The 72,089-nt window shown below is 36.6% G+C and overlaps 1 protein-coding gene across 1 annotated transcript; it reads right to left on the bottom strand.

Annotated features, from left to right (window-relative positions):
• Positions 1–13,315: 13,315 nt before the first annotated feature.
• Positions 13,316–58,643, bottom strand: LURAP1L (leucine rich adaptor protein 1 like). The gene is made up of 2 exons (XM_063080292.1): positions 58,338–58,643; positions 13,316–13,749 (listed from the first exon to the last, which is right to left on the bottom strand). Exons 1-2 carry the CDS (start codon positions 58,641–58,643, stop codon positions 13,375–13,377), a joined length of 681 nt encoding a protein of 226 aa, XP_062936362.1. The 3' UTR covers positions 13,316–13,374.
• Positions 58,644–72,089: the final 13,446 nt, after the last annotated feature.

Raw genomic sequence — 72,089 nt, 5'->3', positions numbered from 1 at the left:
GAAGAACTGTAACAGGAGATAAAACATGGCTTTACTAGTAAGATCCTAAAGACAAAGCACGATCAATGCCATGGCTACCAAGAGATGGAAGTGGTCCAGTCAAAGCAAAAAGTACACCAGGCAATTGCAAAGGTCATGGCAACAGGTTTTGGGATTTTGCTTGACTTTCTGGAGAGATAAAGAACTCTAACATCTTTTTATTATGAGAGTGATTTCAGAAAATTAGCTAAACCTTTAGCAGAAAAATGCCTGTGAAAGCTTTACCAGAGAGTCCTTCCCCAAGTGACAATGCTCCTGCTCATTCCTCTCATAAACTGGCAATTTTGTGAGAGTTTTGATGGAAAATCATTAGGCATCCACTTTATAGTCCTCATTTGGCTCCTTCTTTTTGTTTCCTAATCTTAAAAAAAATCTTTAAAGGGAACCCATTTTTCTTTAGTTAATAATGTAAAAAAGACTGCACTGACATGGCTAAATTCCTATGACCCTCGGTTCTCTAGGGATAAACTCAGTGGCTGATATCATCACTTACAGAAGGGTCATCCTGAGAAATGAAATTTACATTTTTGATTTTTATCTTTTAATTCTATTTTCCATGAACTTTTTGAAATATAAATGTAGATCCGTAATACATTAGTTGCATATTTTACGTTTAGTCAGAAATCTTGAAATAGTGTAACATTTTAATTCATAAAACCACACATAATATATGTAAAATCCTCTTTTATCTGTATATAAACATATTTTTCTTTTTAAATTCAGGGAATCTACTGGACTCTTGGTGTTAAAATAGGTTTTTATTTTTTTGTGTGCAAGGATTTCATTTAGATTAAAGCCTAAAGAGCAAACTAAAGTTCCAATAAATTTGGTAGCTTAAGCTAAGAGAAGAAAGAAATGTCCATAAATACTTGGATATAAACATTCTCAAATGAGTGCAATTTCAGTGAGAGCCATTTTACTCAGAGTTTAATTATAAAGCCCAACAGAACCACACATGAATAATGCAAAAATCAAAAAGTAATTATACAAGTCTGGGAAGTAAAAAGCATTATTCCAAAATCAAGATATACAAAGTTAAAGTGTAAACTTGATTTGACACCAGTCAAATAACATCAAAAGGCTTTCTGGAAAGTGACTAGTTAGTGGGATATTTTTCTGGTATTAGTCATATAATACATATTTGTTGAGTATTTACAATGTATTCAGCAGTAGGTTAAAAAAATTCAATCATTCTTGGTGCTGATAGCTTTTGACTAGTTTTTTAAAAGTCTTTTCATGGGTAGAGATCAGATGTTCTTAAGTGAAAAGCTCAGAGTATGAAATCGAAACACATCAAGCTTAGCTTCAATAAAAGCTGGTTGATTATTTTATCTAGCTCTTTTGGAACTATGGCATTTTCAAGGTAGTCTAGTGTTTTATAGAATGTTTTATTTGAAATTCTTTCAGATGAAAAATGAATCATAAATAAACATGACAATCACCAAACAATAATAAATAATTGATAGGAGCTTCCGTATAGAGCTGCCTTCTGTGGATGACTAAGAATCATGTCATAAGTAAAGAAGGAAGTATGTTTCTAACATTTGTAGAGGACTTTACAATTAAATTATGCTGTCTGACTTACTCCTCACACAGCCTTGAAAGATAAATTTTCAATTTAACACATGAGAAAACATATTTGCACATGATCATATAGCTCATAAATGGAATCCTCAGATATAAACCCAATACAATTGGTAGGAGTCTAAAAGACTTCTCACTAGAGCATACAAACCTCACACTTACAATAAAGTAAATTTGACATTTCCAATAATAAACAATCTAAAGTTTAATTCATTAAAGTCAGTCCATAAAAATAAACTTAAACAATGTATGTGAAAATGACTATAACATAATATAGAGATACACATGTCTATGTGTGTACCAATGATCAAGGTGCAAACATATGACGCTAAGATTCTAAAAGAGTCTTTACACTTAAAATAGCCTTTTAAAAATGTTATTTTTGCCTGTAATATGCAAAATCACCTACATACACATAAAAAAGAAATCAGTAAAAGTGGACGAAAGATAAACAGTCTGCTCACTAAGTGGAGGGCCAATTAGTATGAACAGGTGCTCAATCTCACTAATTAGTAAGAAAACAAAATAAAAAATAACAATAGAAAATAATTTTAAACTAAACCAGTGACGCTTAAAAAGAAATATGATATCTAGAGATGATGAAGTTGCTGAAGTGAGCTGTTTAATGAATACTGACTAACTGATACAACCTAGTTATAGGGAAACCAGGCAATGTGTTTTAAAGTTATCTTTAATTCAAAATGTAAGTGCAATGTTATAGTGATACATAATACAAATGGGAATAACGCCACAATATACATGGTAATAAATTTCACATATGCACATATTTCTTTACATAATTGCAGTCATTCTACATAAAAAGTATGAATATTTGTCATTTTATATTTCATCAAAATATTTTAATTTTTACTATGTAAACTCCATATTATTGTTAATGGCTGTATTAACAAGATTTATTCTAGTGCATGTTGTATAGTTTAATTAACATTTTCCCTATTGCTAGATATTAGGTTATTTCTACCTCACTATCTTAATTTTATGGCAAATATCTCTTTACTTAAGGCTTTCTCCTCCCTTGTATTATTTCTGGTAGCTTTTGCTCTTAAAACTTTTAAATTTAGATATTTTCAAATTATAAAGAATAACACACATTTACTTGGGCATCAGTAATTTAAGCATAGCAATATGTTTTTTTTAAATTAAAATAAATGTTATCGAAACATTGATTGTACATATTCATGGGGTACATAGTTTCAATACATGTATATAATGTGTGCTGATCTACTCAGGATAATTAGTCTATTATTGCAAAACAATCATTTCTTTATGATGTGCTCATTTGATCTCCTTTCCTTCTAGGTGTTTGGTTACATGCAGTAAAACATTATTGACTATAGATTTCTGGGTTGACTGTATATCAATAGGGCTTATTTTTCCTATCTCACTGTACTTTTGTGTTCATTAATCAGTTTTTAAAGATTTGGGGACTTTAATAGTCAAAAATGGAAACTTATTTTTGATCATTACTTAATTAATATCAAGTTTACTTTCATAGGTTTCTTTGTTAATGGTTTCTCGTTTTTTTTTTCATTTTTCACGTCCTTTATTCATTTATTTATTGGTGTGTTGATAATTTTTTCCAAATGTATTCTTTATATTATTTCATTTGCTTCAATTATTTCCCTCAACCTATTTCTCTTTTTTCTAAATTTTGAGGTTTTTACTTTTACACATAACATTTTTCATTGTTTTGACATCTGATTTTTATCCCAGTATGTTTAAAATTAAATGGCTTCTTCACTATTCGCTTATGATTACTTTTACAACTAACACTTTAATACACATAGGATTTACTTTGATTTATAGTGTGAATTGTAGATCTAAAACAGATTTTTGTCTTTAAATTCCTAACATGTTATCTCAATGCCATTGATTAAATAAACTATTTTCCCTATTGCTTTTAAGTGCTAACTTTATAAATATTAAATCTTTACATATAATTTTATTTATTGCATTCCAGGAGATCTCTCTTTGTAGAAGCACCATATTGTTTTAATAATTATAATTCTAAAAGGGTTTATTATCTCATAGGGAATTTTTCCTATGCTTCCTTAGCTGAATAGATTCTTTCATATTTTTGCTCAGTCTTCCAGCTGGATAAAATTCAAAACTGATTCCTTTTATTTGCTTTTTTCTTCTATAACAACCTAATTTAACTTCATATTTAGTTCATTAAACATAAATTAATGGGGAATTTTTACATATTTGCAGTAGCTTTCCATCTTTCCAAGTTTTATATTATATCTTTCTGAAAGGTTTAGTTTTTTTGTTTTGTTTTGTTTTTTAGGTAAGTTAAATTCATTTCTTGTTAAAATTATTCTTAAATGTCTTGCTTATTTTTTCTTACTGTCAGCTGAATGTACTGTACATCTCTCAAATGACCATGGCATAGGACAAAACTATAGAATTTTTAAAATATTGATTTACTTATGCATTGTATTTAATGCCTTTATTAATTTAAAATTTGTAATTTGGTAGTTGGCTTTTCTAGCCACACATTACATAAGTTCCCAATGTTTCTTTATTTGATACCTTTTATTACAGTTATATTTTTTAGAATAATAAAAACATAATAAAAACAATTAGAAAATAGTTTTTATGGTAATTTAAACAATTTAAGTATTTGTAATATTCATGAAATGGTACAGTTTAAATAATAATAATAAATAAATAATAGTAACAATAGTAATATGGTATGAATACTGTTTTCTATTGATTTTAGTGGTAGTGAAGATACTGTTACTGATTTGGTAGAGCTTAAAAATAAATTCCACTAATTTAATTCTAGAAATATTTCTTGAACATATCCTGAGTATAAATATTATGAAATATATAATATTCTAGGCAATGAGGAACTAAAAATGAATGGTCCCTACCTCAGATTGCTTGTTCATAAATACATAAAGTACTGAAGTAAAAATTTTATAATCTGGTTCATCTTTTAGATCTTTGTAACATTTCTAATTTTTTTTTGTTCCTCTTATAGAGATAGAAGAGTGTTCTCACATTACAAAGCTGATATTGAGCAGGTTTGAACGCTAAGATGATTCTGCAATAGAAAGCTCTTAAAGGGACTGTGTTAGAGTACAGAACTACAGAATAACTATGGCTAAAGGGAAATTTTATGAAAAAAATATGTTTGATAGTTATTTCTTCAAAATGAATCTATGAAAATATGAATTTAGGTAGACTTTCACAATTAGGAACCTAAGCCTCTACAAGAATGTAAAAGCATTTGCATCACAAAAGAAAGAATGGATCACAGTATTTATTTAAAAGTAAATTGTTTAACTTAAAACAAAACCAAGTAGTTGCCAGTTACCAAATCATGGTGATCCTTGCAATTAGTACTTTGGATCTACTTGTAGCATTCTCAAGATACAATCGTGGTAAAAAAGTAAAAGTTGTTTTTCTGCTCCCGATACCATAGCAAAACCTCAAAATTGAATTCTTAAGGCCTTCAAGATCTATGAGTTTATATATGTTCTTCATCACAATAGGAACCTCAAATAGAAAAAGAATGACATTTTTACTATGGTCAGACATCTTGGAGTGTACTACATAAGATTTCAGCCAAAAGATCTACTGGTTTTTTAAAATTTGAAATTTGGGGTGTTCATATTTTTCTTTCGTTAACTCAGAAGGATGGGAGCTTCTAGTCATCAATTTGATGAGAATCTTCACCCTAATCGCTAGCAAATATTTAGTCCTAGAACCATGCCAGTGAAATCCACAAGGATTTTAATGTTCCAAAGTTCTATGAGTAGTAAAAATTTGGAAGACGGTAGAGTCATTTTAGATTTTTGATTAATCATTTGATGAACTTCTATTGAGTTATAATAATCTCTACGATAAATGTTATATTTGACTATAAACAGTATTACCAGCCATCACTTTGTCACCTATTATTTTCTCGCTGACTTATTTGACCAACCTAGTAGGAAAAAGTAGGTCAGGTAGAACTACATTTTTAACCCTGCTCTTACTTTTATTGGCTTTGTTTTTCAATCTATAATAAATCTATCAAAGTCAGTCATCATCGTTTATCTGGTATTTTATCTGTAAGAGATCTAAAAGAAGAAAATGACACATTATATAAATTCATTTTCCATTTTTTAACATAGCTCTAGGTGAAATTTGAGACAGCAAATGAACGATGTTTTAGAAAGTGTTGATGTCTAAAAATTTCTCTGTGCACCTTGGTTGGTTTCCAGAAACTAAATCTGAGAAAACAGAATCTGAATTTATCACCTTCTCGTAATTCAGGAGACCTATTTTAAAGCATGCACCATAAAGGCAAAAACTTGTTTTGTTTTAAAACAAAATCCGCATATCTATTAGCTGTATTATGGTGACCCGGAGGACAGAGTAAAAACAATTGTGTTTACTTTGTTTAATTCATTGCTGGCACTGTGTGTTAACAGTCCTGAAATGCAAGCTGCACTTCTAATGTCTTTTCCTGCAGGACTTTTACAACTGCTATAAGAAATAAAGATGTGAGAATTTCAAAATATTCTGAGTTCAAGAACGGTTTATATAAACAGCCATAGTCAGCAAAAGATTTTCCAGAAGCTTCTGTCAGATTTCTGCTTACAGCTTATTGGCTAAAACTTTGTCCCATGGCCATGGCTAGCTTTAAGGGCAGCTACAAATGTAATTAACTTCTGCAGCCTGTATAGTGAGGGTTGTCAAGAGAGAAGTTGGTTGGAAATGATTATCGAATTGGCCATACAGCAGTATATATACTTAAATTATATGTACTATGGTGAGCTTGTCCTAATTTCTTTCTTCTCAGATATAAAACAGATTTCTTTACTTAACTATGTAGTGTAGTGATAGTAACTTCATTTATTAAGCAATTCTGTTTGCTAGGTAGTATTCCAAGCATTTTCTAAATATTAATGCACTTTCCAGCAATTCTGTGAGGAGATTTCATTATGCCCATTTTACAAATGAAGCACAAAGAAGCAAAGTTACTTATTCCAAGTTCACACATCTAGTAATTGGCAGGACAGAGACACTCTGAAACCAGAGACTTTGCACTTTATATTGCCCCTTAATTGTAACATAATGACTATGCCATTTCACTCTTTAAATGTCTTTTTCCTTTTTATGTTAAGTTATTTGTATTTTAAGTGGGATTCATTATTTTTGTTAGTTTATTTTGCATTAAAACACCTTGAGCCATTCACTCTGTGCTGTAAGTGCGAATCAGATCATTTTCTGAAGAGTAATTTAGAAAGACAACTCAGCCACAATGTCTATCATATGGTACAAGTTGTGCAAGAATGCCTCATTTTTCTTATTTGCAAAAAGAGATATTCCACATTCTTCTAGCAGCCCTTTCAGGTCTAACATAATATAATCTCTGAATTTAAAAAAAAAAATCAGATTTCTGGGTGTCTAGTAGAATATGCATAATCATCTCAGTCCATTTTTTTTATAATGGACAAAATTTTCAAAGATTGCTTGAGGGAATTATCGCTAATAAATTTGCATAGAATCTTCAATAAAAAACACAAAGAAAATGCTTTGAGAGGAAGGTCAAGTGACAAGAAGCTGGAATATATCAGCGATAAAGGATAAGGGATCTTCCAACTCCTCACAAACACTCCTTTGTACTAGAGGGAAAAAATGCAGAGTTGATAGCTAGAACTGTATTTGATTTATAGATGGATTTGGCTGATGTAAAAATAATTGTAGTAAATTACTCTGAGAATAATCTAAAAACATCAAGAATGCGTACATTTCCCTATTGGTACATGATCCTTCATTAGTAAAGTATGAAATAATGTAGCCTCTGACAATTCTTTCTCCCACATTGGATAAACAACACAGTATTAACGACTTGAAGGAATGCCAACTTTGGGCAATGTTTGGAATTTAGCGCTCAAATACAGGTACAATCCTAGTACTGGCTCTGGTTTGGCTCATGCAGGCCTTGGGTTAAGATGCTACACAAAAATAATTCAGAATGATGGTTGAGAATATTTGAGTGTTGGCTAGCATTTAATAGAAATGCTCCACCAAATATTTAAGTAATGATAACTGTGATCATATAGAAATAGTGTGAGACTGATGCACTAGTCAATTCAATCCATGCTGAGAAATAGAAACTGCAACCTGCTGTATGTTCTTTGGCTCATGGTCTTTTCTTCTATCCTCGTAGTCAGCAATATCACATTTTCAACATCTTCACTTCTTTCTCTCTCTCACTCTAACACTCCTGCCTCTCTCTTCTAAGGTCTACACAGCTGATCCAAGGTCATCTTTCCATCTCAAGATTCTTAACTCAATCACAGCTGCAAAGTCCCTTTTGCCATGTAAAGTAACATATCCACAGGTTCTAGGGATTAGGACATGGACATCTCTGGGGGAGGAAACAGGAGGCATTATTCTTCCTACCAGAGAAACATAGTAGACAGATGAGCTCTTTGAGGGCAGGATTCATACCATCCTCATCTTTGCATCACCAGAACCTAGCACAATCATTGCCTGGCACCAAAAAGACACTCAGCAAGTGTTTAACAATTGCTTTCGTTAAAAAATATTTATTTGATATCTATTATGTGACAGATACTCTTTTAGGGGCTGGGGGATATGGCAGTGAACCAAACAAAGTTTTTGTTCTCATAGACGTTACATTCTAGTGTGGGGAAGCAGAGAGGACACACAAAAATATGCATTGGGTAATGATAAGGACTATGCAGAAAATAGAGTTAGGAACCTAGAGAGTGCCAGGCATGCTACAGAAGAGGTCCTCTCAGACAAGATGCCATTTGATTGGACACCACAAAGAACTGGAGAGTCAAAACTTATGAGTAATATTTTATTAAGAGATATATAAGTGAAAAGCACTCATGTTAAGTGTACAGTTCATGTACTTACTAGAGGTGGAAAGGGGGAAAGAGAGGGGTTTAATGAGAAATTGGTTAATGAACACAAAGAATGATTACGTATTATAATGATGAATAAGCTAAGTGTCCTGATTTGCCCATACACACTGTACATAAATATTGATAGTCAACTTTGTACTCTACAAATATGTGTAATAAATTATCCTTCAATTAATAATAAAGAGAAAAAATGCGCAGTTCAATGAGTTTTGACTAATGTATACCTCCATGCAACCATCACCAATTCTAAGATATAGAATGTTTTTATCTTTCCCAAAAGTTCCCTCTTGCCCCTTTGCAATCATCTCCTAACCCGTAGGAGTAAGCAAAAACTGATATGCTTTCTGTCATCATAGGTCAGTTTTCCCTCTCTTAGAATTTCAGGGAAATCATACGCTACGGAGTCTTTTGTGTTAGGCCTCTTTCTTTTAGTGCAATGTTTTTGAGGATCATCCATGTCCTTATGTATTTTAGCAGTTTATTTCTTTTTGTTGATGAGTAGTAATTCCATTTTCCATTGTACGGATGTAACACAATCTGTTTGTCCTTTCACCTGTTGATAAACATTTGGTTCTTGCTAATTTTTGGTTATTATGAATAAAGCACAAGTTAAAAAAAAGACATAAATATCTAGGAGAAGAACACTTCAGAAGAGGAAATGAGAAGGGCAAAGTTTCTGAGGGAAGACCATGCTTGGATTTTGAGGTTTTTAAGGAACAACAAGGATGCGGATGAGGCTGCACAGTGAGAGTGTGGAGGGAACAGTACAAGATGAGGTCAGATAGGCAGAAGGATGACAGATTGGGAAGGGTTTTATAATCCATGGTAAGGATTTGGGTTAGATTCTGAGGAACATGGATATCCATTTTATAATCCATGGTAAGGATTTGGGTTAGATTCTGAGGAACATGGATATCCATTACAGGGTTGGATTAGAGGCTGGCAAAATCTGACTTGTGTCTTAGAGGGTTATGCTGCTGTGTTGAGCACTGACTGTGGAGAGGTAGGTGTGGAGCAAGAAAACAGGACAGGGATGCTGCAATGTCCCAGGGAGAAGTGGGGTGACGTGGATTAGAGTGTTAGCAGGGGATGGGGTGAGAACCTGCAGCATTCTGGGTATATTTCTAAGGTTGAGCACATACATTTGGATGTGTGTGAGGGAAAGAGAGTAATTAAGAATGACTTCAAGGATTTGGGCTGAGAATTTCGTAAGAGGAGGCACCATTTGTTAAAGTAAGGCAGACTGCAAAATAAGAGCTGAATTTCAGTTCTGGGTATGATCAGATTGAGATGCTTATCAGACATGGCCTAGAGACACTGGATGCTGTGCAGCAGGTGGACACGGGCGACTGGAGTTCAGGGGAGAGACTGGGGCTAGAGATACACAGAAATCTCAGCACAAGCATGGCATTTAAAATTGTGAAACTGGATAAATTCCCCCGGGGAGCCATTTTAGAAAGGAATTGAGCCCAGGGGCACACTTGCATTTGGTGGTCAGGAAAATGAAGAGAAACCATCAATGGAGCCGCCAGCAAGCAGGCAGTGGGGAAGGAGGGGATCCAAGAGAGAGTGATGTCCTGGAAATCAAGTGGGCATTCTTTCAAAAAGGTGTGATCTAATGTGTCAACTGCTGCTGAGATATCAGTAAGATGAGGACCTTGAAATAACCATTTATTTTGGCATCATGGAGGTAATTGTATTTTGATGAAGTTGGGGAAACAAATGCCTGGTTTGAAGTTATTCATGGGGCTTCAGGTGCCTTTATGATCTACCCGATAGTGAAGAATCTTTGTTGCATTACAAACATTGACAAATACTTAAATCTTTAAACTATACAGTTTTGGGCTGACTGGCAGTATAAACATTGGGCTTTTCTTGAAGTTTGGTTATGATTTCTAAGTTGGTCATATAGAGTTCCTTTATTGTAAAATGCCAAAAATACACTAGCTTTAACTTGTCTAAATTCCTTACATGCAAGTATTTCCCTCACTGGGAGACTAACAAGTCTATAAAAATAGAGGGATTAATGTAACTCAGGAAAATTCCATTTTCTCTGGGAAGACATAACTCAGTTTAGGTAGAATAGTTTGAAAGACACTTTTGCTTTAAGTTTTTACCCCATTTCCTCATGGTGCTGACAGATATCAAAATATCAAATGCTTCTGATCAGAGATTCGTTATGGGGATTCTTTAGTTAAAAACGAGGCACTTCTATGCATTCATTCTCTTGAGACAAATGAATATGTTAGTGATTAGTGTTGTTTAACTGCATATTCCCTGACTCTTAATAAAATCAACTACTAAAACACCATTGGTTTATAAGTGATTCCATGTATCTAAATCATAGCATCTATATTTGCTATCTTTTGCAAAAAAAATTGGAATAAATGTAAATCATATAAAATATGGAAACTCACAGAGCCAAAAAAAATTCTCAAATGTTCTGCCAATGTTCATTCCAGGTTCTTTAAAATACAATGTATAAATGAAAACTGTTCTACACACTTCTCCCACATTATAGTCTTATGTGTTTTTCATTTCCTGTCTATAGAGGGGAAATTTATAGAGGGCATGGGATGAACAAAGAACAGGGGAAGCTGGAAAAGGAGGGTGTAGAAGAAATTTGCCAAGTTGAATTCACCTTTTGAAACTGTGATCTGAGAACAGAAATTATCCATTATGTGCATGGCTTGTTCTAGGCAAACGTTGGTTTTTACAGGGGTTAGAAATTACTCCTGGTGCCTCTCGAACTCTCGTTGTTTGCCCACCTCCCTCTTGCTGAGGATGGCTCCTTGCAGTACCATAGATGTGTGAGTTCATATTTCATTACCTTCTGTCTGAAATTTGTCTGTCTTTGTCCTAAAGACCTTTTCTCTGCTAGGTCATAAAGTGTGCTCTTGAATTTTAATCTGGTAAACAATCTGTGCTAAAAATTACTTTGTCTAATTCCAGATTAAAACCCAACAAATTAACAAACCAGCCTTTACAAAATTGAGAGTAAATGTATGCAGAAAGGTGGAAATATATTAGGAACAGTTGGTTTGTGGTCAACATCCTGATTCACTTACAGGCATAAAACTGACTCTGGCCATGTGAGTTCAAGAAAGGGCTCAGTAAGCTCAGTATTAGAAAAAATGGATCCCATTGACTGAAGGAAAAATCGTTGGTTATTTATTTAATCTTTCTTTTTCTTTCTCTTTCTTTCTCCTTCCTTCCTCCCTCCCTCCCTCCCTCCCTCCCTCCCTCCCTCCCTCCCTTCCTTCCTTCCTTCCTTCCTTCCTTCCTGATTGCCATGGGCTTAAATTTGCTTTCTCATCCAGATTTTATTATTTAACATCAATAAGTGCCATAGAAGTTATTAACTGTTGTAGTTAGGAATAAGACACATGGAAATTCAAATCCTAGCTTTGACACTTACTGCGAGCTTTGACTCAGTTACCTACCTTCTATGTGCCTGTTTCCTCAAGCCTAGAATGGTAATAATCCTCACTTTATGAGATTGCTGTTATGAGGATTATGGGAAAAGACTAGCACAAAATATAGGCCCTGATACATTTTAGTTGGAAATTGAATAATATACTTCTTAAAAACAATAAATTTGAAAAGTGTGTAATAAGTACAAAATAGCAAAGGAAACTTGGGGAAAAACATTTTTGAGTATTGACATTTCTCAGTTATAAATAGAAAGACTTTTTGATTTGTACTGTAAAGTGTTTAGGACAGAAACATATATCATTCTAAAGAATGGTTTGAAATCTTAATTAGATTCTCTTACTAAGAATCATCAAGATAAAAGAAATGTAGAGGATTCATAACATCACATCAAAACCAAATGCTTGCTTACTACCTGAGTTATAATATTTACGGATGTCCTTTCAGAAAACTAAGAGATTATTTATTCATCTCAGGATGAAATAGCATCATATTGGACTTCAAAAAAGAATAATGATTCTGCTTCCCCACTATAAGGATTATCTGTTCATCTATCTATCCATCCATGTCAACTGCATCTATGTGTTTGTACGTTTTATCAGATTTGCAATATGTATCCAGTAAATGTCAACAAAATATAAATATAAAGAATTAAATTTAGGACATCTTTGGTTCTAATTATATTCATACCTAATTTTAATTATTCTCTGAAATTTGGGACAATAATACACATTACTACGCAAATAAGTCTACGGTTTGAGTTAGATTCCCTGATAACAAAAATGCTGATCCACAGTCTCAGCACGAGGGTGAGCTGAACAGACTGCATATCCTTGGGAGTTTCCAAATGACTGTTGCGTAGAAGTGTGTGGCTAACAGTACTGTTCATTATCCATGAGGACATGGTGGCCTAGAAATAATGCCTAATGTTGTCCCCAGAATATTGTTCAACCTAATATACAAACAGCAATATATCTCAACATCTTCTAGAAGTTGAAATCTTGAATCATTTAAAGAACACAAGCAACAAAATTAACTGTTATCAGACTTTGGTTTATTGTAAAATTTAGCAGAGTTTTTCCTTGTAATCCCTGACCCCTTGCTCTGAAAACAAAAGCAAAAACATAATTATTGCTAATTCTTTCCCCCTTTTTTGTTTGTGCTGCTGTAAAAGAAGGGAGAAAAATCATTGTAATAAATAAAAATAGAGACGTAACAGAGAAAAAAAAAATCAGTCTAGATGAGAAATATAAGGAGCAAGAGAAATACCATTAAGCAGTTTCCAAATAAGCCTCTTTTAAAAAGGTTGTCTTATTAAAAAAAAATGACACCAAAAATATAGCAGCAGAGAAGGATAAATACAAGTTAATTGCACACCAGTCCCATGCAAAAAACTGGGTCATTAGCCAAAGCAGTAGTACTCAGAATCCAATTTGGTATGTTTATGTAGTGCCTGTGAGTCCTCTATTATGGAGCTGTCGCTGAATTGGTCCAAGTCTGAAGGGGTCTGATGGCCTGGGACATCATCTGCCAGAGTGTCCAGATAGCTTCCCACGGAGATGCCATCCAGCCCGTCACTGCCATCGTGTAGGCTGTTGTAGCTGCCATGTAAGGAGGTGCTCTGACTCTCCAACAAACTGCACAGGCTGCCACTAAGACTGCTGCCTCGGCTGGTAATGGTGGCTTTCTCTTCAATCATCCACTTGATGGACTCGATGCTCTCATTGATAACAAGCAATTGGCGCATGAGCCTGACATCTGTGGCCCTGAGGTTAACCTAGGGAGAAGGGGGAGAGAGCAGAGACATGCCAGTTATTTTGCATTCCTGAAAGACCCCAAATTCATCTAGATCCTGTCTGCTGCAGTCCACAATTTTAAATTCATAAAATATAAGTGCACTTGAGGATCTTTTTGAAAATTGCTGACTGATGGTAGAAGTCATAATCCCAAAACTCACTTCCTGCCAGATGCAACAGACTCCAAAGTGGACAATAACTCCCATTGCATCCCTGACCCTAACCAAGCTGCCCGAAAATGTCATATTGAATGGCAGGTTCTCTGCTAAGAAATGTATTCTCTCTCTGGCCAGATTAATAGTTTACCCATCTTTACCTGAGAATATGTTTGTGGATCCTGAGAGGCAAGGGGAAGAGGAAGATGGAGAAATTCAGGAACCAGTATCAGCATCATAAAAGCCTCTATTTATTTGTGGTAATGTATCAAGCATCATAAAACTCATTCATAGCAAAATTTAAAAACGTTGTACTACAGGTATTATTATTTTTATCCCCATTTTATAGGCAAAGAAACTGAAATCTACAGAAAAGGGTTAAAAGTACAGAAAAGGCCTGCACTCTTCATGACTATATCAACATAGTGCTGCATAATGCTACTGCTTTTAAGAGGAGTCAAATTGCTCTAATATTCCCTGGATCCAAAAGGGTTCTGATACACTAGGCTGATCCAATTTACAAGATGAAGTGTACCAATATTTCAGGGACACCCCAATCAAAATTGGGAAATGAGACTCTGTGAAGATTTTGGAACTCCCACAGGTATCTTCCAGGCATGCAGTCTTTCAGATAATTCTAAGTTACTTCAAAGAAATTTGTCTCCACAGCCACAAAGCCGGGTCTCTTTGCAGGTTCCACATTTTAATGACAACATGAGCTAACATCAAAGCTGTGGTGGTTTTGGGGAGAGAGGGATGTAAGAACCCCCAGGACTGCTCCTGTTCTTGTTGGAATTGAGGTGATGTGCTTTAAGACTCTGGTGCCTGGACTGGGAGGCGGGGACATGTTTGGCCACTAGAGGTCCTAGTCACATTCATCATGGTTTGAAAATGAATTCCTGTTCCTCCAATTTTCCACATTAACCCAAAAGGCTGGGCCATGCTAACTCTCTCTTTAAGATTCAGAGCTAATTCAGATTTGCGGGTTTCTAGAATTATCAAAGGCACTCATTCTTAAATGACTCATGCCACAAGAGAGAAAGGAGCCCATTGTCTTCAAAAGTATGCATTCATATTGTAAAAATATTTCCTGGTGAGGAGTTAATCCATAACTGAAGGCGAACTTTGGATTGAGTGAATGTGTTGAACAAACATTAGGAGAGATGAAATTTCCACTAATGACACCAATAGATACAAGATGACAGGTTTCAAAAAAATAAAATAAAAGTGCAAAAAGCATAAAGTACAATTTAAAAACCTGTAAGTTTTCTGGGATACTAAAGTGAATCGAGTAACTTCCTCATCTTCTCTGAGAAAAGCACCAAAAATAAATTGCATAAGGGATAACAGTGAAAATTATTTCTCTGTAAGGTGTTCATGAACAGAAGGATGTGACCTTAGTGGGTCTTGAGATGCTTTCCTGTTTGTGGTGATGTCTCAATGCCTTTGCAATGACTGTGTTGGGGGACAAGGCTTTCTGCAGTCTTCATGTTCAAATTCACCTACACACCCCATGAGCCATGAAGACAATGTTTGAGTTACAAATAATACAACAAACATTTACAAATCATCAGCAATATGCCTAGGTCCACCGAGAAGCCAATAAAATCAATATGAGTGAAACTCTTACAAAATTCTTCAGCAGGCATCTGTAGCTGATAAAACTGGCTGTGCCCATTACAGGCATGATGCAACAGCAAGCTGACCATTTCCCAGCATTCCCCAAATGAACTGCAGCTGCACTGTCCACATCCCACCCTGCCCTGCTGTGGCCTATGCCCAGCTCTGGGCTCGCTCCTCTGGGATTCACCTCACTTGAAATACCTCCCTCTCTTCTTCTCCAAATCCTCCCCACTCTTCATGTCCTGCTTTTCCAACAAGCACTACTTGCTGACTCCAGCCTCCCCTGTGGCCCACTTAACCTCTCTAGTCCTTTTAGTTTTTATCTCACAATATAGCTTAATTCCGTTCTCTTGCATACAGCTGCTGATTATTGTCATTCAGTCTTTTCTTCAATTTAGCTGTAAGCTCCTTAAAGAAAAAAGCCACATCTTACAATTCTTCCACATTTTAAGTTCTGTCTTATGCATCCACTGATTTTTAGAAACAGCATAATTTTAGGATCTGTGAAAGTTCAGCTCTTAAGACATTAAAAATACATGTTCCCAGCAACTGTGTCACTCAGGGGTTAAAACATATTTAGAACAATCTCTCGGTCAGCAATTTTTGTCTGACTTACACAGGGGCTGAATCAAACACATTTTTTTCAATTTTATTGAGCAATAAGAGTAAAAGGAGAATAGACTATGAAGTAACAAAAGCTTCTTTTGACTATGAAATGATTTATTTAAGAAAATCTTTTTCTTCTGAAGGCAAAACATTCACAGGCCATTGAACCACTGTTGGGGAAAAAAATGACAAAACCATGTTGGTTAAAACAGGTTGATCTGGCTGATAACAATTATAGATTTAACTGTGTCTAACCCTGTGTCCTCTGATGAGAAAGTAAACAGTTTCCCACGGTGGGAGCGCTAGGTGCACCGGTTCACACGGCGGCTGGCTGCCCATTACCGGGAGCTGCAGACACACGCTACTTTCTCCAAGAACTAAGGTGTGGCCGTGCTACTGATGAAACGTGAAAGTATGAGTAATCCGCCCAAGGACTGAGCCACAATGACTCTTCTGTCTCCTACTGCTGCCCTGCCTCTCCTCTCTGTTACTCATATCAGTCTTCATGAAGTCTGGCCATCAATTAAGAACAGAGTAGCTCTGCCCTGGCGGCAGGAAACCCTGTGGTTCCTTCAGTTGGGGTCTTATAAGGTCCCCTGAATTTACTCTGAGGATATTGGGACCTTTCTGAGGGTCTGAATTTAAATGTCACTTCCTTGGAGAGCCCATACCCGATCCATTATGGTGTCCAACCCCCATGCCCAGTTTTATCTTACATTTCCATGTCTATTGTTTCCTTGATAATACTTATGACAAGTTGAAATCATCCTGCTTACTGTTTGTTTACTTATTATTTTCTGTCTCCCCCATGACCATGGAAGTACCACAGAGTTCAGGGGACTTGGTCTGTCCTGTTCACCACTCTGTGCCAAGACCGAGAAGAGTGCTTGGCACATAGTAGGTGCTCAATTAATATCTATACAACAGCTGAACTACCAACTTTGCTTCAGATTGGACCATCTGTCAGGAATGTGGGGTTTTGCTGTGGGTTGGTGACATATGGCTTGAGAAGAAGGAAAGAGGTCGCTTCAGAAAAGGACATTTCAGTTTTGAAGCATTCCCAGCCTATAATCTCATTTCTATGTATCACAGGATTCAAACCCGAGTATTTGGTGTATGGTTATTCCTAACTTAAATTTATAGAGTACAAGATAGTATCTCTAAAAGGAAGTGGACTTCAAGGTGTGAGTCACACTCCAAACATCATTCTGTTTGTTCAGAGGTGATAACCAGTACGGGCACAGCACAGGTATTCTGTAAACACTTGATGAAATGAACTGAACAAAAGGGACAAACAAACAGGACATGTACCAAAAAGCAAACAAACAAAACAATGAGGTTTGGACTGACTGATCTAAAGAGATGTGGGTGTTCTCTCTTCACTTCGCCCTCCCCCGACTCTGTCATGTTCACACTAAATCTCTCACGCTTTCAAGATTGTGGCATAACAGGTCTTTGCACTCTAGGGAGAATGCTGAGATTTCAAGTCACTTTTCGACAGCTGATAAACTGGGTCTATGGTAGAACTTGAAATGAGGGATCTTGAAAAACATATATTCTTAACAGTAAACTTTTCCAGATCTATGTTTTCTTCCAGACTGTCATTGTAACACTGAAAAAATACAAAAGTTATGACTTGGCAAGATGAAAGAATCCCAAAAAAGAATACAGTAAAATTTTCAATTAATCAAAGGGGTTTCTAACCAAGTTGATTTCTTTTGTGGTGTTGTATGAGGATGTGGTACAGGCTTCGGATCTGCCACTGCCACAATATACCTATGTGACCATTGGGCCAAGTGGCTTGGCATAGAAGACCTGTGTTTCCTTATACATGAAGAAAAATCATGGGGTTTCATTCTGAGCTTCAGTGAACCACAGGAGTGGGTAAACCAGTTCTGTGAACAAAGACTAATTACGTCCAATAATGAAAGATTGAATTCAACTGAGGAACCCACCTAACACTTTGGTCTAATTTTCATATTGAGGTTTCACTTAAGATGTTATTTGATAAGAAGACTCTACAGATCAGATAATCTCAGGATTTCCCTCCATTTGACACAATCTCTGATTCTTTGTCATTCCTATAGCTGTTTGATTACTAGATTGTTTCTGCTAGCAGAAAATTATTCAGGCTCTGGAGGAGACAGAACAATCAATTTTGCTGCTCAATAGCTGCAGCAAAAGATGTAGATGGTGAAAACTCATGGCTAAAGCCAGAAGTTTCAGCTTGACATGAATTTTAAACATCTTATCAGAAATTGTGTAGTAAAAAGAATTTTTGTTCTTGCCATTTGGTTTGAAATAAGAATCATATTTGTGCTCCACTCCAAGATAAACATGTATATCATATTTAATACCTCTATATATTAACTGAAATGTGCACATGAGCTGCTGAATGTGTCTTCCAAATAGGGACATTTTCCACTTTATCTTGTCATACTGGGGGCTTAAATTGTACCATGTACTCAAATCTCCCATAATGTCCTCTCTCACTATTTTTATTCTTTGATTTATGAATGTCAGTTAATAAGATAAAAGCAGGTCATATCCTAGTTATGCACTCCTACTGTAAAATCCACAATATCCATGATGTAAATCCTAAATGTCCTGCAAGCTGTAATATGAATTAGAAGGAAAAAAGATTTCTTCCCAAGTTCATAATCACATACATGTAGAAAGGAAAAAAAGATTAGACTTGCTTTTAAAGTGATGTTCTAACTCTAGTTTCTAACTAGGAGAAACAAATCAGCATTTTCGTGGAATTGCAGTTGGTGGAAGAGAGTTTAATTCCGGCAGGGCCTCTTTTCTAGCCATATTTATTTCCAAATGCATTTAAACAAATTTTTAAAGCATCTGTATGAACTGAAGAGCTGCTATAAAGACGCTTGGAATATTGTTTTCCCAGCAGTTTATTCCACTTTATTTATGCATGTTTCCTTTGCATAACCTCCTCATGGCCAAATTTCCTCTCTCTCCAAATTCAATGTATCCTTAATTTGATGATCACAAATGATTTTCTGCCTATCCATCCTTAAAATTTCCAGAAGTTTTATTAATAGCTATATTTATAAAGCACTCCCCTGTTTTCTCAAAGGATCCATCAAAATATTATTGTCTCTTTGCATTCTGAGAAGACACTGTACAACATTTCCACTGCTTTTGGTTTGGAATACTCCAGGAGAACAGCCCGCAGCCATATACAAGTCAGTGATGTTCCTTCGCTTTCTCAGTCAACTCAACATTTACAACAAAATTTGTTTCTAATTGGGCAATAGAGGATTCCATTTTTATATCAGGCAGCTTTATCTTCCCCAATTTCTGTTGTTTATGTGTGGAACTGAACAATAACTAAGACAGTTCACTCTTTTCCCAAAACCTCATAGAAGAGTAATTTCCCCAGAGACTAAATTACATATAAAAATACTGTCATCAGCACAGCTGACTGATTGATGTTGTTTTGATAGAGTAGAAAGCTGCATCTGGTTTATTTGAAAGGGGTAAGTGTGACTCTCCTAAATCTTAAACATAAATTCATACCACCAGGCCAGCTCATGAGATCTGTACAGTTTCTGCTGGTTAGAATTCTGATCACCAAAGTAAGACATGCAGCTTTTCAGTATTATTCCATCAGGTTCTAGGTCAAATTGATACTTAGGTGTCTGTGATGTCCATTCCTTTTCTATATTCTGATACAGTGAAAATTATTTCTCTGAGTGCTTTCAATATGCATATGCAAAGTATAATTTTGGCTAATGCAACAGACTGTAAATCACCTGAGCTGATATTCTTTTGGTATGATTTAACAAAAACATGGACTCCCCACACTTGTAGCAGAGAAGTTTATACACATAGATCACAGACAACACAAGTGTTTCTACTCATTTAGGATAAATGTCCTGCATACGCATTTTTTCCAGTTTAGAAATTAAAATAGTATTTTCGCATGGAAGACTAGGGCATGGTAATGTGCTCTTCTGTGATCTGGAATGGCTGTGCTTACACTGAAAGGGAAGAACACAGGGTGGTGTGCTGGTAAATGTTTAGCAACCGGCTCCCTGAGAAAAATATGCATACACATACATAAATGAATGTAACATAAATTGTGCTGATATAAAAGATGTGTTACACACACTTTCCACTTGCTCTGAGTGTAGCCATCTGCCATGCTGTGAACTGCCCTTATTGTGCAATCCATATGGTAAAAAACTGATATCTCAGTTCTGAAGACAAAAGTTAGCAAGGATCTAGGCCTGTCAACACTACTGGTCTTATGAATGAGCTTGTAAGTGGATCCTTCCTAAATTGAGCTTTTAGATGACTGCAGTCCCAACTGATACCTTGATAGCAGACTTATGAGAGACCCTGAGCCAGAGACACTCAGTTTGTTAATCTGCACTCAGATTTCTGACTCACAGAAGCTGTGAGATAATTCATGCTTGTTGTTTTAAGTTGCTGAGCTTGGGGATATTTGTTACGCAGCATGAATAACTAGTGCATCAATGCTGTTGGTATATGGACCACACTGAGTAGCAAAGGCCTAGAGATCTTTCTACTTGTGGATAACTTGAGATGATGGATGCTGGACTACTGTGTCTATGGAATGCTACTTTTTCAATACATTGATTTCTAGTTTGGAAATAGGTAGTAAAGTAGTTAAGAATTTATTAAATATAAGTAGTTAAGTATTTATTGATGAAAATAAAAAATGCTCAAGAAAAGTTAAGATTGTCATTGAGGGGGCCATCTGCATCTCTCACAAGACAACCTCTTTTCCCACTGAGAAGGTAGTTTCTTACCCTAAAAAGGAAATAACAAATGATCTGTTTGGTATGTAGTGACTCAGATGACACTTTCAATGAAAGTCACTTACAAATTATACTCCCCTATAATTTGATGGTCGTAAAAAGGATATACACTGATAAAATAATAAAATAAACAGATAACATTCAGATATAATTTGAGTAGTTTAGAATACACTAAGTTAATCAACTATACTGATACTACTAAATTTTCAGTACTGACAACTTTATTAAACTGTAATCTTGCTTTTTAGAATTCCTCATTTAATTAGAAAACACACTTTAACTTGGCCTCAATAGGGGAAACGAGGGAGGAGATCAGGATGGGGATAAGTTTTACATTTATTGAGTTGACTCCTATGAGTTGGAATTTCTTTTCATATGTTAACTTATTTTCTTTACAAAGGGCCCTGTTTAGGATGGTCCTTTTGAATAGGAAATATAACTGAGACACTGGCACTTTATTGCAATCACTCATTTTTACCTGCTGTTGACAATTTAATATTTGAAATGCTTTACTTTATAATGCTGAAGATTCATTTTGTCTTTTCATATGATGCATAAACACTGACTAAATATTTTTATTTAAGAACCTAAGTGGGAGCAGTGATCTGAACAGCAGCCAATAAGAAATACCTGCCATATTCCAGAACTCATTGATAATACCTTGACTTTCCAGTCTAGTAATACACTCAGTTTCAGCTTTTATAAATGGCTTTAGGAATACTAATAAAAGTATCTGCTATTTACCAAATGCTTCCTATGTACCATGCACTTAGCTCGGTGACTTAAATATTAATTTATCTAATAAGTGTAATGCCATTGTCACAACAAATCTGTGATGAAGGTGGTTATTATTCTCATTATTGTTCCAGCCTGACATGTAAAGAGCTTGGAAGTTGTCACTCCCATCTTCACAACAAGAAAAAAGCTGAACAAACTGAAAATCAACAACTATTCTTAGATTCATTGGAGAATTGAGGTCACAGGGCAAATTACAGCCCCGGAGACAGACAGGTAGATTCAGAGAATCACAGCTTAATAGGAAGAGAAGCCCAGAAGCAGCCACTGTCTGTAGGAACATGTTAAACTGTAATTGACGAATTGCTAGGGGAGCTGTGTAGACAAGCTTGTGAGTTAAAAACTCTTAGGGGGCCTAATCTCAGGAGGACTTTCATAAGTTTTACCCCACACTTTCGTGAGTTTTACCTCCAGCAGCCCTATTCCCTGTGCTTCTGGCAGCAGGAGGGAAGCTCTGAAATACACCCAGACCTCTCTGTTCTCCTTAATCAAGCCTTCTCTCAAGGGAAACTATTTTACCAGAGTCTAGCAGACTGTATTTTTACTGAAGCCTAACAAACCTAACAGAAGGAAAATACCCAGCTTGGGCTCACTAAAAGACTGAGACCTAATCGTGGACTATAGAACACTTCCCCTTCCCCCGACCTTACCACCACATCGATAAGGCTACCGTATAATAACAGGGGATTACAGCTAAAAGAAATGCAGGCCTCTGACCCTATTTAAAGAGTGTCCAAGAAGACCCAAAGACAATAGAGTATACAAAAACAAGAATGTTAGAGGAAATTTTAGTCTATAGATACAGCAAAAAGTAAACAGAGTCTAACTCCTTGTCACATAAACATAAAACCTCATGCTAAAGATTCATCTGTCTTAGTTTTTTTTACAACGTATCTGGCCTTCAAGAAAGAATTTGAAGGCATGCTAAAAGGCAGAAACAAAGTCTGAAGAGATAAAGCAAGCATCAGAATCAGACTCAGATATGGCACAGATTGTTTTTAAAAATTTTTTAAATTGAAGCATAGTTAATTGTACATACCTATGGGGTACAGAGTTGAATATCAATACCTGTGTGCAATATGTGATGCTCAAATCAGGATAATTAGTATATACAACATTATACAGTGTAATCAATTTTCATGGTATGGCACAGATTTTGGAAATATCAGACTGGGAATTTAAAATAACTATAATTAATATGCCAAGGGTTTTAATGGAAGAGGCGAGCACATGTAAGAACAGGTGGGTAATATAAACAGAAAGATGAAAATTCAAAGAAAAAATCAAAAGGAAATGCTAGACATCAAAAACACTGTAACATAATTGAAGAATGCCTTTGATGAGCTAATCAGTAAACTGGTCATAGCCAAGGAAAGAATCAGTAAGCATGAAGATAGGTCAATAGAAACTTCCAGAACTAAAATGCAAAGAGAAAAAAATGAAAAAGAACAGAATAGTTAACAACTGTGAGACAATTACAAAGGGTATAACATATGTGTAGTGGGAATAACAGAGGGAGAAGAGAAAAAGAGACAGAAGCAATATTTAAAGTGATAATGAGAATTTGAGAATTTCATAAAATTAATGACAGACACCGAATCAAAAATCCACAAAGCTAAGAGAACACTCATCTGGAAAAATACCAAAAACTCCACTCGAGACATTATAATCAAGTTGTAGAAAATCAAAGACAGAGAGAAAACCTTGAAAAAAACCAGAATGGGGGGAATTTAAAAAACCTTACCTACAGAGGAACAGGGACGACAATTATATCAGATTTCTCTTCAGAAATCATGCAGGTGAGAAGAGAATGGAGTGAAACATTTAAAGTCTTGAAAGAAAAGACCGCCAACCAAGAATTCTGTATCCAACAATTTTATCTCTCAAAAGTGAAGAATAAGTTTGGGAAGATGAAAAGGCTCTGGAGATGGATGGTGTTGACAGTTACACAACAATAAAAATGCATTTGTTGCCACTAAATGATACACTTAAAATAGTAACTTTTATGTTATGTATACTTTGCCAGAATTCAAACAAAAGTGAAAGGGGCTTTCTCAGACAATTTGTTGCTGGTAGATCTGCCTTGCAAGAAATACTGAAAGAAGTTCTTCAGAGAGAAGGGAAGTGACATAGGCCAGAAACTCAGATCTATGGAAAGAGTGGATAAGCATTAGGGAAGGAATAAATGAATGTAAAATAAAACATCTTATTTTTCTTATTCTTAATTGATCTAGTAGGTACAGTTTGTTCAAAATAATAACAACAATGTATTTGGTGATTATAGCTTATGTATAAGTGAAATAAATGACAGCAATTTTATAAGGAACAAGAGAAAAGAACTGGAAACATTCTGTTATATAGTATATATACCATGATGTGGTATAATATTATTTGAAAGTAGACTTAGATTAGTTGTATGTATACTAAAAACTCTAGGGCAAAACCACTAATAAAGTTTTTTTTTTTTTTTAAAGAAGTATAACTTATATGCTAAGAGAAAAGAAAATGGAATCATATAAAATGCCCAATGTCATATAAAACCACAGGAGTGGAAGACAAAAAAAAAGGAAAGAAAAAGTGAAAGAAAAGTAAGAATGAATAAATGACAATGGAAACAAATAGAAAATGGTTACAAATATGAAAAATTGCAATCCAATTCTATCAATAATGACTTTAAATGTCAGTAGTCTAAATACATCAATTAAAAGACAGAGACTGTCAGAGTGGATAAATAAACAATATCCAACTATACGTTGTCTACAAGAAACCCACTTAAAATGTAAAGACACGTTAGATTAATCTCATTATTCAGGTGAAGAAAGTTAAGCCTCAGAGAAGTAAGACATCGTGTGCCAGTTCTCATAGCTCTTAATGGCAGAGCCAGAATCGGACTGAAGTTTAATTAACTGCACACTCTAGTCTCTCCCTGAAGATGCATTGCCTAGCAAGAGTTTTTAAATTCCCATCCTATGAGAAACAGTCAATCTCTTCCAAAACTTACTGATAATACATCAGTTTATCAATTGTTCTTTTCAGTCTCATTTTAGAAAGACTTCAGTCATTCAGAGGAGTAGAGTAATATAGGAGAATAACAGAAAAAAGATTGATTGAGAGGGAAAAAAAGGCTATTGACAATTATTGAGAGACTATAGGTACATGACATTCTGCTAGATCCCAGTAGAATATAGAGATGACACTGTCACCCCAACTGAAGAACTTTACAATTTAGAAATGGAAATCTTGACACATTTATTTTCTCTCAGCCTACCAGAAACAATAAAAAAAGTAATTAGTATAATCTACTTTTACCAAAAACTTCCAAAATTCCTTGAGAGTATCTGAAGACCTCCAAAACTATGGAAACATAAAATTGTTTTAAAAACTTATCCAACATTTGGAAGTGAAGCAAAGTTTGAATAACTCTCTAATGAGACACTGGAGCATAGCCTAAGAGGCCCATCAAAGCATTATTTAATCATCTATGGGGATATACTTTTGTGTGACTTGCTATTTAATACTGATCTTGCCCAAACTTACAAAGTTATAAGTTGCCTTGTAGATTTGTGTCTCAAAGGAATGCAAATATCCTCTGTCCAGTTGTTTAAAAAAAAAAAAAAAAGATCATCTCAAAGGATACAGTTTTATTTTCCTACTGGACATTTGACAGTTTTTGTTTCTAAATTAGAAAACTGATTTCATGTGACTTCCTGAGAAAATATTAACATGTTCCTCTAATTCTCTTTTGAACTAGTTATGCCATCCTGCCGGTTTTCTCATTAAATGAAATAATTCAATCTTTGACACATATTTGTTCTATGTTTGTGTGACAGTCATGTTTCCAACATTTAAAAAACTATACTTTGAGAGATTTGGAGGTCACCCTAAAGAGGCACCGTATGCTCGCCTGCTAACTCTAGTTAAATAGAGTTGCCTAAGAAGATTCTGGAGTGAATCACAAACAGCAATAGACCTTTACCTTTCTGCCTCTGTTTCTTCTTCTGATTGGCTGTTTTTTGTTTTAGTCTGTTTTGGTGTTTCAAATCTTGGCCACGTATTTCCATGCTTTGTTCAGTTCAATGTCTAGGTCATGTCTATTTTCACAACTGGATACTGGGCCACAAGGCTGATCTCAATTATGTAGTCAAGAGAAACCCCATGTATAAATCATGTGTGTAAAATAGCCAGTTCCAGGAAATCTGAGGGTACTTCAAAAAGTTCATGGAAAGATTCAAAATATCTTTTTAGTTAAAAGAAAAGTACCCCATAGTAGGCACTGAACAACTAGGCCAGTGAAGGTCACAAAATCTATAAATTATTCTCCATTTGAGTAGCAATAATGAGCAATCAGGTTTCGTGATATGGTCACTTGGTGATCTCTGTGAGGATGATGGGAATCTATTTTTTGTTGGGTGGGAGGTGACACAGAGTATCTGCTTAAATCTATTAAAAAAATTTCCATACTATTAAAAAAAATTTCCATATCTACTGAGTAGGAGAATAGCCCCTTCAGATGTGTGATCCATGGTTTCTAGTGCCCTGTGCCTGAGGTTGTAGAACTGAAGATTCAAGTCCTGTAGGTAGGTGTGTATTTAATTGAGAAAAACCTTTACTGTTTAGGCAGTGGGTTGCCCAAGGCCTAGCATCACAGGGTTTTTTTTTTTTTTTTTTTTTAAAGACACTTGTGGTGCATTTGATTCAGTATACTTTCCTCATGGACTATGTGACCTCTGCTCCTCCATTTCCTCCATTAGCCACCTTTTCCATTCTGATGGTTTCTCTGAGTTAAAGAAATGTTTTGCATATGCTTGTGTTATATTTGTATGAGCCGTGCTTTTTACTTTTTTTTTTGAAAAATGTACTTGGATAGAATCAAATAACAGAGCCACGGACAAAAATCATATTAGAAATGCTGACACAAATGCAGATGGGCCCAGTACAGTGTGGACAATGCAGATGACACAAAGGAACTTTGAATATGTGACTCTGCCATGACCAAAGTCTCCATTAAGAATCTGTCCCTAGGCCTTCATCTCCTCCTTAACATTAATTTATTCACTTCTTATCTTTTATTTATTAGGAAAAAAGTCACTTTTACTGCATAAGAGAAATTCATGTACTGAATTTAATACTTCAAATATGACTAAATAAGCTTTGTCTTTTCAGTGTGAACTAGGATGAATTCTGTGAGGATGAAATAGATTTGCTTTTTATTTTCAATGGGTTTATGTCTATGATTATCTGTGATTCAGCATACACCAAGTACTAAGTGTTGTGATGAGTCAGTGCTAATAATCTAAACAATAGCTTAATGATATATGTGGCACCACAGATCATCAATGACTAAATTTATATACTTCTATCTCGTCTTCCAGAAATTAAAGTGCTTAAACTGTCCTTCATGCTACCGTTTTGAACAATTATTGTGATTATTTTAAATGAAGTTATATTCATTGAAATAACACTGCCTGAAATATTATATTCTTTTTTCCAATTTAGTGCTCTCCTAGAATTTCACTCTAATTAATGCAGACAATTTTACCCAGATATATGAGAGTTGCTGTTCTCTGAATGTGATGTAAGTTGTTATGTTTCCATCTACACTGATCCATTTCCAGTAGAAATAACATAGAAAAATAATTAAAACAGAGGCAGGAAGTGTCTTGTTATTTATTTCCACCTATTATGCCCTGTGCCCTGTGACCCAACTGATGGTGTAGTTTAGTGGGAATGGTAAGGAAATCCAATACTTTGGTTTTAGTCTTGGTTCCACCACTAACTTAACTTGATCTTCCCATAGCTCCATTTTCATGTCTGTTAGATAAGAATATTGGAGATGATCTTTAAAAATTTTTCTGTCCTAAAATGCCTTGGTTCTCTGATACAGCACATTAAAAACGCATAATCAGCATGCAGTTTGCAAAGAAAAGAAGACTTCTCCACATGTCCAATAGGACACTGTTGGAATGATCTCAGAGTCTGACTTCTGAAGATAACTACCTTGGTAGAAAGGGTTTACACATGAAAAAAGACTTTTCAAGATATGGAGTTTTTCAAGATATAAGAGAAACAAACACATTAGTGACTATCAAATGCAAAGATAAGTGACAAAGAGGTGGTAAGCATGAACCCCTCCAGGGCAGTGGTTCTGTCCCACCTAATAATCCTAGTGTCTAGTGTGGTACAAGAAAGAGTAATAAACACATGCTGAATGAAAAAATGGAGGAGAGAGGAAGAACAGGTACACACAGTATGTGGGAACACAGCAGAGATTAAGAATGGATTCATTTCCGTTGGGGAAAGAAGACATATGTCAGTAAGATGAGTTTGGTAAGCCCTGCCAAGAAGGACTTTATTATTTGAGTTTGGAATGAGTGAAATAAGCAAAGGCCCAGAGATTTAAAGTTTATTTTGTGCCCACAAACTGGCAAGCCAACTAGAGGGACTAGGGATCTAGCATTCAGTGTGGGTGGAAGGTGGAAAGGTAATCCGGAGGCACATCATGGAGGGTCTGGAAGGTTGAGTAAGGATAACTCTAAGAAATGCTGTGACAGTCCATTCCATTAACAGCTCACCGCATTATCCTAAACAGAAGCTCTTGATCACAGCTTTGACTCACTGCTGTGTGGCTGGTTATGGACTTTGAGCTGCCCTCAAAAAAGCTTAGGGGGCTTTTATTACCATCTCAGGCTCATTCTTCAGTGTGGGCAAACATGTACTAATAACAACAACAAAGGATGTTAAAGAAAAAAGAATTTGGCTGGGTAGGGAAGTTAGATAAGGACTTTAGCTTAGATTGACACCAGGCCAACTTTACCATGTAAATCTCTTTCTGGAATGGATGCTAACTCTTCCAGTACTAATTCTGCTACACTGTTAAGTAAACTCCTATTTCATTCTCCTGAATCCAAAGTGAGAGATTCACTCTTTGGAGGACTTGGTCTGCAAATTCAAAAAGAATGAATTTGTGTATGTGGAGCATGGCTCTCTTCCATTTCTCAATCAGAGGCAAAAATGAGGGTGAAGTGCTTTTCAAGTATATGACACAGAAAAGCCCAGAGGGATTGACTCCAGATTCTTATTCTGATCTCCCATTTCCTCCCCATAAACCCAGTCTTACTGTTCTTAAAATTCTCATGACAAATATGTCCTTTCTCTTGGGTTTTGACTTGTTCTCCCTTTTTGAGAACATTCTTAAGTTTCTCTGAAGTCTGTGGTTATGCCTTTTTAAAAAAATAAACACAGAGGAAGTTTGTCACATGCCTTCAAATCCAATAAAACTCATTGTTCCCAGTTTTAATTCCTAAACATACTTTATGTTTTAAATTAATTCATTAAAAAATGTTCTTTTTTTTTTTTTTGTCTTTTTGTGACCGGTAAGGGGATCGCAACCCTTGGCTTGGTGTCGCTCGCACTGCACTCAGCCAGTGAGCGCACCGGCCATCCCTACATAGGATCTGAACCCGCGGCGGGAACGCCGCTGCGCTCCCAAGCGCTGCACTCTCCCGAGTGCACCACGGGGCCGGCCCTAAAAAATGTTCTTAAAGCAAGATTTATTTTTTAAATTGTATCCTTGTAGCAACTTCATAAATTGGTCACATTTCTCTTTAGAATAAAAAAATGGTCTGGTGCTCCATTATAAGGAACTGGGATACAGATTTGTTAGATATACTTCCAATAACTCCCAATTCACAAGTTCACCATAAACAGGTTTCTTCAAAATTTTGGCCATCTTTAATATACTTAACCACATTTAAAAGAATATCCTGATGCTAGGCTAATTCAGAGAGATACAGCTAGACTCAAATTAGTTATAGCTGTGGATGGTTAGATGTTCTTGGATGAAAGGTGCTGCGTGGAATTGCCACATAATTGTTATAATTAAGAGACCACAGTCTCTACTGATGCAACTCACAGGGAAAATATTTTTGTACCAAAGATAAGAATTTTGATCTTTATCAAATATTTTCAGTTTCTTTAATACATTAGATGTCACTATTAACTTCATGCCTACTCAAAATTAAAACAAGGGGTCTCAGTTTCTGTTTGAGCTTCTGAAGAGAGACTACTGTACAGACATTATTTCTTTTCTGCTGTGAAAAGTACCAAAATACCCAATATTAAGAGGATCTTGACAGATTCTTGCTCAGCCATTGGTTATATCACTTTACAGAAAGAGTTTACCTACATACTTTCTCCAAGTCTAAATTCAATTAAGGAGTAACAGATTTTCTTTCCTTTTTAATTCAGTATATTTTTGCATTTTTTTGCTAAATGCATATGAAATTCTGAACATAGTGTAGTGGAATGCTATTCCAAACAGCTTGGTACCCTATAAAAAATATGGTTTGAATTGGGGTGGTTAAAATGCCATTCTTCTACTTGTTACCTCTTGAATTTTCGTCAGTCGTCATGTTACTTGTATTTTCTCTAAACCAATTTTCTGATCCAGAAAGTGGTGTATATTATGTGCTTGACGATAGGATTGGGAGAACTGCATGAGATAATGGATGCATGTAGCAGACAGCCTGGCCCAACAGTGCTCAATAAAATTTAGGTACATCCTTCACTTTTAAAATGGCATAATGTAGGTCAAAGGGTAAAAAGTTGCAGTTATGCAGGATGAAGAAGTCTAGAGATCTAATGGACAGCATGAGGACTCTAGTTAATAATATTGTGTGGTATGCTGGAAATTTGCTAAGAGTAGATTTTAGGCGCTCTTACCACAAACAAATTTTAAAAGGTAACTTTGAGATGAAGGATAGATATGTTAATCTGCTTGATTATAGTAACCATTTCACTATGTATATCAAAAGGTCATGTTGTATACTTTAAATATATACAATAACAATTAAGATGGCATAAATTTTAAAAATGCCTACTGCATTTGAGGGTGTTAAAATTTAATTCAATTAAGCAGGTCAATTAAACCAGCTGAATTTGTTTCTAGTAAAAAAATCTGGTTGTTTTCTTGTTCACAAAGGTTTGATGGTTTGAGCATAGAAAACCTTCCCAATACACATTACCTAAGTAATTTTCATTTTCATTTTAAAAGATAAGCTATTTAAATCTAAATATACAATATTGATATTATATTTATTGCTCTGAAGAATTACATATATGCAGTGAAAAACTGGGGTGATAAATGCACACCTGATTATTTTCATGCAACAATGAAAATATGCTCTAAAGATTGCAGATTCCTAGAGCTAACAGAAACCATTGTTAATGATGGAGTTAGACTACCACATTATATGAGTGAGACATATGCTGACCCAGGATTGCGAGAAACAATTCTACAACTTCGGTCAAACAGGCAGTGACCTGCATGAGCTTTCATGAATGATTCCACCTTATTATATTATGTCATATTCACTTTGAAATAAATTAAACAAATATTTACAAGCAAGGATCACCCATCACATTTTGCTCATAAAGAAACGGAACCATAGAGGTGTTACAATTACCTAAAAGTCATACACTGATTCAAAAAAGGTGGCTGGGAATACAAGCATATTTCTGATTTCTATTCTTATCCTCTTATATTCCTTACATCTGAAAATTACTGCTGCCAGATCAAATGGTTTGAAAATAACTATTCTCTCACACCACAAATTATCATAAATTCAATGTTAATTCATCACTTCTAGCTTTGCAGGACCACATACGAGGGTGATAAAAGCAGATGCCTGTCATATGGCAACAGATGGGTCACCACACTTTAAAAAGAGCTACGGGGAATAGCATGGTTTACTTTTCTCAATTCTTATCACAAAAGGTGAAAAGGATAGAGAAAGAACTAAACTATGCAATGCAGACTTAGACGGTCCCGAATTTTCCTGCCATTTTTAAGTGTCCTATTTAAGTATAGGACTTGCAGTCTGCTAGTATGTTTCATGTCACAGAGTTGTCAGTAGTCAAGTAGAAAAAGACATAAAAGAAAGAGTCAAACAACTATGGGTAAGTAAAACTACAATACCACTGGCAAAATAGGGCTGTTGGTGGCAAGAATTATTGGAGCAGATGGCACACGATGAAGTCATCAGGACATGTCAAGACACCTGGCTTCACAATACCAAGTTTTACTATTCTTGCTCAGATGACACCCTCTCCTAATACTACAGTGGAAATTTCACCTATGAAGCATTTACAATCTTATGTTATAATTACACATGCCTTATTATAAATTAGAAATAAGAATGATGCTTATGCTAAAACTTTGACTCACTACCTACAAAACACTGCAGAGGTAACTTAAGATGGGATGCTTGCGCAATGAACCAACATCTAAATTACTGTTAATTTTTAAGGAATATTTCATTATCCATTTGGAGTTGGGTCTGTAAACAGAGTTTATAAAGTCGGAAAATAAGAAAGAAAACAAATATATGAAAAACTAAATAATAGCTAGATTTTATTGGCTATAACTGTTTGCCATATAATTAGCAAAGATGATGCTAAATTATACATGCTTTCCCTTGGAGATGAATTTTCTAAATATGGCTCTATTGGGTTGATATGATATCTCTTTATTAAAGAAAATATAAAATTATTACTCAAATAAAATTCTTAGAATTTTCTGAAGTCAAAACCCAAAAGCTTGTCCTAAATTGTAATACAACAAACAAAAAGAACCAATGTGACAATAAAAGCTCAAATGTTTTGCTGAGTTTCTACTAATTAAAACGCTGGTAGATGCAGCTCAAAACATATAATCGGTACTGTACCTAGTCTTCTCTCAATGTAGTAAAAAAAAAATGCCTGTTTTTTCCATCCACTGTCTATCCCCTGATGAAGAAATACAGTTTTTGCCACCAACAAAACTTGGATTGGTTCCTTCGTATGTACTGCTTTTATAAAGTAATAAGAGTGTGGTGCCCATTACCACTCTTCAGGAATAGTAGTAGCATATTTCTAGGCTGGTTTTGCAATTATCAGAGTTCACTGCTCTGGAAGAAAGGTAAGGAGCAGCTGGTGGTGATATACTGAATTCTGGGAAATAAGTATAGTTCCCACCAGTAAAGCCCTCTAGTTGATGGCAGAAATAGGAAAAGTCCTGGTAGTAATGCATTTCAGAGGCAGGGGAGGTTTTTGTTGTTGATAATGTATATGCTATTTTGACCTTGTTGTCACTGTTTTTGTTTTATAATCCCACACAGAAAGTTTTAACTAACTCAAGTTGACTTTCAATAGTGACAACAAAGAATCTCAATAATAATAATAATAGCATAAACAATAATAGCTAGCCTTTAATAAATGTCTGTGACAAGTATTTTAAGTGCATTTTTTTCACCTAATTTTAATTAAAACCCTAACTGGTAGATATTATTATCTTCAAGCTACAATTCAGGGAGGATTGATAACTTGCCAAAGTCACAAAACCAGAAAATGATGGGGAAGGGACTCAGGCCTAGATCTATGTGGCTCTGAAGACATATGTTTAACCTGCTCCCTTGTCCCCGTGCAAGAGCTCAGAAAACACAGCATTCATGCACTCTTTTTGAGAAAACTACTAGAATATTAAAAAAAAGAAAAATAAATCAAGAATTGGAAAATCATGTTGTAAAAGGGATGGCATTTATTCCCCTGGCCTAGGAATTATTAAGGAAATAAACTGAAATGTGGCGAAGATATTCATCACAACATAAATTAAGAAACAAGTTAAATATCTGTTATAGGGAAATGCACATAAAATAGAATACTTTTCAGGCAATACAAATTAGGTTTAGGAAAATCACATAGGAAAAGATTTGTAAAAAATGTGTCATGCATAAATATTTTAATCATCCAAATGTTATAAACATAGTAATAAAGGCAAGTTTGATTAATTTATTGAGAGCATATTGTGAAATCATAAAGTCTGTGTAACTGTGGAATTATACTTGATAAGAAGAAAACAAACCTTTTTGAAATATTTATATCTTATACAAGTATAAATCTTCTCACTCTCTTTCTGTTCTTGTTCCAAAAATATTTTTGTCATTTTTTATTTTACTGCATATTTTCATTCTCAGTAATCAACAGTATGTTTTCTTGTTTATGACTATTTCAAAGTACACCATCCTTTAAGATCTCATAATATAAAACACATGGGAACTGTTTTGTTCTCAAGACGAGAGTTGTAAAAAAAAAAAAAAATAGAGCAAGTTTGCAAAAATACAACATAACTTTCATTATATAACTTCCGTAAATAACAACTATAATTGGTCCTTTTAACCTATCAAGCCATATTCAAACTTCTTAGCTTAGTGTTCAGTCTTCCCTATTAATTAGGATTATTTTGCCTTTTCAATCTACCATCCCATTTATCTCATTCTTTTTATGTTTTTTTCAGGCAATCCATGCTTATTAGTACCCCCAAATTTTCTCAGACTATTCCTACTGTTACCCTCCTCTCTAAGCACTTCCTCAAAGGGCTCTTTCTAGATAATTAATTTATTATTTTTATATTATGAATTTGTTTCTCTTATACTGAGCTCTTATACTCTGCTAAATTATAGGGATGAAATAAATTGAAGATGGTTCTAGCTTTGAGAGAACTTATAGTCCAGTGAACAATATAAAAAAGTGAAAAAAATCAAAAATAAAATAAAACGTAACCAGTGGTATTACCCAAAGGATGACAAGTTAGAGTTAACTACATGAAGAAGTCGGAGATAGGGGTGGGAAAGAAAGAAAGACCCAGGCAAAATAAACAGCACCTACAAATGTTAAGAGGCAAGAGTGCACAGGGCAAGTCTGAGGAACTGAGCAGGGACTCACGTTATAAATTAACATGCAAATGACCCGCTTCTAGGCACAGCATTAGATGGCTATGACATAATTTCTTCTTTATAAAAATTACATTTTATCATAGATCATGGGACCTTTGAGATTAGACCAGAATATTCAATACCATGGAGCTTAAATTGTTTTGTAGTAATCTCATGTCTTACCTAACTGATTGATTTGCAAGTAACCTGAAATCCATGTCTTCAACTTTATCTGTATTCTTTCTTGGGCTTATCATTGTAGTGGGATATAGTTGATGCTTAAAAATATGTGTTGTGTTCACTTGCTGCCTATTACAGAAACATTCTCAGAAGAAGAGATGGGGAATAATGTCCAGAGTAGCTATTTACATAGTTAAATGGTGTGCAGCTGAGAGTTTCCATCTGTCTCTATGGCCCAACAAGGAATGAGGATTTGGAAATATGTATATTTACAATAGATATGAATCATCATTGTTTAATTGGAGCAAACAAGATTTTTGGCTGGGGTAAAATTAATTTCACGTGTAAGATCATAAAGATGGCAAATAGATTCTTGTTAGACTCATTTCCAAGTGTATGAATCAATCTGACATTCTCAGAATATATTTAACTCATTTAGTTTGTTCTCAGAAGAGTAAGCACACTTGAGTAGCTCCAAACTCTGTTTACAAAGGGGCATTGGGGAATTTTCAAGTAGAGGATAAATTTTTCACGTTACTTGATCTTATTGACACAAAATCAACTCAATGATGTTTTTTAAAAAAATGTAACAGTATATTTCTCCTCAAAGAATTGGATGAAATTGAAATGCAATCAATTTGTCTTAAGACTGAAAGCAAACAAAACTGACCCAACACTTAATGTTATAAAATTACTGAGCATTCCCAGTGATGATGCCTAGACTTTTGGAATTAAAGTGTACATGGAAATATATTTGCTTTATTTATATTGCCTGCTTCATGGCACCTGGAACAACCAGTTTGGGAAGAAGGAAAACTGGCCTTGTCTTTATCTAAGGTGAATCACTCAGTCTGTGTATCTCTATTTCTAACTCAGCAATGTGAGCATTTGGTATTGCTCCTAGGAGACTTAATTAATGGTTAGTGGTTTTGAATAAAACAGTGTTACAGACTCTAACAATAATCATTTCCACCCACTTGCTAACTAACACCAACAAGGTAAGATGATGGTACTATGATTATTTAAAAGCCTCCAACATAGTCCCAGCCACGCCCCCCCTCACCCAGCATGTGCAACCAGCCCAGCAACGACCACCAAGCCGCAACAACAAGGGCCCCAGGTTCACATGTTGGGACGGTGTGGGGCAAGGGCTTTTGCCACACCCCCCTGACATCTTCACCCAGCTCAGCAATGACCAAGCCACTGCTGGAAGCCCCCGGTGTCTCCCCTGTAAGAATGAGAGGGTTGCCACAGGCCTCAATCCTGCCCCTCCTCCTTCCATCCCATTTCCTTCCCTTTCCTGTTCCCCCATCCCTCCCATGTACTCTGCAACAACATCCTAGAATGTAAAAAATCATATTAATAAAATTCCATTTTCTCTACAAAAAAAAATAAAAAAAAAAATAAAAAAAATAAAAGCCTCCAACATAGAAAGTAGCATCCATTTGTGAGTTCAGCCTTGTTATTTATTAATTTATAAATACTCATTTTATTTATTTATTAAGTTGAAATGTTTGGGTAGTTCCACTTTGTGCTGGCATAAATCTTCAATGCATGTTAACTTTTCCATGTCTGGTGCTCAGTAAAGCTATCCTTCCCTAAAGAGATTTCTTTGTACAATTACTAGAAGGAATATCGTTTGAAGCAGCTTTCTTTACTGTGCTTTTAATATAACACACAATGGTAGTTAAAGCTCTTCTCAAAATACCTGATGTTATCATATATGAATCCATAAAAGATTTCAACTTCTACAAGGTGGAAATAGTCAACAGCTTCACTGGAGAAATTTCCTACCTTCTGTCAAATTAGTCTCTTACAATCCCATTTGTAAATTTAAATTGTAACACTGTTGGAAAGGAGGACAATAAAAAAGCCCTGCCACTGAACAACAAAACAAGTCCAAAATATGCATAGCAGAAAAGACCAGATGTGCATTAATCTACTTCTACAAGGTCAAGGCCATGGGCAACAAATATATATATTGATAAGAATCAACTTGATTAAGTGATGACCCAAAACATATAGATACAGACGTCTAAGAAAAAGAGTTCGGCTTTATATTAAGCGTAACTGGTGTAGAAGAATCCAGATTTCATGTCCCTCTGACATGAGATTAGCCTGAAGCAGGATGTGTGTTAGTAGATATGGTGGTAATTTTTTAATTTCCCAGGCTACCGAAGGATGATCACTGGAGGGAAGAGGACAGGACAGAGTGGGGCAAATGTCAAGATCGATTCTTCCATCCTTATTTAAGTTTGATCCCTATTAAGACAACATGCAATCTGGTTTAATCAGCATGAGTCCAATGTCTACCAAAATAGTCCATGTCATGTTCCCCACTGACAAAAACACACATGCAAAGAAGACCATAAATCTCTTAGTTATCTTAACTTTCTTCTCACATATTTATCCTGGCACTTCCAAACTAACTTTTAGAAACTTCTAAATAAGGAATAATTGGAGTAAGTACTACATTACAAAGCAAACACAAAAGCAAATTTTAAAAATGAAGTAATAAATCCAAAGTTAAGAAGCACAAATATAAAAGTTAAAATTTGATTTCATTTCTCAGGGTTGTCAGGGCCATAGTTCCTGGAAAACATGAATCATGGCCAGATTAAAGGGCAAAGCATGTGGATATTTTTCAAGTGTTAATTCAATATACAAATTTTACTAATAAATATATTCCTCAACATGAATCTTGGTTTTAAAAAATACATTTAATGTAGCTCGTGGTGATAGTAATAGTATAGATTGATTGATTACTTCCTTGGCCAAGCAACTGCAATATCAGGCAAAAGCCTACTTTAAATAGTTACATCTTGGGGGCAAATACTATATTCTAGCAAATACATGCTGCAAATATTATATTGAAATATATGCTGCAAATGTTATATTCATTGTCTAGTCATTGTAACTTGATAACTTCCAGACTGAGGAAAGAAGATAACATACATGAAAGTGCTTTGTAAATCATGCAAAATATGTACAATTAAAAATAATGACTCGCAGGAGAAATACTTTTATAGAAGAAAGTGCTAACAAATTATTTCTTCTTCCCGTGTGCTTTTCTCTTTCCTCACCTAACAAAACTGGCTCTCAGAATCCTTGCCCCCATACAGATTAAACAATGTTATTACTTCAGTATTCAAAATATATTTACTGAATATCACTTATGGCCCCAAACCTCCCGGTTACTATTTTACATTTTCATATGGACCAGAAGCTCTGGGTTAAAAGATAACTTGGTGAGAACAGACTTTCTGGGCATTAAGCCAATAGGAAAGTAAGCAATTAGGGGCTTTCTAATTGCCCCTACTATGCTTGAGGTAGACCCACTTGTATTATTTAACTGAATGCTGGCCTCAGGTAGGTGTGAGGTAGCCACTTGCAATGCTCTGTTGAAAAATATTCTTAGGACAGGTCCGAACTCAGCAGGAAAAAGTGACATACGTCATTCAGTGTGTCGTTAATTGTGTAATAACAATGTACACAGGAGGGCAGAAGGTCAACACTGATGCCCCATATCTGTTCTTTTCTTTGGAAGTGGGGGGATGTTCACGGAAGTATTTAGAGGTAAAGGGATATGTCCACAAGGTTTAAGAAAGTTGAAGAATGTTTAGATAAAAGTGTGTGTGTGTGTGTGTGTGTGTGTGTGTGTGTAGAACAAAAGACAAAGACAGAGAGAGAGGGAAGGGAGAGGAGGAATAAGAAAAGAAAGAGTTAAATGTTCCCATTTGTGGACATCTAGGTGAGGGGTACATAAAGATTTTTGGTACAGTTTCTGTGATGTTTATGTAAAGTCTAAAATTATTTCAAAATTTAAAAAATATTTAATTCCTGCTACATATTTGGAACTCCTCCTGTGGATGATATAAATAAGAAAGACTGAGATTAAAAGCAGCAAAATCCCACATAGCGTTATCTTCTTGGAAGATGGTTAAGACTAACGCCTTTGGGAAAGTGAGTATTTAAAAAGTTCACGCAGAGACAGAAAAATCCAGACCCATGCAGCTGCTGGTGTAGTAGCAACACTAGAATAATTGGTAACCATTTTTCATCTTTCAAATCTAGCTCCAAATTGGAAAAAAAATGGGTTGATTCCTTCAAACGCCTTCCGATTTTAGAATCCTATAATGAACATTCAGGAAACCTCATTCCATCATCCAGCTTACTCACCTGGACACTGCTGAGGGGAAGCTCACTATAAGTTTGCTGACTGTTTCAAACACCTCGAGTCACGTTGTGCTCATAAGTTTCCAATTCTATACCGAGGTCTGTGCCAAGAATTGTCAGAGATTTAATGCTCTAATGATTAATGCTACTCAGGTACTAAATTAGGCTGCCAATTTAAATAATTATTTGTTTTTAGCTAAAACTATGGACTATACCATCTCTCTCTCTCTCTCTCTCTCTCTCTCTCTCTCTCTCTAGTACACAGTACTATAAATACTGTTCTCTTTTCTTTTTTTCACCCTAAACCCTAAAAATCTCATTCTGAGTAGAAAACAAGGATAGCATAAACTAATATGAGTATATTTTTTGTGTGCTTATGCGTGAAGAAAAACAATAACCTTCATTTCTTTGCTCTGCCAACACCCCTGAGAACAACGGTTCCTGAGATTGACAACATATGAGGACAGAGCAGGTCCTGCAACCAAGAAGCAATTCTGCTGCACCGTTTCAAAGCAGGCATAAAAGTTCTTTTTGTTTGTTTGTTTGTTTAGTCAATTCTTACAGGAAAGACAGCAGAAAGATGTTTTAGTCTTTCTTTAACCAGGAACCTAAGTTCCCAGTGACTGGGCTTGGCTGGTGGGAGGTGAACAAGGCACTGGGGTTCTTTGTTCCACTCCAAAAAAGGAAACACTGTGAGTGCACTCCAAATACAAAAACTGGAAGCAGGATTAAGGTATACTTTAATTTACACATTAAACAAAGGTTTAGTCCCTAAATAATTGGCCAGGTGTTAGGGAAGCACAAGCATTGGTTAGTCACTGCCTCTGCCCTCAAGGTGATTACAGACTGTGAGAAAAAGATAGTGAGCTATGTTATTAACCGAGTAGGAATATAGAACCAAAAATTTGGCACAATAGGACAGTGGCAAATGAAGTCATGAACATAGAATTTTGTCAGACTCTCACTCTGGAAATATTTAGCCCCAGAGACTTATAACTATTTTGAAACAATAATGTGCTCTAACTGCAGAAAGATTTTTGTCAATGCATAGTATTCAGTCTACCAGCAATTCATTAAGTTTTATAGAGTGACTAAAATTACTGATCTTAGTGATAAAATTAAATTATCCTGGGTGGCTTCTTTTGCGTTCTTTTTTGAAATACAATTTTATCATCACATTTTAAAATGGTAGAAGACTAGAGTATAATTTCAGATTCTTGTTCACTGTTCTTGTATAATCCTACCATGAACTTTGTGTATAATCTTAATTATTTTTAATTCTTTTCTGTTCTTGGAAAGGACTATCTTTCTCTCTAAAAACCTATATCAACATCTCTCTGAGTCCTAGTATTTTCTATTCAATTATTTCTGGCAGGAAGCATAAGGCTCCCATAAGAGCTGATGTAGCGAGTGTAGAATGCTTTGTAAATATTTCTGAGAGTAGTCATTCACTCCATTACCTTCTTATGGAGAACCTGTCTGTAATTAGTATTGGCCACCATGACTAAAATCCTAAGGGGTGAATTGGTTATTAATTCACCTTACTCTACACAGAGGACATCCCATAATTGAAGTGGCTAATTCCTTCTTGGGTGCTAATCATTCCAGGTGCTACTTCTGTGCAGAGATGCTCAATACCAAGTTTAGCAACTCAAATGTAGTATGTGCAAAGAAGAAAACAAGCTCTTTTATATACTGTCACACCTCCTTCTTCTATGAACTTGAAAAAAAGAAGAAAGAGAAAGATGAAAGGTGGGAAAAATACTAGTTTCATTTTTTCCTGTAAAAGTCAAAGAGTTAAACCACTAATCAAATAGGAAGAGCAAAAGCTATAATGCTTAATGAGTGCTTACTATTTTGCAGGCAGAACCCAAGCTACTTTAAACATATTAATTTCATTATTTAAATTATGTGCTTAAAGGCATATAGCTAGTTAAAAGCAGGGTTGTGATTCCTTGAATTCGTCTCTACCTTATTCCAAAGTGCTTACTCTTTGATTTTAATTTTTTAAAAAATTCTATTTATTAATAATCCTTCTTATCAAAATATAATATATATTTATTGCGGAGAAACTGTTTTTTTGTTCTATGCATGTACACATCCATAACAATTCTATTCCATAAATAATTCTTACAAAGTAATTATAATAGCTATACAAATTTCTATTATATGCACATAAGTAACCTATCAGCCTCTATTGGTCATTCAGATAATTCATTTTCTCGATCATACATAGTACCAAATGTACACACAAATTGTACATTTTTGTATAAATTCATTATAGTTTCCTTAGGATACATTTCTACAGTATTACTGGCACAACAATTGTTAGGTCAAGAAGTATATTTTTCTTTTTCTTTTTTTCTTAGTACCAACTTTACCTTTCAAAGTGCTTTTCAACATACACTTCCAGTGCAGGAGAGTGCCCATTCTTCTCCGTCCTTGCCAATTCAGGGCACTGCAATTCTTTTCTCATTTTGCAAGGAATGAAAGTCTTTTATTTTACTTATATACACACAAACTGATGAGAAACACATTGAGCTTTCTATGTATTTTACATGCAACAAAGCCTCCATCTTCAGTTATGAATCCATTATTAATTCACCTTACTCTACAGAAAGGACATTCCAGAGTTGAAGTGGCTAATTCAACACATGCTGAAGCATTTTTTGTCCCATGGTGAATGATTATGGAATTTGTGTTTTGATAAACATCTGGAATTGTCAACTAACAAATATGCTGAAGAAAGGTATCTGGAAATGGAATGGTCTGCCTTGGGAGCCAGTGAAATCCCCATCACTGAAAAAGTTCAAGCAAAGATTGATGATCAACTGGCGAGGATGTCAGTAGAGAATTGGTCTAGATGACCTCTAAAGTTTTTTCCCACCCTCTGGTTCTATGATATTACTTTCTATTTTCAAAGATTACTGACTCTGTCTCTTTGCCTCGTCAACTGCAAGATTTTTTTTTACAAATAAAGCGACTCTCTCTGAACGCTGTCCTTTGTCAGTAATTTATTTATTTATTTATTTTATTTATTTATTTATTTTTTTTATTTTTTTATTTTTTTTTTTTAAATTTTATTTTGTCGATATACATTGTAGCTGATTAATGCTCCCCATCACCAAAACCTCCCTCCCTTCTCCCTCCCCCCCCTCCCCCCCAACAATGTCCTTTCTGTTTGTTTGTTGTATCAACTTCAAATAATTGTGGTTGTTATATCTTCTTCCTCCCCGCCCCCCGGTTTGTGTGTGTATGTGTGTATGTGTGTGTGTGAATTTATATATTAATTTTTAGCTCCCTCCAATAAGTGAGAACATGTGGTATTTCTCTTTCTGTGCCTGACTTGTTTCACTTAATATAATTCTCTCAAGGTCCATCCATGTTGTTGCAAATGGCAGTATTTCATTCGTTTTTATAGCTGAGTAGTATTCCATTGTGTAGATGTACCACATTTTCCGTATCCACTCATCTGATGATGGGCATTTGGGCTGGTTCCAACTCTTGGCTATTGTAAAGAGTGCTGCGATGAACATTGGGGAACAGGTATACCTTCGACTTGATGATTTCCATTCCTCTGGGTATATTCCCAACAGTGGGATGGCTGGGTCGTATGGTAGATCTATTTGCAATTGTTTAAGGAACCTCCATACCATTTTCCATAGAGGCTGCACCATTTTGCAGTCCCACCAACAATGTATGAGAGTTCCTTTTTCTCCGCAGCCTCGCCAGCATTTATCGTTCATAGTCTTTTGGATTTTAGCCATCCTAACTGGGGTTAGATGGTATCTCAATGTGGTTTTGATTTGCATTTCCCGGATGCTGAGTGATGTTGAGCATTTTTTCATATGTCTGTTGGCCATTTGTATATCTTCCTTAGAGAAATGCCTACTTAGCTCTTTTGCCCATTTTTTAATTGGGTTGCTTGTTTTCTTCTTGTAAAGTTGTTTGAGTTCCTTATATATTCTGGATATTAATCCTTTGTCAGATGTATATTTTGCAAATATTTTCTCCCACTCTGTTGGTTGTCTTTTAACTCTTTTAATTGTTTCTTTTGCTGTGCAGAAGCTTTTTAGTTTGATATAATCCCATTTGTTTATTTTTCCTTTGGTTGCCCGTGCTTTTGGGGTCGTATTCATGAAGTCTGTGCCCAGTCCTATTTCCTGAAGTGTTTCCCCTATGTTTTCTTTAAGAAGTTTTATTGTCTCAGGGTGTATATTTAAATCCTTAATCCATTTTGAGTTGATTTTAGTATACGGTGAGAGGTATGGATCTAGTTTCATTCTCCTGCATATCGATATCCAGTTATCCCAGCACCACTTGCTGAAGAGGCAGTCCCTTCCCCAGTGAATAGGTTTGGTGCCTTTGTCAAAGATCAGATGGCAGTAAGTGTGTGGGTTGATTTCTGGATTCTCTATTCTATTCCATTGGTCAGTGTGTCTGTTTTTATGCCAGTACCATACTGTTTTGGTTATTATAGCTTTGTAGTATAGCTTAAAGTCAGGTAGTGTTATGCCTCCAGCTTTATTTTTTTTGCTGAGCATTGCTTTGGCTATTCGTGGTCTTTTATTGTTCCATATAAATGTCTGAATAGTTTTTTCCATTTCTGAGAAAAATGTCTTTGGAATTTTGATGGGGATTGCATTGAATTTGTATATCACTTTGGGTAGTATGGACATTTTCACTATGTTGATTCTTCCAATCCAAGAGCATGGAATATCTTTCCATCTTCTTGTATCCTCTCTAATTTCTCTCAGCAGTGGTTTGTAGTTCTCATTATAGAGATTTTTCACCTCCTTGGTTAACTCAATTCCTAAGTATTTTATTTTTTTGGTGGCTATTGTAAATGGGCAGGCTTTCTTGATTTCTCCTTCTGCATGTTCACTATTGGAGAAAAGAAATGCTACTGATTTTTGTGTGTTGATTTTGTATCCTGCTACTGTGCTGAAATCATTGATCAATTCCAAGAGTTTTTTTGTAGAGGTTTTAGGCTGTTCGATATATAGGATCATGTCATCTGCAAACAGGGACAGTTTGACTTCATCTTTTCCAATCTGGATGCCCTTTATTTCCTTCTCTTCTCTGATTGCTCTGGCTAGTACTTCCAACACTATGTTGAATAGGAGTGGTGAGAGTGGGCATCCTTGTCTAGTGCCTGTTCTTAAAGGAAAAGCTTTCAGCTTTTCCCCATTCAGGATGATATTGGCAGTGGGTTTGGCATATATGGCTTTAATTATGTTGAGATACTTTCCCTCTATACCTAACTTATAGAGGGTCTTTGTCATGAATGAGTGCTGAACTTTATCAAATGCTTTTTCAGCATCTATAGAGATGATCATATGGTCCTTGTGTTTGAGTTTATTAATATGGTGTATCACATTTATTGATTTGCGTATGTTGAACCAACCTTGCATCCCTGGGATGAATCCCACTTGATCGTGATGAATAATTTTTCGTATGTGTTGCTGTATTCTGTTTGCTAGTATTTTAGTGAGGATTTTTGCATCTATATTCATCAAGGATATCGGCCTGTAGTTTTCTTTTTTGGTTATATCTTTACCTGGTTTTGGTATCAGGATGATGTTTGCTTCATAGAATGAGTTTGGGAGATTTGCGTCCGTTTCAATCTTTTGGAATAGTTTGTAAAGAATCGGTGTCAATTCCTCTTTGAATGTTTGGTAAAATTCTGCTGTGAATCCATCTGGTCCTGGGCTTTTCTTTGTTGGGAGCCTTCTGATAACAGCTTCAATCTCCTTTATTGTTATTGGTCTGTTCAGATTTTCTACGTCTTCACGGTTCAGTTTTGGGAGCTTGTGTGTGTCCAGAAATTTATCCATTTCCTCCAGATTTTCAAATTTGTTGGCGTACAGTTGTTTATAGTAGTCTCGAATGATTCCTTGTATTTCAGATGAATCAGTTGTAATATCGCCTTTTTCATTTCTAATTTTTGTTATTTGAGTCTTCTCTCTTCTTTTTTTTGTTAGCCATGCTAATGGTTTGTCAATTTTATTTATCTTTTCAAAAAACCAACTTTTTGATTCGTTGATCTTTTGAATTGTTTTTTGTGTTTCAATTTCATTCAGTTCTGCTCTGATCTTAATGATTTCTTTCCGTCTGCTAACTTTAGGATTGGATTGTTCTTGTTTTTCTAGTTCTTTAAGGTGAAGTGTTAGGTTGTTCACTTGCCATCTTTCCATTCTTCTGAAGTGAGCATTTAATGCAATAAATTTTCCCCTCAATACTGCTTTTGCAGTATCCCACAGGTTTTGGTATGATGTATCATTGTTTTCATTAGTTTCAATAAACTTTTTGATTTCCTGCTTGATTTCTTCTTGGACCCATATGTCATTAAGTAGAATGCTGTTTAATTTCCATGTGTTTGTATAGTTTCCAGAGTTTTGTTTGTTATTAATTTCTAGTTTTAATCCATTGTGGTCTGAGAAGATACATGGGATAATTCCAATTTTTTTGAATTTACTGAGACTTGATTTGTGACCTAATATGTGATCTATCCTGGAGAATGATCCATGTGCTGATGAGAAGAATGAATATTCTGAGGTTGTTGGGTGGAATGTTCTGTAGATATCTGCCAATTCCAATTGGTCTAGAGTCTTGTTTAGATCTTGTGTTTCTCTACTGATTCTTTGCCTAGATGATCTGTCTAATATTGACAGTGGAGTGTTCAGGTCCCCTGCTATTATGGTATTAGTGTCTATTTCCTTCTTTAGGTCTAATAGAGTTTGTTTTATAAATCTGGCTGCTCCAACATTGGGTGCGTACATATTTATGATTGTTATGTCTTCTTGATGGATCAGTCCTTTTATCATTAAGTAGTGTCCCTCATTATCTCTTTTTATCGTTTTTAGTTTAAAGTCTATTTTGTCAGATATAAGAATAGCCACTCCAGCTCGTTTTTCTTTTCTGTTTGCATGGTAAATCTTTTTCCATCCTTTCACTCTTAGTCTGTGTGAATCTTTATGGGTGAGGTGGGTTTCTTGTAGGCAGCATATAGTTGGGTCCTGCTTTTTGATCCAGTCAGCCAGTCTGTGTCTTTTAATTGGGGAATTTAAGCCTTTAACATTAAGAGTTGTTATTGAAAGGTGTTGATTTATTCCTAGCATTTTATTGGTTGTTTGGTTGTCTTAGGTGTCTTTTGTTCCTTGCTTTCTGATTTACTGTTTGTTTTCTTTGTTGGTTCCTTAGGTTGTAGATAGTGTTTTTGTTAGCTTGTTTTCTCTTCATGAATGCCATTTTTATTGTACTAGCGGGTTTAGATTTTTCTTAGGTTTTTATGGCAGTGGTAGTTATTTTTCAGGAACCAAACCCAGTACTCCCTTGAGGATTTCTTGTAAGGGTGGTCTTGTGGTAGTGAACTCCCGCAGTTTTTGTTTGTCTGAGAAATATACTATTTGCCCCTCATTTCGGAAGGATAGCCTTGCAGGGTAGAGTATTCTTGGCTGGCAATCTTTGTCTTTTAGTATTTTGAAAATATCATCCCATTCCTTTCTAGCTTTTAGGGTTTGTGATGAAAAGTCTGATGTTAACCTGATTGGGGCTCCCTTATAGGTGATTTGACGCTTCTCTCTTGCAGCTTTTAAGATTCTCTCTTTGTCTCTGAGTTTTGCCAATTTGACTATGACATGTCTTGGAGAAGGCCTTTTTGGGTTGAATACGTTTGGAGATCGTTGAGCTTCCTGGATCTGAAGATCTGTGATTTTTCCTATACCTGGGAAGTTTTCTGCCACTATTTTTTTGAATATGTTTTCAATGGAATCTCCATTTTCCTCCCCTTCTGGAATACCCATGACTCGGATATTTGAGCGCTTGAGGTTGTCTGATATCTCTCTCAGATTTTCTTCCATGTCCTTGATTCTTTTTGCTTTCTTTTTGTCTGCTTGTGTTATTTCAAACAGCCCATCTTCAAGTTCAGAGGTTCTCTCTTCAACTTCGACAAGCCTGCTGGTTAAACTCTCCGTTGTGTTTTTTATTTCGCTGAATAACTTCTTCAGTTCAGCAAGTTCTGCTACATTTTTTCTCAGGACATTGATTTCCTTGTATATTTCCTCTTTCAGATCCTGTATACTTTTCCTCATTTCATCATGATGTCTAGCTGAGTTTTCTTGTATCTCATTCAGTTTCCTTAGAATTATCACTCGAAATTCCTTGTCAGTTATTTCAAGGGCTTCTTGTTCTATAGGATCTAGGGTATGAGATTTATTAACTTTTGGTGGTGTACTTTCTTGATTTTTTGTATTTCTGGTGTCTTTTTTTTGGTGTTTATTCATTGTTGCAGGGGGTTTCACAGTCCACCGGTTTAAGACTAATGACTAATAGGATGTTGCTGTGGTTGCCAATTTGGTATGGCTCCCACCGTGACTGCTCAGTTGGCCTCTAGTGTCTTGTGTGTGTGGTTGCCTCGGGTCTTGGGCTTCTCCGGGGATCCACCTTTCTGGTCAGCTTGGACTCTGCTGGGCTGGTGGATCACGTACTACAGGGTGTGTGATCTCTGTTGAGCTTTCACTTCCTGTGCAGGACTTCTCCCCGTTCCGTGTGCTCTGGCCCAGGCTGTTAGATCGTGCAGTGGCGACCCCACCGGGTGTGTGGTTTCTGTCGAGTCTCCGCCTCCCTGGCCGCACGTCTCCCCCCTCTGTGCACACTGTGCTGGGCTGGGGCGTGTCTTCTGCACCCCTCGTCTATCAGCTGGGCCTTCAAGACCCTGCTCAGCACCGCCTCGCCCAGGAAGTCTACCAGGTTTCTGCTAGGCACAGACGACCGGTCTCTCTGGGTGCCTTTGTAGCACTGTGTAGATCTTTCTCGGGTCTTGTTCACCTTTGTATCCCCCCGGTATAAACCGAGTCTAGTGCCCGCCTGCAGCCTGCTCTCCGGCAGGTTCAAGCGGACCTGGGAACTCTCCTACCGCACTATTCCCAACCAGAAATTCGTTAGGCTTTTTTTCCAAACTGGTGGTCGCAGAGATGGTATCTGCCTCCCAGTAACAGGAAGTTTACCGGGGCCGGAGTCCAGGGTGTGGTGGAGTGACAGTCGGCCCGCCCGTACTTCCTAGCCCTCCCAAAACTGGTCGGGACGCCCCACACCCCCAGCCCGCCAGAGAACCGTGGAGGGAGTGGGAGAGGAGGTCGGCCCGCAGGGTCCGGAAAGCCCCGCGCCAGGCCAAGCAAATGGGCTCAGTGATGGCCGAGCAGGGCGGAGCTGCCCGCACCTGGGAAAATGGAGGCAGCACCGGGGCAGTGAGTGGCCTGGTGGTGCAGGCGGAAGCTGCGTGGGCATTCACCCCCCGAACAGAGCTGTGCCAGGGATCACTCACAGTGCTGTGCCAGGTCGGGCGCTCGCTCTGTCTCTGGTTTGTTGCCTTCCGTGTTCTCGGCGCTGCCGCCTCGGGCTGTTCAGTCGCGGCGCCGCTCGGGCGCTCCCAGGAATCTTCTTTAATGCCGGCCTGAAACCTCGAATCCTGAATAGGGCAGCTGGCCGCCTTCAGTGCGGCCCCAGCCTCCGGGATCCTGGCTGCATCCACAGCAGCCCTGGTGCCGTGTTCCCTGTTTCAAGACTCACTTTTGCAGCTAAGAATCAGTTCTTTTCCTGCTCCACACTTCAAAGCTGTTGCCTGTAAATGAGGCAGCCTCTCCTGCCGGGGGCAAAGTGGCGTTGAGCCCCCACGACCGGCCAGCAGCAGCAGTCCTCCCTTAAGAGATGGCCAGAGGAAGGTCCACAAGTTTCCCGGCTGCCTGAGGCCCAGTGGCCACCTTTTCCACCTCAGCTACTCCGCGCCAGCCGCCGCAGCCGCCGCCATCTTGAAACTCCTAACTTTATTGTCAGTAATTTATTCAAAGTCATAGCACTATTAGTTGTGCTTTGACTTATACAAGCAAAGTGCATGTATAATAAAAATAAAAGAATCAATAAGAGAATATCTGCTGAACCTAGAAGAATATTTGCATCATGAGCTCCTAAAAGTCTTAATTTTAAAACTATATATACATATATATTTTATATAATTATAGGCATATATTTTGTGCATTTGTGTGTGTATGTGTGTGTATACACATGTACAAATATATGGCTATATTTATAGCTAAAATAATAGAAGAAACTAGGTATGCTTGCATATGTTCAGAAAATTTCTAGGATGATACATAAAATATTATTCATCATAGTCATTCTAGGAAATGGAAATTGGGAGGAGAGATGTGAGGAACTTTTATCACTTTGGTTCCTTTTATACTGTTTGCACATTTTAGTGATAGTGTGTACAATTTTAATAATAATAATTTGAAAATTTTATGAAATTAGGAGAAAACCTAGAATCAAAGTTAACTTTAAACCAGTAAAAAGCCAAAAGTAGCTACTTATGACTAAATTATCAGCAAGGATACTCTAGGTAGCTCTCCGAATTGAGCAACTTTGAATATTGAACTTTATTACCTTGAGGGGAGACCTTCCTTCTAGTTTTGGTCTCAAGCTTTGGTTGGCTGGTGCCAAAAAACAAATCAATGTTCATTAAAATTTTTTTGGCAAAAACATCAGGAAAACTGTTAGAATAATAGCCTATACTTGTGATCACTGAGCTGTAATAGACATAGTTCACTATTTGGAATGTTGGTGTCAAAACTTCTTCATGAGTTTACTGAGGTGGATATTGACAGCAGCAATTTTATTCTGCTCACCAAATATATGAAAAATAAGAAGACTTACTTTTAGCTCACTTCAGGTGTTCTAATTTAAAATACACAGATAAAAGAGAAAATATAACTTTAATTACAAAGAGGTAATTGTAGTCATTTTTTAGCTTACATAAAAATAAGCCTTATTATCCAGGAAATGTTTCTTAAAAATTAAAAATTATTCTACAAAAGCAATGTGCAACTGATAGTAGATGGGGTTCATGCAAGTGCATGTGATGTGCCCCTAGAACTTAGAAATGAGGGAAGATTATCCTCTGAAAACCTGAAATCAATCATAAGGCATCGGATGTCAAGAATGAACTTGTCCCTTAGTCCTGCCAATCTGACTAACTCCTGATTAATGGGATTAACATTTCGAAGGGGAAAAAAAATGTGTCAGAATATAGGCTGAATGCAATGGACACGCTGGCAGGGGAGGGGCTACCCTGAACCTGAAAATAAAACATTGGGCCCAATAGTACAGGAGACAATCTAATTCCTAACTAACTCTCACCATGATTCCATACTTCCCCAACCCTCCAACTTTCCGTGACATGGGCGGGCATTCATAGAGAGGCCACATTAGTCAGTTATATATCGTAGATCTAGTTTTCTACATCACTGTCTTATAAGAGTCCACTTGAAGGATATTAATCATTTCTTCAATCAAATAATCAAATGTTCTGATGATATCTGATCTCTAGAAACAGAATCTGTTTTGTTACTGTGTGCATCCCAAAGTCTGAACATATCTAAAATGATTTTGAGCCATGAAGACTGAAGGCACCGTAAATTCCTGGTGCCATTCTGCCTTTTCCATGTGATGTGTATCACTTTGTGCCATGTTAGCCTTTTGGTCCAGTTTTTAGAAGTTTTCTTCATATTGTTACCAGGAAACAAACAAACAAACAAAAAAACTCAACAAGATTATGTTAAAATGGTATGTGATTGAAGAGAAATACATTCACTTTGAAAACTTTAATTATTTTTTCTATTGGAGAATGAAGTGTTCTGATTAAGTCAGATTTCTATGAACAGAATCTACTTTCTAAAAGAACTATTAAATGTTTGAATAAGCACTTTATTATTAAAAATGAAGTAATTTACTTTTTTATATAATTAGTAACTAGTTGGTATTTGTATAAAAGTAACAGAATAAAATAAAACTTGACTAAATAGACATTTCTTAAGCTCTACTGGGAATCTGTTTATATTACTTAACACTCCAGAGTGCCTACCTCATAAGTGGATAAGAAGTGCGAATGAAATGACATAATATGTGAAAATTGTTTAGAATACTAACTGGCACATTATAATCATACAATAAATGTGAGGTAATATAATAAAATATTATTATGTAAAATAACAAAAAAGGAATCCAAACACACCAACATCATGTAAGTGTATGTATGTGCATATATATGCAGATAAAGACATAGAAAAAGACCTGAGAAGATTCACACCAAATTGTCAGTAAAGGTTTCCTTTGGGATACAGAGTAAGATGGAGAAGAGTAGTATCCAGTAGGTGAAGGGAGACTTTTGTTCCTCTTTTATACAACATATGTCTGTATTTTTGTAGGTTTTATGAGAAAGCATTTATTTAATTTTTTAAAAGGACACAAATGTTTTTTTAAAGAAATATTAAAAGATCCATTGGTAGACAATGATGAAATTACTATAAAAATGTTCATTCACAATAAATGAGTGAACTTCATGATGCATGGTTATGGTATGGTGGGGAGGAATTTGCATCCTGTTGACAGCCAGGCTTATAATGGTTCTGATTTGAATGAATGGATGGGAATCATAGGTCCTCCCCTTATACTGACTTAGTCAGGTTACTTAACCTCTGTAAGCCATAGTCTCCTTATCTGTAAAATGAACATATATATATAATAGCTATATACAAACATCCAGCACAATATGTAGCCCTCTTTTAAAAAAATGAATTATTCAGGTTTTATTTTGAAGTCTAAGGCTGAGACTTTAAAATGGATTCTTGAAAATATAACTTTATTTTTCCTGTGAATTTTATAAATGCAGTTTACACTGGGCGCAACTTGGATCAATGTGTTTCACCAACACACCTGAGAAGTCACCACACAGTGCTGTGCAAATGACATCATTTCAGAAACACAGGATGATCAAGCTCCCGTCAGATGAAGATCAGTTTACTGCTCGAATGAACACAAGATGTGTCAGGATTCCCAGTTTCTACTTCTTTCTAGTGAGTTATTTAAGGTCCAAGTTTTATTCTGAATAGAATCTCTTGGGGAACTGAAATGCTACCAGGGTAAGCTCTTGACACTCTGAAGTCATGAATACTATTGAGCTCCACTGTTGAGCTCTGCTCCTTGAACTGGTCAGGGCAGAGAATCCTTCTCCTACATTTCTTATGGAGTGGGAGGAAGTACTTAGGAAGGCGAAAAGGAAAGACTATGATTGCTGGGAACCAGGTGGCTTTTGGATATGTTCATCCAAATCTTGACTGTTCCAAAGTTGCAAACTATCTTTAGTGCTTGTTCTTCCTGGGAGGGCTTATGGATAAGCATAGAATTTAATATGTTGAATGTTCTGAAATTCTGGAAGAACTAATATATACCTTTAATCCTGGGTGTACATGAGTATCATCAAAGTATTCTAAAGCATGAAAAGTGATAGCACAGGCATGGTTAAAAGTTCAGATTCAACCTCAACCTGGCTCATCCCCTTACCATCTTGAGCATCGACTTCAATAAACCTCAGTGCTTTATCTGACATTAAGTTCCACAATTCTTTAATGTTAGTATAATCAGAAGCATGCTTAGCACTCAGTATGTATTTAATAAATGCTAAGTCTAAAATAAAAATCAAGATTCCTAGCTGCACTGAAGCTGGGGAAGGGCTACACATATTCCTTTGCTGCTTTTGCTTAGAAACATGGTTGCTATAGAAGATCTGATGTCATGGGAGTTGCTGTGATAGAGTGAGTCTGGTAGAGGAGATGCCTGGACTTTCATGACTACTAAAGCCACATTGCCCATCTAGGGCTACTTGTGTAAGAACAACGGAATAGCCACGCTATTGACATAATACCAATTACTGCCATGTCCTTACTGTTTTTGAATGCCTATGTAACAGTTACTTTTTTTTTTTTACATTATTTTATTGAATTATTACAATGCCTTAATAGAGATTCTTTTATTGCTATTTTAACAAGAAAGCTGAGTCCCAGAGTGGTTATATAACTTGTTCAATGCTACCCACTAGGGAGTCAGAGTCAAGACTACAAAGAGGGCCACTGAGAGCTGAACGGACCCTTCCACAGGGAGAGATGGGCGAAAAGCCTCCATAGATTGGCAGCCCTGGCAGCCTGCTGGGTCCTGTTGGTCTATACCCTGACCTGCTACAGTCTTTACTGAAACCCTAGCTTGTCTGGCTCCAAAGCCTATGAAGTTTCCACTAAACCAGAGGACCACCATTTGGATAGTGAAGGAATGAATATGCTTCAAAGAAAAACAAGAAACGTAACAAATTCTCAGGGACCCCAGAGATTCCAGCCATGACTCTCAGTTTCAGAAGTACTGTCTCAAAAAACTAAAGTCTTAATGTATAAAAACATCTTTTAATCATGACTCATCACTATAACGAAAGGTAAAATGTCTATTTTTATGTTATGGAAATAAACATCATCAGTTTAAAAGTTCTCATACAATCTGCAGTCTCTTTTGATCAGGGCAGTTTGGTTTTGCAACCTCAATGGATGGTAATTATTTTTCTATCAGAAAATGTTCTTCACATAAGTACCAATCATTCCATCGTACATTCTTAGGGACAGGGCAGGGCTCATCAGTTTTTGGAAATGTCACTGCTTTTGTGTTATATATAAATCTTCTAAATTGTGTCTATTAGTTTCTAGCAAAGTGACATTACTGCCTTTGTCTGCTCTGCTGTCAATCTGTGAGAGCCACTGACTACGAAAATATGTTTCAACAAGATTTATCTGTTAGATTAAGTACACACTGTATTAACATTCCATTGGCAAAATGACAGAAGCAGCCACAGCTAGAAATCAGATTCCCTCATCTCCTTGATGTCTTTATCCCTAATATTAAGCCCTTAATTTGCATAGCTATAAGCATTTTTAATTCCTTGTACTGCTTACATTTCCTGTGAGAAATTTCCTCAGTGGTACCTGTTTGTCTCAATCCTCAGGTCTGATCTTCACTACAGCATCAGGCACCTGCTGACATGTTGGTTCATAATCTTTCTCTGGCCAAATTATATTCCCGTTTTATCTTTTCAGCTCTCTTGTGAACTCATCAAGCAAGACGCCTTCCACTTTCCAGCTTCTCAATTATATGCCTAAGGGGTTACCTTAAATTTTTGTCCAACCTAAAAAAAATAACTAAATGATAGAACTAAATGATTTCTATCATTTTTGAGTGAAAGAAACCTCATAGCTTGCTTTGAAGTATGTCCAAAGTAATGGGGAAGTTAATTTAATGAAATTATTATCTCTTTTTGAGGGAATTTAAAGTGATTTTTATTTTTTCTTTTTATGACAAAAGCGAGCAAACCATTTAAAACAGGTGGAAACATGAATAATATAAATAAGAGAAAAGTGTCAATAAAAACCAAATATAAATCTACCATTCTCAGGAATTTTGACATTTTGATTTATGGTCTCCTAGTATCATTTATTATGTATTTGCGTGTTTGTGTCTATTCCTGGGTATTCCTAGAAAACTTTATTAAAGCAAGAGTTAAGGAATCAGCTGGAGTATTTGAGTGCTTTAATAGTAAGAAAGGATAAGTAACTAATTTCACTATTACTTAGCTGCTTTGCAAACTATTGTCCAAAACATGAAAATCACGACACAATATTTTCAAATCAATTTTCAAAATGGCATTGGATTGCCTAAAGATTGGTAAACTATCTCTACATAATACAGAAATGACTAGAATCCAGAACGTGGCATCAACAGGTAGTACACATTCCATTCCAAATTATATTTTGATTTTTCTGAACAGTATTTATGCATTTCTAACGTCTTCCAGAGTAAATTGATAAAAGTAATTTTCATTCTCAAACTAGAGGTACAGTATGGACATATTGAGACAGCACTAAAACTCTTTGAACATCTTATAAAAGTGCAATGTAAAATTTATTACTAAATGCTGAAACAGATTTTTGACAGATTATTTACATGTATTGGAAAAGATTTGAATATCATAAAATAGAGTAATATTTGATAACCAATGTTTAAAGTCCTATTCTTAATTTTGCAAAAAAAAGTCATTGCATAGACAGTTGGCTAAAACTCTAAATGCAGGACCTCTAAAGATGGACTTTTTAAAGTAGCCACTCAGTTCTATATCCCCAAGGTATAGAGGCAGGTATGGAACATAGTAGGAACTTAATAAACATTTGTTGATTATTGAACAAATCCATATCTGAAACAACCCCTTACACACATCCTGAGGGTGTCTTTCTGAGGGTCCCTTAGTTCTCTAGGCAGTGCTGAGATATAACAGATTTACAAAAATTATACTGTATTCTGAAGCGAAATTATTGGAATACAGACTAAAATGGGGAAACAGCTCAGTTTATGGAATCAGATGGAATATGTTCAAGTTGTGATTCTCTTTGCTAATTAGCCATGTGACCATGGCCTGCTTTCTCAACCATTTCTAAGCCACAATAATCTCATTTGAAAAATGTGGATGAAAACACCTTCTCTTTCTCAGTTTGACCTTAGGCTCAAATGATATGACAGATATTAAAACACTCTATGAACTGAAAAGTATGAACACATATTATTGGGCAGACTTTGTATGAGAGGCCTAACACCTGTTTCCAATTTCATTATAAACTTCCTGTGTGTATCTCTGCATTTGCTGATTGTATTATCAAATTTCCTATCTTTAAATTCAAAATAAAAATATTTCACACTGGGAAAATTTGCCTGCTCCCCCAGACATCCAAAGGTTACCTTGACTTGGCCTATTGTGTCAAATACATGCCTGCAAATTTCCTTTTCTAATTTTTTCCCTCTCATACCCTTATTCCATAAGGTGCTATTCATGTTGTTAATAAAGAGTTTCAGCATTAAGAAGTTGGTCCACAGAATGAGTTTCTTCTCCTTCAATCTCTCTTTCAACTTGCCTGCTTTACAACCACATCTCACAGATCTCTAAGGGCAGTGACTGTAACATTTACAGGCAAGAATTAAGGAAATAATCCATAAAAACATAAAAGGAGATAACAAAGACAATGATGTCATCGTGTGTATGTAAATACCTTCACGTGTGGAGACTACCTGCCTGCAAGTCTATGTTGTACTGTGTCAATGGTATTTATATCCATTCCAATAGGAAAAGAAAGTTTAATTCCTAGAGTTCTCTAGAAAGGTTTGTTCATGGCTGTGGTGTTTCTTAGGAAGGAGTTCTGAGAGAGGGGCCAAAGCCTCATAATTCCAGGCCATCCAGAAGAAAAATCTGTGAACAACTCAAAATAATGAGCATGAGATGTGGGATCATGCATAATACCAAGGAGGTTAACTCTATACTCATAGTATAGGGCAGAAAAGAACATAGAAATCATAGTTAAGAGGTCATAGCCCAACTCTAGTTTCCTAACTTCTGTACATGGGGATGCTAGGAGGAGACAGGAAGAACTACAGAATTGCACTGGGTTTGTAACAAAATTGCCAACTCTACGTAAAAACAAATCTGTTGCTTTTCAATTGTGCTAGCGCTGAGGTTTTTAGCACCCACAAGAATTATGTAGAATGGGGAGAAATGGTCTCCTTGACAAGGTAATATAGCTGTTTTCAGTCCCTCTGAACTCCCACAGCCAACGTTAACATTTGCTCAATGGAGACCTTTATTAAAGAACAAAGTTTAACACAAAAACATCTGTTCTGGCATAATTCTTCTAAGTCCATAGATATGAAGCTTCACATAGAAAATATAATGAATTTAGCAATCTGCTGCTGTTGCTTTTTCTGTTTGCTTTTTAAAAAATTATTAATATACCATGAACATTATACATAGCAAAATCTGATTTAAAAAGCAGATTTTTATCAACTCTATGAAATTCTCATTAAGAAAAATAGATGTCTAGGAGGTTTCATTAGTTGAAAATAACCAGATTTTTTTCTTTACTCAACAGAGTTCATCAACACACCTCCGTTGATATACTACAAATAATAAATGGCAAATGAGTGCAAGAGATTTGAGAGCTCTTAACAGACAGCCTCCTTGAGTCTTTCATTTTGTATTTTCAGCACACAGTTAATTACCGGGATATAGTAAATGCTTAATAACTATGTATGTGTGTGTATTTAGACAGGGAAACGTAAATATGCTAATAAGATAATTTGCAGTACACATGGCACATAAATATATACACACATATATATGTATCTATAGATACTCAAACATATATTCACTTTGAACATCTGGGACATTCCAAGTGGAAAGAAAATGGATACTTGAAACATAAAAACCAACGTCCTTAGGTAGACCAGCTTTAAAGATCCTGTGAGAAGTGTTTAGAATCACATCCCAGTGCCTGTGTGTAGACAGTGGGGTGAAAATTCTGAACACAGGACATGACCTCTGAAGACTGACGTTTTGCGGTAATGTATTTGGCAGGATTACTTTATGCTTGGAATTAATTTCCTCCAGAGTCATTCAACGGCAGAAAGAAGGGGGCTAGGGAAACACCCATGATTACATATTTTTAGTGCAAATCCCCAGTAGACCAGATCATTTATGCAGGAAATCTTTCTCACCATCCTCTGGGTGAGTGAGGCCCGCTGTTGAAACTTTCCTCATCTCCAAGCTGCTAGAAAATGCTGTTGCCTCTTCAAAGGATTTAGGAAAGGATCATTTCCTCCAACCAGTTCACCACCGGACAAATAAACTGAGGTCTACAGAAGCGAAGTGACTTGCCCAAGAGACATGCCAAGTAAATAAGTGTCTTAGTCTAAGTACATCCGGAATAACAATTATTCTTAGACTTGGTACTTGTCCCATTGTGCTATGCTTAGGCTAACGTTTGCAAACAGCAGAGAAAACAATTGCAGATTGAGGCTAGAGGGAGAAGAGTAGGAAGTGGTCATTAGCAAATCCCTGGGCCTGGGGATCACCTGCTCGCCTGGATCAAAACAGTGAAACAAGCTACTCATAAGCACATCAAGGACGAGTGGGCCATTGTTTTCGGAACCAGCTGTGGAGAATCCGCTCAACAGTGGCCCCTGAACAGCTGCGGCTGCTGCACCAAGTGGCGGGGAAGGGGGGTAGGAGGGCGGAGCGGTACCGGTGCAAGAGAGAGCTAGTGCGGAGAGCTGCAAGGACCCCGCCGCGCCACCTCCCGGCAAACCGGGAAGTATTTTTGCATTAAGTGCATTGGACTGAGCCACCTTTTGAACCTACCCAAAGTGTAACCGGCGCACAGCAGGCCCCAGATGGGTTCAGTAACCGCAAAACCTCGGCTGGCTAGTGCCCGGGAGGCTGCGGACTGGCAGCTAAAAAAGAGGCGGGCACAGTGAGTCGGCACTATCAGAAAGTACACAGAGTAGAGCAGACTCTGCTGTCGTAGCACACGGTGACCGAGCAAAGTCCGTGGTAAACAAGCCTCGCAGCAGCTGCCTGCAGACGCGCGCCCCCTGCGCGCTCCTCTGCCCGCATTTCCCACGCGCTCAGCACTCTGCTCTGCAGCCCCTGCCACCTTCTCCCCTGCCCTATCCTCCGATCGCCCCAGCTTTCCGCCCAGGGCCCCCACCCCTGCGGCTAGCGCCTCACACTCACCATCTCCTGCCTGAGAAGGTGAAGCTTGGTTTCCAGCCTCTCCAGGGCGCTGGAGTGGCTACGTCGTGGGGAGCCAGAGGTTGGGGAGGACGAAGAGGAGGACGATAAGGAAGGAGGGAAGCTGCAGCTGCTGCTGCTACTACTGCAGCCGCCGCCGCCGCCGCCGCAGCTCCCCCCGCAGGGGTCCCTGTCTCTTTCCCGAGGAACCGGCTCCTCCCCACGGAGCGAGCGCACTAGGCTCTCGGGTACTTTGCGCCCCAGCTTCAGCTCGATGTCTCTGAGGTCTGGCAGCGGACCGTCTTCCATGACTTTTCGAGGTCGGTGATAATGGTAATAACACGCAGCGGATGAGAGGCAGCCCCGGCCTCCAAGGCTGCGGCGCGATCCGCAGACCCCTCCCGGCGCCCGGGTCTCTATCCTCGGCAGACCGAGTGCACCGTCCGCTCCATCGCCGCCGACGCTGTCTCAGCCCTGAAATCCGCACAGGACTCGGGGGTCGCAGCCCCTGCGACTCCTTCCACACTTACTAAGATTAATGAGATCGCTTCATCCTCTTCCTTTTTGGCCACCTCACTGCAAAGTTGGTTTAATTGATATTGCAGAGAGTGGGGGGGGGGGGGGGGAACAAGGACTGCAGACCAAAAGAAAAGAGAGGGAAATGAAATCTGTTTTAGCTTTAGGGGGGAAAAATTCACATTATAAAACTGTCCGTCCACATCCCTGCGCCGTTCTCTGACTTCCCATCTGGTACCACGCGACACAAAATAATGATGTGGCCACACTCATGGGTTCTTTCGTTTTCCAGCCATATGTCTCCAAGCTTTTGGGATATCCTGTATTGTCAGAAATAATCTCTGGTCAGTGAAAGAGGTCAGTCGTGTGCACTAGACGCACTAAAAAAAAAAAAGAAATAGTTTAGCAGGATTTTAATGGCTTCTTTGATGCAGTAGAAATGCTCTTCTTCCCATTTAGGCTGTTTGATCCAAGTCATTGTGTTCCCCCAGCCTTGGAAACTTTAAACTCCGCTGGCAGGTGGACCAAACCAGGGCCAACCCTTGTACCGTATATCACAGGCAAGAAGAGCAACAGGAATTTTCCCACCTCTGTTGCTAGTTGCAGTTTCAACATCCTGCTTCAGCTGGGAATACCCGTCTTAGATTATTAGATTTTGTTTTCCTGGGAAAATCGCCTGGTAGCTACAACCTTTAAAACAGTTTTTAAAAATTAGAGACAGAAGAATGAGTTTAAATTGAGTGTTGTTTCTCATCCCCCTACCTTCCAAAAAGGGAGGAAAATTAGCTTCAGAAGCATTTCCTAATAATTTTATACTAATAAAAAGTGAAACGATTTTACCAAAAGTTCAATGAAAAATGTACAACCAAAATTACTTGTCTTACCAAATGTGATAGTAGGTCACTACAAAGAAAAATAATTAGATAACCAGAATAATTTGTATGACTACTGAGACAGAAGTTGAATTTTTAAGAGAAGGCAGTTGCAGAGATACATTTATTTTAATCATGGAAGAAAAAATACTGAGCAGACCTAGTGAAAAAGTTGTTTTCTTTCATAATTTATCTATAATTTTTCAGCTATTTAGAAGAAATGCAAACTGTGCAATTTATTAATCCGAGATACTTCTACCAAGTAAATTACTCTGAGCTACTTGGATTATAGGTTTGATTCAGCATTGAGTATGTGTCAATAATCTTCAAGTAGAAGATACTATTTTCAATCCAGTAAACTACAATTTTTGGTTTCCATTGGAATATTTCAAAGTGTGGGTCCCTCTGTTTCTGAGACCAATAAGTATTTGTGTTCTTGGTCCCTTCCAGGTTCTGTTCCCAGAGACATCACTTAGATTTATACTTTTAAGAATATAGGCAAATACATCCCAGAGCTTGTTTTTATCATAGTCTCATCTAGGAAACCTTGTAAGGAGAGAAAAGATAGGCCTTCTGAATGAAATATTTCATGTAAGGGAGAAGGTTGCTGAAATTCTCTTGTCAACATGCCAGAAATTTGTATGTTATTTTTCCCTTTTAAAAAGAAATGAAGAAAACAGTTGTAAGTTAGGCGGCCCATTCAAAGTTATAACCACCATTTATGGAATCAAACAAGAACAAGACTAAATCTCAATCCACTGATAAAACTACAAGCCTTGTCCTAAATTTGGAAAACCACAAGTTCATTGCATAAGAATTGCACTGTGACATGTAATTACAGAAGTCTTGCATTTCAGTCAAGGACCATTTTTTAAAACCCTCAAATATCTGGATAGGGCTGGCTGAGAAGAGCAGCTTACAGATGCAATATCTAACTTGAACTTGGTCAATAAAAAAAGGTGGGTTTTTTTGTTAAATTATCATTAATGTAACTATAGAAAAATGGAACACCTCTTTTGGTGTGGGTCACAGACAGTACATTTAGTATTAGATGCTGAAATTAACTAAAAAATAATTGGTTTTTTTGGCTTTTTAAATTAGTCTGCAGATCAACTCCTCTGATTTTACTATCACACTTTTACTAGTGTGACATATATGTAAAGTAATACTTTGTTTTAGTGAAATATAAAACAAATGTAAACTTTCAAAGAAAATCTTTGTTATGTTAAGCTATAACCATGGCTTTCAGTTAAAATTTATTCCCTGTTTAAATTGCCGGTTCTTTCAGTAAAATTCCATAACTAACCTCTCATTGTGCTTCTTCCTATATACCTTTTGAAGATAATGCCTCCAGCATTGAAATTGTAAGTTGTGTGCCTAAGGGTGTTTTTCAGGATCTTTTTGGTCAGCTTGGCCCAACACAAAATTGGGCTAGGCCGGTTGAGCCCATAGACCTCTCTACTCAGCGTGGACAAATGTCCAAAAATTCTGCCTCTGGATCCTGCTAATGCCACTATTTTCTGAAACTGCAGAGACTAGCAGATGGCTTGCGCCTACATAGATCCTCACTCCACCCCGACCACTTCCACATAATATACTATCCTTTTATCTTGGACAAGACCGTCTGAGATATAGAACTTCCGTCTTCTCATGTGGCTGCCTTGCGAATAAACCTCCTTTTCTCTACTGCGAAGACTGGTGCTTTGGCAATTGGCTTCTGTTGCGTGCAGGCATGCGAACTCCGTTTGGTTCATTTGCAAAGCCTTTAAAAATTTCTCAGTTTAATGATTTATGACATTTTAGTTTAAAATAGAGACATTTTGAATTCCAATTTAGCTAATTTTCAGAACATATTAGAATCACAGAACTTATATTAGGCCTATAATAGAATGTGTTAACCCTACCATGACTGCTTTATGTGGCCTCATCTGAGGATGTTTCTTACCCACAATAGTTAAAATAGGACCTTTTTATCTTTGGGTCTTGAACATATTTTTTGTTTGTTTTCAAGATTCATCTATGATTTAAAGAAAATGTGTGACAGGCTTTACCAATTGCTATTTTCCTGATATGTTAATTACATGTCTTCATTTGGGGAATTAGTTGACAAGACCCTGCAGTAATGGGTCCAGGATGGGGGCTTGCAGTGGGAGTGAGATCAGCAGCAAGCAGAACAGAAAACATAGGGAGAACTAAGAAAGACAGAAACACTCTTGAGTCCTTGGTCTTAGCAGTACCCCCTCTCTTCCTACCTTTCTCTTTCATTTCCAGCAAGAACCTAAACTAAGGGTATTTCCTCAAGCCTAATATACTGAAAAGTAAAGTTGTAAAAATAGTGATGGCATTGTTGGTATTTGTAGTATAATTTTTTTTAATACTTTATTACATGTTTCCTTTGGAGACTGCCTTATGTATGAGCTAAATTTACCTTTTTTCCCTTACTTAAAATGCATAAAGAAACTAAGAATGGATGTTCAAATATGGAGAACTTTAAGAGACTGAGTTTCTTTTCCAGTTGGATTGTGTTCATAGAGAAGGAAAGAGAACCTCTTATTTATCATTAAAAACAAAAACCAAAAAACAAAAAAACTTAGTGGCTACTTAAGTAAGAAGATGGTTGGACTCAGATGACAAGTTCTGAAGGAATGCCTCGGTCACAACAGATTGATGTGATGCACACTTCACACATTCCAACACAGTTGGAACACTTCCTGGTATGAGACACGGTACTTAACAGCAGAAGTAGACTCAGCAAGTCTTCACGTAGTGTGGGTAACGCCACTCCTTAATCTGCTGCTGGCATTGTGATTAAAAGAAGAAAGGTCTTCCACCTTCTTTCTGGCACTGATTGAAAGTTTGCAGCATTCCCAACTCTTGCTGGCACAGAGTTCAAGGACAAGGGCAGAGTCTCTAACCTGAGACTCCACTCCCCACCGTGCAGAATAATATTGAGCAGCCAACAGCCTCAAATTACCCTTAAGAATTTTAGGAAGTAACCATTTAATGGCGATCAGGTTCTTTGAATCTTTGTTTTAAATGTATAGAGCTGCTGTTCCTGTAAATATTTTTGTTCAGTTTATATGTGTAACAAGGAAGATGTCACAGCAGAGGTAAAGAATGTTGACCCTATTCCATATATGGTGGAATTATGTATCTGCTAAGGCTTACCTTGCCTATTTATAGAGTCATTTAATTCATCTATAATTTAGTACCTGGATTGGGTCTGTTTTACTAAGTGAAATCATCTAGTTTGTTACCAATTTGAGCAACTTGTACATACATGCCGTATACATTTTTATATCTCTATAACTAACTATTTATCTATCTACCCAAAATCTCCCTAAGGAGGACAGACAACCTCTTGAATAGTTCTTTGATTGAAATCTAATTGATATTTATAATCAGAGCTAAACACTTCCCTGGGAGATTTAGTAGACAATACTAAAAGTAGGTCACAGCCTCTAAGTCTTCCTTATCCCTTCTTTACAATCCCTGTCAAATCTCTCTGCTGTCATTTGTAACAGAGTCCTTTATTTTATCTTTCTTGCTTTCCTGAGCAAGGAATTACGACTGAAAAGTGCAATGCAGGGCCCAGGAAAAAGATCTCTTCAGCTAACCTCAGTCTGTTCCTCTGTAGCCATCCCAGTGTGGCTATACAATGGACTTGAGAGGTTATTTCGATGCCATGTTGGTAAATGTTTCCAACTTGCTCTTTGAAAATATACAAATAACTGATTCATAGCTTTTGACAATTTTCATGGTATAAATACTCCCACCATGGCTGATATCAAGCTACCAGTGTGAGTTGGGAAAAGATGGACAGTAGTTCAACATTACATAGTGTTTCCACCGTAAAGACAAAATAGATGTAAATAACCTTAAGAGCATTTATAGAAGTAAAATGTAGTCAAATAATTAGGAGGTGATGATTTTCGATTATTTACTACCTTTGTTTTAGTTTATGTAATTTACAGCTTGTATAATGTGATTTTTAAAATAATGGCTGTATTAGGAAATCAGTTTGCAAAATTCCTGAAAATTTAACAATTATCTCCTGCAAACTAGTACAAGTGGGCTCCAGCAAACCTCTGTTGCATAAACTTGTTAAAGGATGATCATTAATTATGGTTAAGGAAGGAAATAAATACTCGAAGCCAGAAAACGTCGCACAGTTTTAAGCCTAAGGGCTGAGCAAAACCATATTGGGGAAATGAGTCCCAAGGTCAGAAAGCAGGATGATTAGGGAACTCAAGAAATTGTGTGTGTTAGTTCTTAGAGTTGTCATAACAAAGTTCCACAAACTGAGTAGCTTAAAACAATAGCAATTTATTGGCAGTTCTGTAGGCTGGAAGTCTGAACTCAAGGCGTGGGTAGGGCCATGTTCCCTCTAAAGCCTCTGGGAGAGGATCTTTCCTTGTCTTGTCTAGATTCTGGTAGGCCCAGGCATCTTAGCTGGGGCAGCATATCTCCAATCACTGCTTTCGTCTTCACATGGCTATTTTCCTTGTCTATATCCAAACTTCTTTCTTTTTCTAAGACAACAGCTATGTTAGATCAAGGACCCACCCTACTTCAGTCTATCTCATCTTAGCAAATTACAATGCAACAACCCCATTCCCAAAAGAGGTCACATTCTGAGGTATCACAGGGTTAGGACTTGAACATATCTTTTGGGGGGGACAAAGTTCAACCCATATGACTGTGGAATGGTCTTGGGCCTTGGGGCTGTACCTTAGACATGAGGCTGTGAATAAAATAAGAGAACTGGAATCTTCTTTTTGTTTCATACTTAAAAAAAATGGCAGAGGTATAGAGATAGATTAGAAGGATGAAAACCACAGGGAAGAATAGATAACAAACTTTTTTCCTGAGTATGGTGAGAACTCACACAGAGAAAGGTGTCGCAGAGGTGTAGCAAGAGCTGTGATATTCCAGTATGGCCTTGTCCTGCGGATGTGGCTCATGCCATAGGACTCCCGTAGAATGTCATGGCTTCATTATCAATGTCCATTTCTAATGAAATGTCTCAATTCCTGTTCATATTTTAGGCCTCTAGCTTCTCCTTATCCTTGATATTACAGACTTAGAAGGACAGGTAGAATTGCTTTTCAGAAGCTCTGGGAGGAAGAGAATGAAGAATAAAAGTTGTAATGCATTTTTTCCATTTTAAAAATAACTCAAATATTCTATGTAAGATATATTATTTGGGAATTAAAACTCAGGAACACTCCATATTAGAATTGTAGATCCTAGACTCACGGCTTAAGAGAATTACTCTACAGTTGAAAATAGCCTTCTAGAAGCTACTACCTAGCCTTGCTGTGTGTCAAGCGTGTGTGTGTGTGTGTGTGTGTGGTTTTCTTTTGGAAGTAGGTGTGACTCAGTAAGAATACTTTTGTGAACATAATGAGACATACTGAGGATATGCACCTTATATAAAAGATAAATATGTAATTATGTCCTCTAAATATTAATGCAGATAGTTACTCATCATTATATCCATTTTGTGAATCAGCAAGAACCTTTTTCTAAGTAGAAAACACTCTTAAATCAGGGCAGGACAAATCACTAATAAAATAACATGGGGGAAAATGAAAACACGTTAGCTGCAAGGGGAGCTTCTATGAATTGAGAACTATTTTATGACAGACTCTTGTATGTTTTGTATCATTTAATCCTCATAACATCATGGAGAAAAACGCTATTAACTTTCCTCTGGTAAGATGAATATGAAGCTGCAGAGGTGAAATCACTCATCCAATGTTCCACTGGCATCAAGTGAGGAAGCTGGGATTTGTCCCAATTTATACTTTCCTCCCAAACTCATGCTGCTTTCATTACCTACAGATGGGCATTAGCCCTCCTTCAGAACTATTAAGGGATTCTACTGCTTAACATATGTTTTTAAGAAGTCAAAATTGTGTTACTGCTTCTGATGATTTGGGGGAATTTATATTCCAAATGACGGAGAGCTCAAAAATATAATGGTTGAAAAAGAGAGAGAGAGAAAAAAGGAGGTAAATGATCCATGGAGGATGTATTTATAACAAATCATTAAGAAACGTTAGAATGTTCTAGAAATCTGTTCCCATTCTCCACCTTTGATTTCATGTAAACTGTCACACCCTTCTGTAGCACAGGGCTGATATTTGAGGCTGAATCTGCCACTTGGTGGAGCCCAGATCTTAATAGATGTGGAAATTAATTCCTTAGTTCTCAAGGTGATGGCTCTAACAGAACTGTGGCATTTCACAAGGCATTCGTGAAAGGGTGCTGTGTGAACATTTGTGCAAGAATTCTGCCTTTGGGCAGAAGGGTGTGTGACCTTTTGACCAGAGAGACTGCTCATTGCCAGAGTGATGTGGCAAACTCCAAAGGCATGGCAAATTCACTGGGGGCAGGGAAAGTGGGAAGCCCAAGCTACCCTGCCATTGCAGAAGATAAAAGGCAGCTGAAAGTACAATTGCTCAACCCCTCCTGTCTTTTTGTGATCTTCCTATACTCAACCCATGTGTTGTTGCTGATGTTGTGGTGGTTGACCTTCAATTCCATAATAACCTTTGTTTTAAGACAATGCTAAGTTCTATTTAAATTTTATCATGCTCTACCAGAAAGCACTGCAATTTGATTTGAATTTGTGAGTCAATGATGGTTCTTAAGGGGCCAGTTGAGAAGATATGATCATAAATATCTAAGATGCCATAGTACAAGATATAGTCTCAAAAAGGAAGAGGGAGAAAGGGAAGGAGGAAAGAAAAAGAGAGAGTGGGAGAGAGAGACAAAGAGACCTTCTGACTGAGGAAAACACCGAACACTTACATGCAGACAAAAAACGGTCACAATAGTAACGAATCTCATTTCACAGCTATGTAGAAATTTGGAGCAGAAATACCTCTGTCTCTGTTTTGGTTTTGTGCTTGAGATGATTGAAGGACAGAGAATTCTGAAAAAGACAGATTTTTATTATTTGTAGGTAGATTGTTACAACTCTTTTGCAAGAAAAAAAGCAAAACTTATTTATTTGTTTATTTATTTACTAACTTACTGTCACATTTAGAATACCTGAGTTGTGACTATATCTCGGGTGAATTAAATATATTATTGGTGTACCTGTAAATTGGTGAACATTTTTGGAGGGCTACTGATTAAGTTTTAAGATCAGGCATATCATGAGATTCAGCAATTCACCTGCTAGGATTTGATCTTTAAAAAGGTAATCAGAAATATGTGAAAACATTTATTTATCAATATGTTGAATACACCTCTTGAAGGCTCCACCTCTTAATACTGTTAAGATGGCAATCAAGTTTCAACACGCATTTTAGAGGGGACATTTAAACCATAGCAGATGGGAAGAGGTCAAAACCAACACTAGAGTGTAGGAACTTGATTGGGAGCCCCGTATAGGGGGAGAAAGAAGAGTCCAGGTGAATGTGTGTCTGAATGTGTGGGTGGCAGAGGGGATTGAAAGGTGATGGGGCATCAAATACAACTGTAGGTACTACACATTTTTTTCTGTGCCAACGCTTAATGTCTGATACATCAAAAGTTTGCAAAAGTCTCTTGGTCACTAAATCTCACTGTAAATCTCAGTCTGTAAGAAGGATATCTCAACTCACAAGAAAAATGCTTTAAGTCCTTACTCAATATGCTTGCATTGTCTATTAATATTTATTTTCTAGCATAATATGAACATCTTAAATTGAATTATTTTTGTTTTTGTGGGAGAACTGTAGTAATCTATAGTAGATAGTCAAACCACAGAGTTGAGTTTATTCATTTTTTCAGCATAGTATTAAATCCAGACAGATTCCACAGGCATTTGGGTCAAAGATTCATTAAAAGAATGGTTTGGTTGATATGTAACCTGGCATTACATCATTCTGAATTGTGTATGAATAGGGAATAGAAAAAAAAAGATTTGCTAGTTTGCTGGAGTGTAGCTTCTGTTTTATAGAACTGAAGTTTCCTGGTGTAATCTAATACCTTCACTTTGTATTATAGCACCATTCCAAATTATGTAAGTGTACTTTGTTTAAAATAGTGTACAAAGGCCAAACCATATTTGACTAAGAAGGCTTGCATTGCACATTATTTGAACAAACATTTTTATAAAGTGATAGAGAGATGTAAAAAGAAGACACAGAAAGGAATTAGATGAAGTCATTTTTCACATTTTCAATCAATTCCCATATGTCCAATACCAAGGCTCTCTCCTCCCTTTCCCTTCTATTTCTCTTATGCTTCTGATGAGTTTTCCATTAAATTTTTTTCCAGCTTTATTCACAATTAAATTTTATTTCGATCCACTTCTATTATGATGACAAAACAATGACATATAGAAATTTGAAGCTGTAAGTATTAATTTTAATAATTAATATTTTCCCTGTTCCCTTTTACCATTGCTCTTTTCAACCTTTTCCTGTCATTTGCTTCCTTGTTCTTCCTCATTTTTATCCCATTTCTCCTTTATTTACCCATCCTTGTTCCTTGCTTGTTCTTCCTCTGTCTCTCTTTCCTTCTTTCTTGCCATTTTCTCTCTATTTTTTTTGTTCCTGTATATTTAATAACTACAACTAGACATGAGTGTTGTCCTCATGCTAGTGAGAGTAGATGTAGCACTGTTTCCTTTTAAGAATGTTAGCTAGTGTTTATTGAGTACTCACTCTGTATCTCATCACAGTTTGGCAACAACCTTAGGAGACAAGTCCTCTTATTGTGTCCCTATTACAATTAGTGGCTTAGCTAACTTTGGCGAATTTCCCACAGCTATACAACTAGGAGCTGTGTTCTATCTAAACACCCTTCTATCAAATCCAAAGTCCATGTGCTTAATCATTATTGATTTTTTTTTCTTTTCTTAATCAAAATCCTCAGTGATCAGGTTCAAACTCTTTGTACTCTGCTATTAGCTCAAGAGACATGTGCCTGGCCGTGCAGCACCACTTCCTCCCTTTTCTCCCTACTCAGGATCCCTGTTCTTGTATTTGGTGAAGCTTGTAGAACATATCCACTAAATGGGTATGGAATGTCTCATTCTTATTTTGTAGTTCGGAAAATACAAGTGTTTGATGACAGAAGAAAGCTCAGCCAATCCTAAGATTTGTTTTCTCAGAAAATAAATCCTGGGCTGGTTGGTTAGCTCAATTGGGAGAGCATAATGGTGATAATACCAAGGTTAAGGGTTCAGATTCCCATACCAGCCACATGCAAAAAATAAAAATTAAAATAAAAATAATAAAAAAAATAAAATAAAATAAATTTTGTGTTCTCTACTGTTTTGCTATTTTCCACCCCTTTGCAAGTGGATAGGAGAGAGTGACATTCCTCTGTAAGACCCTAGAAAGAGCAGATAAACCACCTGTATATGAATCAGGCAAAAAAAAAATTATACTTCTGCCTCTGATCTCTGATTTATAACATATATAAGATTTGACAATTTCCAAAAATTCTAATAATCACGACTTTATTTTATTCCCATAATGTGGTAATTATAGCAGGAATTAATGTGCTTTTTAAACGTTTTAAGAAACATAAATACCCAGAGATGTTAAGTGACTTAATGAAAATAATATTTCAAAATCTTAAGTACCTTCTCCAGGCTCTGCACAGAACTACCAGCTTTGCTGATTTTATCTTTTATGTGAGGTCTTTCTACAACCTCATGCTACCCCTAGATCATGGCTTTTCATTCTTTCTATCCCTTTATTTAAAAAATCCACAGTATGCCTGCCTTTGAATTACCCATCATTACATAAAATCATTGTGCCCCAAACTAAATTTGTCACTTTCCTCAAACCCACTATTTTCCATACTTCCTTATTTTAATTTATGGCAACACTGTTTGTAAGCTCCACCTCTCCCACTGTTTAGAGGTTTGGGAATATTTACCATGTTTCTATCTCTTTTATCATTACATTCAGTTAATCATCAAACCCCACTGATTTTTTTTCAGTAATACATTATTCTATTTTGGTGACCTTGCTGCAGTTCAGGTTCATCACCCCATGATCACATTTGGATTTAAACTGATTTTCCTTCTTTAATGTTTTCTTTCTCATCTACCTTGCGAGATGCTGTTTCTAAGTAGTTTTTTTTTTTTAAATGCCTTTTATCATCCTGAGAACCCTTAATGGTTCCGTTGCCTCTAGCCCCAATTCTGAATTATCCATTCTGACCTTCACAGTATGGCCTCCATGGAGTGAAATGTATCTTACCTATTCAATATAATGTCCCATGGCATCATAAAGTAAGTTTCTTGTTCCAGTTGTAAAGGCCTTCACATAGTTTCACATGCACATTGCAGTGGATTGAATTATATCCCCCCAAACTCACTGAAGCTTGAATTGTGTCCTCCAAGTTTTATGTATTAGAAACTTGGCCCCCACGTGACTGTTAGGAGGGTGGGAAATCCTGTTATGGTAATTGAAAGGTAGAGCCTTGAAGAGGTGATTAAATTGTAGGACCCTGCAGTAGTGAATGAATTAAAAATGGTGGTCAGGGGTATGGTTCTGAGGGCTTTAAAAGAAGAGGAGTAGAGTCTGTCACTCTCTGTTCTCTCTGTTTCCAACATCTTGCAATGTGAGGCCCCTGGGTCACTGTCACCACCACCAGATGGATTTTGGACTTCGCAGTCTCAAAAACCATAGTCAATAAATTTTGTTTTTCTTTATAAATCATCCAGTTTCAGGTATTTTGTTATAAGCAACAGGAATGGACTAATACAGAAAATTGGTACCAGAGAAGTGGGGTGTTGCTTATAACAAGTACTTGAAAATGTGGAAGCAGCTTTGGAACTGGGTGTTAGGCAAAGGTTTGAGGAGTTTGGAGGACTCAAAAGAAGACAAAAAAATGAGGGAAAGTTTGGAATGTCTTAGAGACTGCTTACATGGTGGCGAGCAGAATGCTGATAGAAATACGGACTGTAAAGACCATTCTAAGGAGGTCTCAGATAGAAATAAGAAGGAGTTTACTGGAAACTGGGGCAAAGATTGACTTTGCTGTGAACTGGCCTACACACTCACACACTGTCAACCATGCTGCCTTTGCTGATAATGTCCCTCTTGCCTAGAATTCCCACTTTTTCTCCTATTCCAGCCCATTCTTCAGTACATGGATTCATTCCTCCTTCCATCCAATTCTTCCTCCCTTTCTCCTTTCCTTCCTTTATCAGACATTGCCATATCTTCTATATGTCAGGCATCATACTAGGACAAAAACAAGAGATAAAACATAACAAAGACATAATCCTAGTGCTCATCTATGAGTGCTTTCTTCGTGGTGGCTCTATTCCGTGAGTTTATACTTCACTAACAGTTGTCATCATTTTTATGACAATCAGGAGAAAAAATCAGCAGTGTACCTACTTTGCAAAACAAAGCATCTGACTTTGAAGATATAAGAAGGAATAATATATGGTCCCTGCTCAAGGGACTTATGATTTTGTTGGGAAAGTAGGTTGTAAATTAACATTTTTTTTTAAGTTCAAAGATATTGAATTGACTAACTGACATAGATGTGGCTCAGACAGAAAGTGATCAAGGGAAGATGGTATGACCTACAAAATTCACGAAAGGCTTCACAGAGTCAATGGGGGTTTAGCTGTTTTTTGTGAGAAAAAATGTGGCTAATAATAGTGGTTAGATAGGTCAAGATGTTTAATAACATTTGGCTCTATATTGTCTTCTAGTGCATTTTAATTCTTTACATATGTAAATTCCATCTCACCAACTTCCTGATAGGCTCCTCCAGGATGACACATGTGTCACATGTTTATTTTTATCTCCTACAGCATCTAGAACTGACCTGGACAATAACGGATTGTCAGTTGATTGTGTACTCACATTAAATCTGCAGGCATAATATTGTGAACTTAAGTTCATCATCATCAAGTTACTCATTCTTTCTACAACTCACCCAAGTCACACAATTTTGATTTTATAGTTGGGAAAGCTAATATATAAATGGATTAAATAATCAATCAAGGATCTTTGTATTAGTCCATTTACTCTCATTGATAACAGAAAACCAGAAACCGGGTAATTTACAAAGAAATAAAATTTATTTCTTACAGTTTTGGAGGCTGGGAAGTCCAAGGTCCAGGAGGCACATCTAGCAAGGGCTTTCTTTTTGGTGGGAACTCTCTGCAGAGTTCCTAGGCAACACAGGGTATCACATGGCAAGAATAGCAAGAACATATTCATGTGCTCTCTTTATAAACCCACCACTCCATCCCCAAAATAATCCATCAATAGATTGTTAATAATCTAATAATAGATTAATCCATTCATAAGGGCAAGACCTTCATGATCCAATCACCTCCTAAAGGCCCCACCTTTCAATGTTGCCACATTGGGGATCAATCTTC

Source organism: Cynocephalus volans, chromosome 16 (assembly GCF_027409185.1).
Source record: "Cynocephalus volans isolate mCynVol1 chromosome 16, mCynVol1.pri, whole genome shotgun sequence".
Classification (NCBI taxonomy): domain Eukaryota; kingdom Metazoa; phylum Chordata; class Mammalia; order Dermoptera; family Cynocephalidae; genus Cynocephalus; species Cynocephalus volans.
Note: the sequence above shows the minus strand (reverse complement) of the source record. Positions and strands in the feature narration are given on the sequence as shown.

What these genes read in the sequence shown, in the direction of transcription:
- LURAP1L (XM_063080292.1), bottom strand. Translation starts at nt 58,643, where the DNA reads ATGGAAGACGGTCCGCTGCCAGACCTCAGAGACATCGAGCTGAAGCTG. An exon ending in ACCTTCTCAGGCAGGAGATG is followed by an intron (nt 13,750 to 58,337) that starts GTGAGTGTGAGG and finishes CCTTCTCCCTAG; the next exon opens with GTTAACCTCAGGGCCACAGA.